The sequence below is a fragment of the Spinacia oleracea genome, chromosome 5 (genome assembly GCF_020520425.1).
Source record: "Spinacia oleracea cultivar Varoflay chromosome 5, BTI_SOV_V1, whole genome shotgun sequence".
NCBI lineage: Eukaryota > Viridiplantae > Streptophyta > Magnoliopsida > Caryophyllales > Amaranthaceae > Spinacia > Spinacia oleracea.
Window position 1 is genome coordinate 104,618,716 of NC_079491.1, and position 72,089 is coordinate 104,690,804.

At 38.9% G+C, this 72,089-nt stretch overlaps 1 protein-coding gene, 1 long non-coding RNA gene and 1 pseudogene across 2 annotated transcripts; all 3 read left to right on the forward strand.

Annotated features, from left to right (window-relative positions):
* Positions 1-7,086: 7,086 nt before the first annotated feature.
* LOC130461989 (uncharacterized) lies at positions 7,087-34,051 on the forward strand. The gene is made up of 3 exons (XR_008922072.1): positions 7,087-8,350; positions 31,596-33,257; positions 33,818-34,051. It is a non-coding gene; the product is annotated as an uncharacterized lncRNA (long non-coding RNA).
* Positions 24,904-25,004, forward strand: LOC130462216 (uncharacterized; annotated as a pseudogene).
* Positions 34,052-47,592: 13,541 nt separating the features above from the next.
* Positions 47,593-54,606, forward strand: LOC130461758 (uncharacterized). The gene is made up of 4 exons (XM_056829952.1): positions 47,593-47,697; positions 47,783-47,932; positions 48,004-48,128; positions 54,573-54,606. The coding sequence occupies exons 1-4, from the start codon at positions 47,629-47,631 to the stop codon at positions 54,604-54,606; spliced, it is 378 nt and encodes a 125-aa protein (XP_056685930.1). The 5' UTR covers positions 47,593-47,628.
* The last annotated feature ends 17,483 nt before the right edge of the window (positions 54,607-72,089 follow it).

Below are 72,089 nucleotides of genomic sequence, written 5' to 3' on the forward strand. Positions count from 1 at the left end.
ATGGATCGATTGCGACAGAACGCGTGAACAGTTTCGCAGCGTGAGGCTTAGGCTAAGGGTTGGAGTCAATACTCATAATATAATTGTGTGTTGTGTGTGTTCCTTTCACGTCGAATTTGGGGATGTATTTATAGGGAAGAGTTCGTGGAAAGATAGAATTGCAGAGTTCTAATCCATAAAGAATTAGGAAAAAACACGTACGCAGGTATTTTCAGCGCCCAGGCCTGGGCGCCGAAGATTTCGGCACCCAGAGCCAGGCGTTGAAAATAGGGTCTGGGCTGTTTTCTTAGTCAGATTCGGATTCCTGAAATCCGTAGTGTTTGAGACTTAATCGAGTCTTTTAGTGCGTATCAATTTCATGACGGAATGCGTCTGGGCCCGTTACGAACTCTAGGCTTGTTAGGATTTTAATTAATACGTAATTCTTATTTCCGAATCATATTAGGAATAGGATTCTCGCAGTTTTCTATCTCATTTAGGATTTACGTTGGAGTGCAACACCTAATTCTGACAGATTTCTATCCTTCATGATTTGCCACTTTTAGAAGCTACCTTTTACGACAGTTACTATTTTTAGCAGGTTTCCATTAATAGCAGTTTTCTATAAATATCAGGTTTCGGGTGAAATGAAAAGGGGAATTGAGATTCGTTTATTTTATAGGAGATGCGTTGTCAAGTGGAGATTTATGCTTTCATCATCGAACCTTTCCCTTTCGGGAATGGGGACAAAAGTAGGTGTCTACACTTCCCTTGCATGTTTGGAAGGCAATTACGGAGATTAGTCCATTCTTTGGAGACTTATGCGCTTCCACTATCAAAATGAGTGATATAGATCGTTTGGATAAGAATATAGTTGAGGTCTTGTGCAAGCTAGAGAAGATTTTTCCACCTGCATTTTTCAACTCAATGGAACATTTGCCAGTCCATCTTCCACATGAGGCAAAGGTTGGTGGTCTTGTGCAGTACAGGTGGCTGTACCCATTTGAAAGGTAATCAAAGAAATACACATAAGTGTAAATAAATAATATTTAAAATATTCTACATGTTCACTAGTAACTATTGATTACACTTACTTAATTTATAGGTTTATTCACCATTGAAAGCGTAAGCTTGGAAATAAAGCACGCATAGAAGGCTCCATATGAAATGCTTACCTAATGGAGGAGATTTAAAACTTTTGTTCCAACTATTTTCAACCCGAGGTTGACACCAGAGGGAGGGATCTAGGAAGAAACGTTAATTCGATTGTTGAGAACCAAGATGATGTTAATATCCCCGAGATATTCAGGGTTGATAATGGTCGTGCACCTACTAATGGTCGTTTTCTAGTCTTGCAAGACATGGACTATGATCGAGCACAACTTTATGTGCTTGTAAATAGTGGCATCTTAGGTGATTATGAAAGGTAATAAACTAAAATTTAATTATTGTAAACTCTTCTAAAGCCGTAATGATTAAACCTTTTTTTCCTTAATTACCATAGGAAATTTGAGGAGCACATTCTCCAAACTCAGCCACACATAGCTATTGAGGATGGTTTAAGTCATATGTGATATTAATTTTATTTAGTTTTTATTGATATATGGTATCACTTATACTAATCATTAACATAATAAAAAATTTACGGGCTATTTCTATAAATTAGGTTCTTTGGTCTTTGACAACTGATGATGCGATACGCGCTCTTGTGATGTGCCCCACTAGACAAGTGAGAACATGGAGTTAGTTCTATGTGAATGGATATAATTTTCACACGCATGACTATGGGAAACACAATTCAACAATGAATTATGGAGTGTGTGTACAAAAACCTGAAGAAGTTGACTACTTTAGCATTTTGGAGTAGGTGGTTGAAGTTTCTTATTGTGGTAAGCTTTGAGAGTACAAGACAATCTTGTTTAAGTGTAGTTGGATGGACTTCGTGAAAGGTATGAACATTCATGAACAATACAAAGTTGTAGAGGTCAATCATTCTAAGAGGTACCCAAAGTATGACCATTTTGTACTGTCTTACCAAGTTAGGCAAGTATACTTTGCTCAAACCCCTGTTTGAAGAGGGATGAAGCCCAGTGGTGGGCTCTATATAAGACTAAGGCAAGGTCAGTGATTGATGCTCCGGTTGACTTATAATTTCACCAAGAAAATGCAAACGAGGTTTCTTCTGCTCTTTGTGCTCTAGATGAGATTCCAAATTATGAAGATCAAGAAGATAACGATGACGAGATCAATTATGAGCTGATTTTATAAGTGATGGTGAGGATGATGATGATGATGATTTTGAGACAAGTGGCGATGACGATGATGATGATCCGTACGACGACTAGCTAGCATGTTATTGATGTGTTTGATTCTATTTAGTTTGTAAAATGTTGTGTTGAACATACATTAAAAAGTAGTTTGATAATCTTATGATTGAAATGCGAATTATGTTATCTCTTTTTATGTAACGAACGTTGATGAATCATAAATTACTAAGCATTAATTTACTTCTTATTAGATACTTACATATAGAGAACGTGTACTATTCTTGAAATTTACTTATACAGCTAATCATTTATTTTTTTATGTAGCGAATGTTTATTAAAGCTAATGTTTGATTTGTGTTTTACTAATTAAACAGATGTCCGATCAAGGAGAAAGTTCATGCAGTGGTCGTGTTCGTCGAGGTTTTCGTGTAGGTGGTCGTAGAGGTGGTAGTGGAGGTAGTCTTCGTATCACACAACCCAATAAAGATACATTTGTCTATGATGACATGACTCAGGGTCCAGAACATGAAGAGGTTGTACCTGAAACGCAAAAAAATGAAGATATTGATGATTCTGGAGTCGTTTGGATGACACCTGGTGAACTATGGTATGACAAATTTTTCTTTATTTTAATTATTTATCACATATATGAACTTTGTTAACTAACGTCAACTTTCTTTTTCCTCTTTCACTATGTAAGGTTTGATCATAGTTCCCTCGCCCGAGATATCACGAACACCATGCAGAAGTATGTCAAGAGTCCATGAACGCGTTATTCAAAAGTGGACCATGATACTAGAGAGCATTGGTTTAATATGTTCAAGGTATAATCAATTTCATGTTATTTCATACATTAATTTTTAGTTATAAATTTAAGGTAACAAAATATCATTTGTCAAATTTTTGTAGCGGACCCACAAGTGGCTACCGGAGTACGACAACTTGGATGTGTATGACTACCATGCTAAAGTTGTATTACGATTGAAGGACATACACAACCATGTGACGAAAAAAAGGGTGGAAACCGGACTAATTTGCTGCCTAAGGAGGTGCATGCATGAGATGATGAGATATGTAAAGGAGGATCCTGAATTCCAGAAAAGGTCTGAGCGTGCCAAGAAGAATAGGAGAGGTGGTTCATCAAACAATGCAATTGAAACCCCAAATTTCCAAGGTTGAACATACAAAAAAAATGGTAAGTATAATAATGTACCTTACTTTTATGTAACTATGTAACTACATTGAATACTTACACAAATTCATTTTATACTAAGGCAAAAGGAAGTAGATGTGCTTTGCATACGGCTGGTGATTTATATCTAAAGACCCTCACAAAAGAAATACCGGATAAAGGGAAAGTACCATGCAGTAGCAAAGAAAAACAGATCAAGGTAACCGACTTTTATTGTTGCATATCACATATTACTCTTATTAAGCATGTAAAAAGCCAAATATGACCTATATATAACGTCCCAAATGAGCCTTAGATGTGCATAAATAACTTGAAATGGATCTTAGAAACCTAAAATTAATCTTATTAAGCATTTAAATAGTTTATAATGTGTCCTTAGGTTCTTTTGATGAATGTTGGGATCGATAATGCCACATATGGCCACGTATGACCAATAACAACCCAAATGAGCCATAGATGTGTAAAAATAACTTGAAATCAATCTTGGTAACCTCATCTAAGCATATAAACATATAAAAGGTTTAGAATTAGTCCTTAGGTTCGTTTTGTGAAAGTTGGGACCGAAATGCCATTTTAGGCTAAATATGACCAATAACGACCCAAATGAGCTTTAGATGTGCGTAAATAACTTTAAATGAATATTAGAAACGTCTAAATAATCTTATTAAGCATGTGAATAGTTTATCATGTGTCCGTAGGTTCTTTTGTTGAAAGTTGGGATAAAAAATGCCATTTTAAGCCATATATGACCTATAGCAACCCAAATAAGCCTTAAATATGCATAAATAACTTGAAATGAATCTCAGAAACCTCTAACTAAGTACCTAAAACATATAAAAGGTTTATAATTAGTCCTTAGGTTCGTTTGGTGAAAGTGGGGCCCAAAAATGTCATTTTAGACTAAATATGACCAATAGCGACACAAATGAGCCTTAGACGTGCCTAAATTACTTGAAATAAATCATGGGAACCTCTAACTAATATTATTAATAATGTAAATAGTTTATAATGTGTCCTTAGGTTCTTTTGTTTAAAGTTGGGATTGAAAATGCTGTTTTAGGCCATATATGACCATTAACGTCGAAAATGAGCCTTAGATGTGCCTAAATAACTTGAAATCAGCCTTATAAACCTAAACATAATCTTATAAAACATATAAAACGTTTACTTTCAATCCTTAGGTTCGTTTTGTGAAAGTTGGGATCGAAAATGCCAATTTTAGGCCACATATGACCAATAACGACATAAATGAGCCTTAGATGTGCCTAAATAACTTGAAATCAGTCTTAAAACTTAAAAATAATCGTATAAATCATATAAAAGTTTCGTTTGAATCCTTAGGTTGGTTTTGTGAAAGTTGGGAGCGAAAATGAGCCTTAGATGTGCATAAATAACTTAAAATGAATCTTAGGAACCTCTAACTAATCTTATTAAGCATGTAAATAGTTTATAATGTATCCTTAGGTTATTTTGTTGAAAGTAGGGATCGAAAAAGCTACTTAGGCTATATATGACCTATAACGTCCCAAATGTGCCTTAGATGTGCATAAATAAACTGAAATGAATCTTAGAAACCTCTAACTAAGCATATATAATATATAAAAGGTTTATAATTAGTCTTTAGGTTCGTTTTGTGAAAGTCGGGACCGAAAATGCCATTTTAGGCTCAAAATGACAAATAACGACCCAAATGAGCCTTAGATATGCATAAATAACTTGAAATGAATCTTAGAAACCTCTAACTAATAATATTAAGCATGTAAATACTTTATAATGCGTCCTTATGTTCTTTTGTTGAAAGTTGGGAACGAAAATGTCATTTTTGGCCATATATGACCTATAACGTCCAAATGAGCCTTAGAAACCTTTAACTAATAAAGGGGTTGCAATCTTGTAGCGTGGTACATGCATATTCGTAATGCATGTTTGCTAATAATTTCAATTCTCGTAGGAAACCTATGAAAAAAATATTGTTGAATGCCATGAAAAAAGGCATTGATAAAGATCCAAATCAAATCTATTTTGAGACAGTAGGTGGGAGAAAGAAAGGAAAGGTTTATGGCATGGGGAGTGGACCAAATCTGTATTGTGCACCACCTATAAGGGTGGTAATTCTTCTAGCTCATACACAACATCCATTTATTCTCAACTTTCAACACGACTTGAAGAAACTCAACAACAATTGTTTTAAAAAAGCCAAGAGTTGGATGCGACAAAAACTTAGATGCAAAGGGAGAGAGAAGAATAGAGACTTTTGAGGCAAAGGGAGAGATAAGACGAGAGACTTGAGCGACAAAGGGAGAAAAGGAGAAAAAAGAGCGACAAAGGGAGAAAGAAGAAGAGCGACTTGAGCGACAAATGGAGAAAGAAGAAACTAATAGAAGGAATGCATTATTGGTTGCTGAGGTGGAACAGACAATTGAGTCCTACGAGAGGATGTATAGTCATTGTACTCAGTTCCCTTTCTAGAAGTCTCAAGACCCTCGAGATCCCCCCGGCGGAGGGGCAGGGGCACCTTGTGCTAGCTAGTTTGTTTATTTTCAAACATCAAACTATGAATTTGTGTATAACTCGTAGTACTAGTTTATTTATGAATATATTTGTATGTCTTTGAACAGGTTTAATTATTATTACGTTATTATTACTTGTATATGTGTGAACATATCTAATTTTTAGGGTAATTAGAAGAGCAGCATATTTTTGGAATATTTAGTGTAGGAAATTTACCGACAAAAAAGTGATATTTGCCGACCGCTCCTCATTTATTGAATCAGTAGGGGTGCCTTTGTAGTTGGTATTTTACCGACTACTTACAGGGTGGTCGGTAAATTCCAACTACCTTTGTAGACGTGATTTTACCGACTACCCTAGTAGTTGGAGTTTTACCGACCACCCTGTAAGTAGTCGGTAAAATATAAATTGTTTTAGTAGTCCTTATTTTACCGACTACTAAAATACCGACTGTCTTTGTAGTCGGTATTTTACCAACTACTATATGGTAGTCGGTCAATTAACGATTACAAAGTCAGTCAGTATTTTACCGACTATATAGTAGTCGGGAAAATTTACCGGCTAATTTCCAATAGTAGTTTAGTCAAATTTCGAACAGGGTAAAAACGACTACCCTTTACCGGCTACTTTCAGTCGGAAAATAATTTATTGACTACTTTTACCCTTTTACTGACTAAAATAAGCGGTTGAAAAATTCCTGTTTGCTTGTAATGGGGGGAGGTGAAAGTTGGGGGGAGAGAGAAATGAAAAGTTGGGATAAGGGTATTAATATAAATAATATATGGGGCGGCTTTTAGCGCTCCATTTAATATATTCTGACATGTTTGTTAGGGATATTTAAAAAAAAGTTACTTGAATAAGGTGATTTATAGCAAGGTTCAATTTTTTTAAAAAAAATAAATAGGGTTACATTGATTTAAAAATGTCATCACCCTCAATGGCGGACTCGGAACTTTGTGTCAGGCAGGGTGGCACAATGCCATAAATTTGGGTATTGACTATTTAAAAGTGAGTAACTCATATGTACTTTTTCAATGTTAAATTTGCGTTGATTTATTGCATGGAGCTTCAAATTAGCTTATTATTTTTTTAAGGTGTGAGAAGATTTTTTTTTAATCAGTATATATAACTAATGTAAAAAAATTGCACAAAATTTAAACCGACTAATTAGGATAAAGTAGTAAATGATGGAATTAAATTTATTTTGTTCTCGATAAAGTTTTTTATAGTATAGTCCAATTAAACATGAAGGTGGAAAAAAAAGCAGACAATCTACTATTGCTGGAAAAAAAACTAAAGCTAGAGACAACATATGGAATTATTATGAAAGAAAGGGAATGAAACAAATAATATGAAATGAACAATTGATGGTCTTGATTTTTTTAAGTGTAATCCAATCATATATAACGATGGAAAAATAAAAGTAGAAAATGTTTCTTGCAACAGCCCCTTGGGCTCGTTTTCATCACCTTGCTAGTGCCTTGATAGCAGTATCAAGAGCAACCATTGTAGCAGCTACAGCCCTGCAGACATACATCATTACAGCAGCCAAACACGAGCAAGAACAGCAGCTAAACATCGAGCAAACAGCAGCCATAGCTGCTGTACTTACGCGCACTTTCAAGCTCTTGTTCGTGGCATTACAGCAGCATCCTCTTGTCCTCACCTTAGCTCATTTGCAGTATCTTGTAGCAGCTACACAACCAACATCCTAGCAACAAGAATAGCACAGAATTTCAGTCACAGAAACTCACGCAAAAAGCCACAACAACAGCAACAACGAGCAAGTACAACAGCTACATGAAGCATATAATTAGCTGCTGTTGTTTGAGCTTCGTTGCTGCTCAATTGAGTGCTTTATTTGCAGCTGTACATTATCAATACCAGCAGCAACATCACGCAAGAAATAGCAGGCAAACACAGCAGCAACATCGAAGAAGAATAGCAGCCACAACAACTAGCAAACAGCAAGTGCAGTAGCTGTGCGAACGCACAGATTTAGCGTGTGTGCGCACACTGCTGTGCGACCACACTGAAGTTTAGTGCGAGCACACGAATTGCCAAAATCAAGGCAGGAACTCAGCCTTTGTTGGTGCGATCGCACAGCCTTCCTCGTGTGGTCGCACGGCTTTGCGGGGCTGCTACTATAAAGACCTAAAATCGCAGCATTGTGAATTAGGCTTTCATTACGTAATTTTCATTTCTCTTAGGCTTAGCTTAGAATTTTCTCTCTAGAATTAGTTTAGGGCTTAGATTAGAGATTAGGATTAAGGATTCTTAGCCTCAAATTCTTGATTCTAAATTCAATTCAATCATCATTTTCAGATTTCCTTTTCTCTTTGCTTTGAGTTTTTTTCTTCAATTTTGTGCTTCAAGTTTGATGAAATTTCTTCATTCCAAGGTATAATTCTAATTCTTCTTTTGATTTTGTTCTTCAATTCTTTCAGTGCTTTGTTAATTTCATTATGCTTTGATTTCATGCTTGAATTCTAGAATTAGTTTGATATTTTGAATTTGCTTGATTTTTCCCCAATTTTTGTAGTTTGAATTTTCTGATTTTCTTTGTTTCAATTAGCTTCATTAATTCAATTAGTTTCATGATTAGGATTAATGTTAGTTTAATGTTGATGTTAATCATGCTAATTGAGTAGTTTAGTCTAGAGGTTAGGGATGAAGCTTTGGGATTGAATTTGGAGAAGTTTTGGGGAAATTCATGATTGATGTTGTGATTAAATGTGATTTAGTGATAGGATTTCCATGACTAGTTGAGTAGTAGTCGCGAATGCTATTCGATTGGATTAGATTGGAATGTATGATTAGGTTTGGCAAGACATTGTGAGCCTAATTGGTGCAAGTGAATGATAGTTCCTATTATATGATAGTTAGTTTAATCTAGGAATAGGCGAAAGCTCTTCCGTGGGTTAGACGCTTAGCGTTCCCTATCCGAGAGGTGGCGGGTTCGTCATTAGTTTTCATTCCCCTATTTGCTATGTCGTTGCATATTCATGAATGTCTTGACCTTGTGCTTCCTTTGATTCGATTTCCATATCCGATTCCCGAAATCTCTAGAATCTCTTTATTTGCTTGCATTTCTAGCTTTCATTAGATTAATTCAAAAACTCAAATTTGATCCGAACTAGCTTGTGAACGCATAGATTGAATAGTCAAACATATCCATTCCTATGGGACGATCCCTATGCTTGCCGCTATAGCCAATATAGCCGGTAGTTTAGGTGTTTTATAAATTTTGTTTGGTGAGGTGTATTTCTATTCAACGACGGAAAAACACCCTATCATCAGGGCATTACAATAAAAGAAAATAAATCATGCTTGTCCACTGAACATAATCATTTTCTTTGTTTATTTAGTGCAGGTTTACTATATATACGTTCTACGTTTTTTCTTTGTACATTTTGAGCGTTTTTTTCTTCTTTTTGCAGGGTGGCACGTGCCCCCTGGCCCCAACTTCGGTCCCCCAATGATCACTTTATCTGTTTTGAAAAATGTTTCCTGTTTTTCTTAATCGAGCGTTCCTAAAAATGTTTCATGTTTCTGTTTAAGCCAAAAACTCTTCCCATTTTTCAAGAAAAATGAAACATGATTTTTTTTTCTTACACACACTTTCTTTGCCCAACCAACTGTCCCACGTCCACATTTTTGTATTTTTTTTATTAACCAACCATTAAATTTTGTACATTATCAATACAAGTACTCCGTATACAATTAACACAACAATGATGGTTTTTTCTTACACACACATGAAATTTATTAATACTCGTGTTTTTCATCAAATGGAAAACGTTTTAAGGAACGGGGGGAGTAATATCTAAGAAAATTGATGTTTATTTATAATAGTTACTGTGTAAACAATAAAAGTAAGTATATATGTAAAATGGTTAGTGGTGAAAATCATTGGCTATGGGCGGCCTACACGGATCTATTACTTTATACTATAACAGACACCAGGAATGACACATGTCACTTCTTGGTGTAAAATTTTCCTGCCCAAAACATTTTCCTATAAAATCTCTATTTTTTTTATTTTGTTTATTTCTGTCCTTGCTTATTAATTGTCTATGTATAGAAAATATTTAATTATAGATTTATGAAAATAATATATGCTCACATAATAATTTGTTAAAAATATTTTTGGTAATATTTTAGTCATAATCTTTATACTTCGAAATAATAATGAAAATATATCTATTCAATATTTTAATCCAATATTTTCGTCAAATTAGCGTATTAAGTATATAAATTATGTAATACGCAGTAGGATATAAATTACATACTTCGTATGATGATTAAATGATTATGTTCAAGATTTAATTATGCAATAATTTCTCATAGAGAATTGTTCCAATCAAAAATATATTACATGGTGTTAAAATTTTGTCAAATAATTTTAAAATACACGTGCATGCACGGGATCTAATCTAGTTTTCCAAATAATACTGACATGTCTATTGCTAAGATTTGGTAGAGTAAGGTCATTATAAGATAATAATGTACTCCCTCTGTCTGTTTTTGTTCTTTATATTTTCTTTTTGGCTGTCCTAAAATATTTTTTACATTTCCTTTTATATTATCACATAAATACTTTAATTTTCTATCAAAATTTGTGCCCAATGATTATTTTAACTAATTAAATTTATTAGGTCATTTAATCTATCATACTTTTTCATTGACACAAGATTTTCTCATTTTCCCAATATCAAAATTTTGATAAAAGTGTAAACATTATAAATAAACAAAAAATTTCCTATTTAAAAAAACAATTAGAGAAATCTCAATGCACATTAATTAGTCGTTAAAACATGTAGAAAACAACACTTAAACAAAAAGAGACGGAGAAAGTACAAAAGATCCATATTAATTACTGTGTTCCGGTAGCAGCTGTTGCTCCATATTAATTACTGTAAGGTCGTTGTTAATGTACCTTATACTCCCTCCGTCCCGGAATACTTGACCTGTTTTCCTTATCGGGCCGTCCCTTAATACTTGACCTGTTTCTAAAAATGGAAATATTCTAACAATATTATATTATTTCTCACTCCACCCCTATTAACCCACCTACCCCCTACTCCATACAAAAAAAATTAAAAATTCAACACCTACTCTCCCCCAACCCCACCCCTTTACACATTTCCCACTAACTACATTAAAATAATACCCCACTATCAACTACTACCTATTAAATTAAATAAGTCAATTCAAGTTTCTTAAACTCTGTGCCGATCAAACCGGGTCGAGTATTCCGGGACGGAGGGAGTATTAATTACAGTGTACCGCAGTACCGGTATTAATATGACCCATATTAATTACTGTGTACCGCAGTACCATTTGCACCATATTTGGCAGAGTAAGGTGATAAGATAATAATGTACGGGATTAGGGACCCATATTAATTACTGTGTGCCGGTAACTCGGTAAGTAGCGGTTGCCCCATAATGATCGTTATAAGGATCCTACTATATGTACACTTAGTGTACAAGGCATCTTGTAAAACATGTTTTTGTATTGGTTAAAATGAGATATTTATTGTATTTTATTCTAATTTTTTAGTGGGTGTGATGATGGGTCAACAAATTAATGGGATTGTACAAGAGAATCTTGTAACTAGGTGTACATGTAGCCTTTTATACATATGACCCATGGAGGAAATAAAAACCAATAGTCCCTTCGTATAATTAAACAAGAGACACATTTATTATTTACGATCGTATTTAAATAGGAGATACACTTAACATTTTTAATAATTTTTTAACCCTACCATTTAATTAAATAATATATCTAATTAATTTTATAAATTACTACCACATCAAACAATTAATTTCATAAATCCTTCACCCCACAATTCTACAAAATTTGCCACTTATTTTACTAAAACATTTACAGTACTTGAAGCCATGAAGGTCGAAGCTCCAAAATTGAAGTACTCAATACTTACAGTTGACCGGCTTCAATATCATATTTACAGTTTTACGTGAATGTTATTCAGTTGCTGCAATTAATAGTGGGCATTTAGTTCGAATGTTCGGGCAACTACTCTACTCTATAAGCACTTTAATTGTAGTGTACAAATTAACTTTTAGGAAAGCCGCCTAACGAATAGACCACTTTGTTGTCACCTAAAGAAACTAATTAGTTAAGCAATGAATCAATTAGTTAAACAATAAAATTGATTAGTTAAACAATGAGATCAATTAGTTAAGACTAGTCTTTTATGCACGCGATGCGTGCATGAATTTTTAAAATGCATGTAGGCCGATATTGAGAAATTAATATTTACTATCGTAAAATGACTACTTTTTTTTTTTTTTTTCTTATTTTTAATGCATCTTAACCAATTTCTGAATACCAATTTCAATACTTCGTAAAAAATAACTAATCGAATAGTTAAGAAAATAATATAAAAGATCTATAGCAACAAAAGGCGTAAGTTGAAAACTTAAAACCGAAACGATAGATTGAGATCCACCAAATTTATAGAGACAATTATGCATGATCATAGTTTGAAAACTAACGCAAATGATGCAAAAATTGAAAACTTAAAAAACGAAACGATAATAATTTCGTAATTAACTAATATTCCCACCAATTTTAAGAAAATAATATGAAAGATCTATAGCAACAAAAGGCGTAAGTTGAAAACTTAAAAGCCGAAACGATAGATTGAGATCCACCAAATTTATAGAGACAATTATGCATGATCATAGTTTGAAAACTAACGCAAATGATGCATAAATTGAAAACTTAAAAAACGAAACGATAATAATTTCGTAATTAACTAATATTCCCACCAATTTTTTTTTTTAATAATTTAACGTAATTATAAGAGATTGATTATCAACTTAAAGTCTTAAACACTTCCTTTTGCCTTTTATAATTAATGGAGTAGTAATTTAAACTTTGTAATTAGCAGGGGCATTAATTAATTAAATTGTGAATTAACTAAGGGTATTATTGTATTTTCCATAGGGGACACCAAAAGTGTGATTACGAAATTACCCTCATCTCTTTCCTTATATAATTGAGATTTTATGAGTTTTAGTTAATACTCATCCGTCTCTTTTTGTTCTTTACGTTTGGTATTTTGCACGCATTTTAAAGGCTAATTAACGTGCATTGAGATTCCTCTATTTTTTTTATTTAAACAAGACAACTTACGTTTATTTACAATGTTTTCACTTTTATCAAAATTTGATATTCGAAAAATGAGAAAAATTTAATGTCCCAATGAAAAAGTGTGAGAGATTAAATAACCCAATGAACTTAGTAGGTAAAATAATCATTGGACACAAATTTTGATAGAATATTAAAGCATTTATGTGATGATATAAAAAGGAAATGTAAAGAACATATTGAGACACATAAAAAGGAAAACGTAAAGAACAAAAAAAGACGGAGGGTGTAATAAGGCTGTTCATAAATAATAACTATTCGACTCATAAATTTAACTATTTGTCTTTATACCTTAACTATTTTGTTATTCAATTAGTTAGGATTTTATTACTTTTAGTTATATTTTACACTAGTTTAGTTAGTACCAAAAAAGTGGTCTAACCGTTAGGCGATCTTACACAAAAGCTTTTGATTGCAGTATTGTACTAATTCACATATATTTCCGTATAAGTTTTAGGCAAATTTGTCAAAAAGGATTTTCTATAGTCTAATATTTTTGAGAAATGATCTTATATAATTTATTTTGAAAAATCACACCTTAATGTAATTTTTTTTTGCGAAAGACTTCCAAAGGAAAGTTCCCGGCATTGACTGAATTTTTTCGGCCATGACTTGCACGTGAGCAGCATGTGTGACTTCAATTTACATGTTAACTTGTGAAAACGAGCATGTTTAGTGGAAATGAATCAACTTCCCTCAAAAAAAACATAATATGTCAAAATCGAGCACTACCACAATAAACGTTGCTTTAACAGTGCGTTTTGTTGAAAATGTAGCCAAATGAAGCCACACGTGCTGCTCACATACAAGTCAATGGCCGGAAAAGCTCAGTTAATGTTGGAAACTTCCCTTAAGTTGTCTTTCGCAAAAAATGTTTACATTAAGGTGTGGTTTCACAAAAACAATTATATAAGGTCATTTCTCGCAAAATTTGGATTATAAAAGGTCATTTTTGGCAAAATTGCCTAAGTTTTACTACATATAACTTTATTCTACGGAATCTTAGTTACGGAGTAGAAGTTAGACGCCTGTTTCCCAAACCACCTCTATCTAAATTTCTCATCAACTTCCAACCTTAGGTTCTTGGACTCCCTCTTCAATGGGTTTCCATAAACCAAAATTTCGTTGTATCAAGCAAAAACAACTCTTCGTGAGCAAGCATCATCATCGAAGACTCCAACGACGACCTCACTACAACTAAAGCTTTCAACCTCGGCGACTTACCGGTCTACATTCCATTGAGGTGTCCCCGGAGCAGCCAATTCAGAAAGAATACCACATTCTTTCATATGGTCATCAAACTCATGGCTAAGATATTCACCTCCTCGATCTGATCTTAGAAATTTGATTTTCTTGCCAAGTTGATTCTCTACTTCATTATGAAATTCTCGAAATTTCTCAAACGATTCAGACTTGTGTTTCATTAAGTAAATATAGCCATATCTACTGAAATCGTCCGTAAACGTGTTGAAGTAGCTAAAATCACCTCTAGATTTCGAACTCATAGGCCCACATACGTCCGTATGTATTATCCCTAGTAGTTCGCTTGCTCTTTCTCCCACCTTTCAGAAAGTTCGATTTGTTAATTTGCCAAGTAAACATGATTCACATTGATCAATCTTCTCTAAGTTGAAGGATTCTAGAATTCCCTTCTTTTGAAGTCTTTCCATGCGTTTTATGTTTATATGGCATAATCAACAATGCCACAGATATATGATATCCGAAACATTTATTTTGGACTTTTTAGTATTTATGTTATAAACTTCTTTGTCATGATCTAGCAAGTAAAGTCCGTTGACTAATTTTGCAGATCCATGAAACATCTTTTTAAAATAAAATGAGCAACTAATTTTCTTTTATTAAAATATTAAATCCCTAATTTCTCAAAAGATTCAGACTTATGCTTCATCAGGTAGATATAGCCATATCTACTAAAGTCGTCAGTAAAAGTGATAAAGTAGCTGAAACCACCTCTAGCATTTGACTCATTGGTCCACATACATCTGTATGGATTAATCCCAATAGATCACTTGCTCATTCTCCAACTTTAGAGAAAGGTTTCTTTTTCATTTTTCCAAGTAAGCATGACTCGCATTTGCCAAAATTCGCTACGTTAAATGGCTCTAGAATTCCTTCTTTCTGGAGGTTTTCCATGCGTTTCATGTTAATATGGCCTAATCGACAATGCCACATATGTATGAGATCTGAAACATTTGTTTTGGACTTTTTAGTATTTATGCTATGAACTTCTTTGTCATGATCTAGCACATAAAGTCTGATAGGGCGTTTTTCCGTCGTTGAAAGATCAACGCCTCAATCAAACAAAATTTATAGAACCACTAGACTAACCAACTATATGAACTATAGTGACAAGTAAAGGGATCGTCCCAAAGAAACGATGGTTCTCGAGTTTAAATGTCAAGCTAATTCGAACAGGAGGTTTGATTTGAATTATCACTAAGATGCTAAACTAAGAATTAAACTAGATTGAATCAAGGAAGCTAAACGTTAGGGAATTGGGGATAGTCTAGAGAAATCGGGGGAAATGAACTACCATCTAGTAATCATGAATGATGTAATGAAATAGCACATAGGGGAATGAAAACTAATGACGTACTCGCCACCTCTCGGATAGAGCACGCGAAGCAACCTAGCCTATAGAAAAGCTTTCGCATAGTCCTAAGCTAGATTAGCTTGCATATAATAGGAACTATCATTCACTTGCATGAATTAGGCTCACAATGTCTTGCCAAACCTAAATCATACATTCTAATCTAATTCAATCAACTAGCATTTGCAACTACTACTCAATTGATCATGGAAAATCCTAGCACTAAATCAATTTAATCACATCAATCATTCATCAATCAAATCATCAAGTTCCCCTAATTAAGCCCATAGATTCTCCCCTTTTCCTAACCTAAATCTACTCACTAGCCATTCTAGAAATCAAGAAATCCATTAATTCAACACTAGCAAGCATGAAATTGAAGGATTAGGAAGAGAGAATCAAAGACTAGAAAAATCAATTGAAAAATCAACAAGAGAATTAAGGATCAAAGTGACTAAAGAAAAATCAAGAAGAATTCAAGAATTTAAGGAATTATAGAACAATCACAACAAAAGCAAGAATTAAGAAATTGAATTGAATTGCACAAAATTAGAAGAAGAGTTTAGAGAATTACAAATTGATGCTTCAATGGAGGAGAGTTTCTCTCTCTAGAAATGCTGAAAAACTAACTTTGAGAGTCTAAAATTATCAACTAAGATTCTACACTTAACAAAATAATCGAAAAATCTATTTATAAGTTTCCCCAAATAGAAGCCAAAATTCGAATAAGAGCAGCCCGCGCAGCCATTCGGTCGCACAGACTTTTTGTGCGACCGAACGTAAAAGAGTCATTCGAGCAAACACTGGGTCCTGTGCGAGCGAAGGCAGCGAAGAACACTTCCTTCGTCATGCGCGACCGAAAGAAGAACCCCGTTCGGTCGAATGGGGTTTCTTTGGCTCATAATTCCTCTGCAGCATGATTCTCTCGAACGAAAGGCCTTGTGTGGGCGCACAACTCTTGTGCGGTCGAGTAGATAATCTTGTGCGGTCGCATCCTAAATTAGGGACATTCTGCCTCCAAAAACCAAACACGTGTGACCAAACAACATAGCACGTTTGATCGCACAAAACCTGTGCTGTCGAGTAGTAGGCTCTGCGGTCGCATCCCAAATTAGAGACATTCTGACTCCAAAAATTAATCATGTGCGACCGAACAACAGAGCACGTTCGATCGCACAGACTGGACATTCCTTGTGCCCATTTGCACTCTTCTGTTCGGGCGCACAAACCATCACTCGATCGCACAAGCCCTGTTTTGGCTTGATTCTACTTGTTTTCCATCACTTTTCATCATAATCACCTATAAAGCACAAGATGGAACGAAACTTATAAAATTCACACAAAAAGCTATAAAAACTATAAAAAAGTATAAAAACTAACAAAAAATCCTAAGCTAAGAGAGACATAAATGTCGCTCATCAAACTCCCCCAAGCTAAGCGTTTGCTAGTCTCTAGCAAACTAAACTGAACTAGGAAAGAATGAGCAACTATTAGAATCCTAAAAACTGACAAACACAAAAAACCAGCAAATCTAATCAAGGCAAGACTAAAAATGAAAAGCACAACCCAAGAAAAGAAAGAAAGAAAAGAAGAAGAAAAGAAAAGAGAAGAAAAGAAATTAAACTACAAAATCCAAGATAGGGCCTTTATTATGGAACTAGTATAAAAGAACACTAACATTACCAATCAAATAAATGAGTACACGCTAACTAGTGTCCTAAATTGAGTGAAAGATTCAAGTGCCAAACAAAGCGAATAAAGGGCAAGCACTAATCAATTCCCCTTCAACCGAGCATACCACGTCAAATCTCTAGATCTTTTCCACCCTTGAGAGTAGCGTCTCGAGACACCGCGAAGGCGCCGGAGAAAATAAGATAGGCTACCCGACATCTTAGCATGACAATCCCATTCCATAAACTTGACCAAATCCTCCCTCCACCGACAATGACTCAACTCTAAAGGGTCAAGAGGACTTTTTAGGGTGTAACGTAGGCTAGGGGTAAGGTGTGGAACAAATTTGGTAATTTGGTGCTCATACCTAAAGTGAAGCGCAATGATAGCACTCAACTCAAGCAAAACGAACCAAATACAAACTCATACCACTTATTTGGGGTACCCCCAAGCTTATTCAACAACAATTCTAAACTACAACTCTTTTTGCACTTTTCTTGATTTGATTTTCTCTCCTTTTTTTGTGTTTCAATTGAAACTTTTCTCATGCCTTGTTTTTCTCTATTTTTGGCTTTTTCAAAACTTTTATTTCTCATTTTTGCTTTTGCATCATTTATTCACTATATACAACACACTTCCCAAACTTTGCCATTCATACCAATAAACATCATTCCTCAAATATGCATAATCATTCCAAAACAAACAATCATCATAACTCTAAGCTTCACTATCACTTCTAAGGGTGAAAACAAAACAAAGGCTATTAGGCTTGTAATGTGTTCATAAGAAATGAAGGGGCAAGGCTCAAATGGCTAGCAAGGGGGCAAATGCAAACAAAAACATATGAGAAAAATAGAAAATAAAGTCCTAAACTAAAAAGAAAAATAGTCACCGAAAGAAATGCCTCTATCGTCCCCTAAAGTAGTTCGGTCGCGGTCTCGGGAAGGAAATAGTCAAATTCGGGAAGTAGGAAAGTCAATGCCAATGCCACTCAAAATACATGTATATGTGTTTGGGCTAATTTGAACATGAACCTCACATGGGAGCAAATACCACTCTCCCCGGTTTCAAATCACTTGAGGGATCGACACCATCTTACCACAAGCCAAGGGTTCAAGACGCATGCTACCCAAAGTTCTAACCAACTTCCTTAACACCAAATCCCAAATTCGACCCAAGACATTAAAAAACGTGTAAACATCTACCAATTGGGAATAAAAGCATTCTAGTCTACATGTTCCAATTTTATTTTCCCAAATCAAGAATATTGCCTAAGAAAACCTAGAAAAACTTGCCTCGACAAAAGGAAAGGAAAAAGAAGAAAAAGAAAGAAAAAGGAAGAGAATAAGAAAACACACCAAAAAGGAAAACAAAAAGAAACAAATAAAACAAACGAAAAGAAAAGAAACTAAAATCAAACTAAAATCAAACTAAAAACAAAGAAACTAACATATACAAGTGCACATAATGGTATGGTTTCCAAGACATGAGCATCACAAATAGGCAACTACACAACAAAACTCCCCCCAAGCTAGAATTACGCCATGTCCTCAAGGCCTAAAACTAAGCAAGGAGGGGCACAACTACCCATCCAACCAAATGCCCCATATGCAAGATGCCAGTCCCAAAGAATGCATGTGAGATAGAAGGATATTACCAGAAATGCCGTGGGAGCAAGTCCCGCAAAGAACCGGTAAAAGCCAAAAAAACTCACCAAAGTATTGACCAACAAGGCATAGGTGGAAAATGGGAACCCACATCAACGAAACCAAACCATAAAGAACACTCAAAAACAATCAAGAAAAATGTTAGTAGACAAAGCCAAATGGCCAAAACAAACACAAAACAAGCAAAAATCCACCATCATATATACAACCACATGAAGTGGCAAGAAGATCACACCAACAAACATCAAACACTCCCCATAGCAAACCCCTACTCCGCATTTCTCCCCCAAGCTAATCACAAGCATACCAACACATCAAGATGGGGGAGAAATGGAGTGAACCCTAAGAAGAAGGGCCCGGGGCATGCCCTTTACCCTTTGCATCATAAATCCTCCAATGTTCATCCCGCTCAAGACGATAGGCACGAGCCGCGTCATCAGTGAACGGGGTGAAATTGTAGGTGGGGTCCACATCGGGACACGAAGCGTCGGTATAGGGCGGCCAACCATATTCGGGCACAAGGGGGTAGTTGCCATGGGGTGGCTCTCCTCGGGGGCCATCCCAACCACCCATATATCCCCTAGGCCACCCAGTGAAATCCTCGGGCCACTCACTAGGCCGATCCACCGGTGGGGTAGTGGGGTACATAGGGTCACCACGGTAGTCACTACCGCCCTTCATAATATAGTCATAGGGCGGAAAGGAGGGGGGAGTGACACCGGGTTGGGATGGACCCGTCCAATACGGGAAGGTGGGTGTATGCTCCTCATTCCAACTAGGGATGGGCCCTTGTTGGGGAGGGTGGTAAGGGTAGTTGACATAGGGGGCAAAGTTCCCTTTGTCAACATGAAAGTCGTACACCCGCCTACCGTAGTAGGACGAGTCAAAATTGGGAAATGAATCCCCCGTGCGGCTCCCTTGAGGAGCAAGAGAAGCCAAGACACGTGATTGGTCCTCTTGCCCTTGCAAGATAGTCGCAAGGGTGGATTGCAAACCCGTCATGTCAAAAGGAGAGGAGAAAGGTATATTACCCACATTCGGAGGAGGAGGACTAGGGGACCGAGTAGGAGCTTGAGTAGGCTCGGTAGTGGTACCGGTAGGCTCGGAAGTGGCGGCGGCGGCGGCGGCGGCCTTGACAAACTTTTGATGCCGCAGAAGCAAGAAGCGGACATTAGGGGACCATGAGGTGATGGGCGGGTGCGGAAGAAAGCACCAATCGTTCTTCCTCACAAGCCAAATCCATTGGGCCTCATTGGTGGTGTAGTGGAGCCAAGTGGCATGAAACATCGCCCGGATATTTAAGAACTCACCACCGGCCACACGAGCTAAAGCCGCCATCTCCTTGGCGTGAGGGTTGTTTGGTAGAAGCCGAACAAGAAGAGTGAGCATGCCGTCAAGGAGGATGTCGGATTTATTCAAGTGGCTATCCCGAACTTCAATGATCCGGGAAGTGAGCAATTGCCCGAAATCAAGTACCCCTTGCTCCTCTTGTGTGGCCAACCATAAGCCACCAAGTTCCGTGCCCGACAAGGCACCGGTAGCACCCTTAGAGAAAAGGGCATAGATGAGGAGCCGGCTCATGATGCGGATGGCCGGATGATGGAATGAAGAAGACTTGGCCGAGGCGGAGAAGAAATCCCCGTCGTCTCCGGTGAGCTCTCTTCACCAACTATTTTCATCATAGTTGTTAGCACATTTGGACCTTGGGTTCGTGATGAAACCATGCTCCGAGTCGATGGAGAAGAGGGCATTGATTTGATTGTGGTTCAACTTGTATTGGAAACCAATGACTTGGAAGCTTAATTCCACCACATTATCACCATCCTCATCTTCTACAAGGTTCTTCCGAGCCGAGGAGAGGAACTCCGATGTCAACCTTTTATAGGTTGGGGCACTCATCTTTGCGAACTCTTCCCACCCTAGGCCCTTGAGCAACTTGTCAACCTCGGCCTCGACCCCCAAGCTACGAACACTCTCCCGATGGAAGAACTTGGTGGGCTTAATTGTCCTCTTGGAAAGGAGCTCGAAGAAGTCCCAAGACCTTTTCTCGGCGAACTCAATTCCGTAAGTTTCCATGTTCGGCGGGGTTATTGCTTTCCTCTTTGATGAAGAGGTGGTCGCGGTTGCGGTGGGGTTCTTCTTTGCGCGCTTTGGTGCCATTAAGATGAGATGAATCTAAGCAAAAAAAAAATCTACAAAACCAAGAGAAACAAACAAAGACACACAAAGAAGAGTAAACTAAGTTAGTTCACAATCTAGGACAAACAAACAACTACAAGAGCTAAGGGTAAACTATCTCCAACAATTCTTCAACAAGCTCCAAAACAATTACACCAACTTCTCAACAAGCATGAACTAGCCACATTACTTCACACCAATAACCACAACTAATCAACCAACACTTCCACAAACAAGTATAATCAAAGTAGCCCAAAATCTCACAAAATCATCTCAAAAAGTCTAGAGCTTAAATGAAACAAGGAATCGAACATGCATAGATCATCTAGACAATAAAAGATTAATCACAATACAAACTTGCATAAACAAACACCCAAAAATCAAAAATTTCAGAAATATCTAAAACAATATGATCATGATGAAAATGGAACGAAATACAAGAATTAAGGGAAAGAAATCATCACCACAAGCAAAGAAAGTGGTCTAGGATCGATCCCAAGTAGCCTCAAGAGTTCCAATTCACCACACACACACTTATGAACAATTTCACAAAAAACCCTAGAAATTGGGGATTTTGCAAAAATCTGAAAATTTGGGGATTTTGGGGGTTGGGATGAATGAGATTGAGTGTATTTGATGAATGGGAAGTGAGATTTGTGAAGGGAAGTGAATGAATTTGATGAGGAGTAGTGGTAGTAAGTGAGAGAAGAGAGATCAATGGAGAGGAGAGTCGAACAAATGAAGGAAAAATGGGGGGGGGGGGGGGTCGCGAATTTTCAAAGTAAAGACTTCAGAAACAGCTCCGCCAGGCTGTGCGATTGAACAAATTAAGTCGTTCGGTCGCACAGACCTTGTGCGATCGAATTTTTGAAACTGTGCGATCGTTTACCAAAAACTGGCCATTCTGTCTCAAAAACCTGGTGTGTGCGATCGAACGACAGAGCACGTTCGGTCGCACAAAACATAATTTTGCAAATGCTTTACAAGCTTCCCCTTTAAATCGAAAATTAAACTAATTAATGGAAATTAATGCACAAAATCTAACAAAAACTAAAACTAGGAGTTAGACAACCGGGTTGCCTCCCGGGTAGCGCTCGTTTAACGTCATTAGCTTGACGAATCCCCCCAAAGCTCATGGGGGGACAAGAGAGGAAATGAATACACGGGTTGCCTCCCGGTAGCGCTCGTTTAACGTCATTAGCTTGACGGACCCCCCCAAAAGTCAAGGGGGGTCAAACACAACAAATCTCGGGTCAACACTAGTCAACAAACCTTTCTTGGCCTCCTTGGGCACAAACAACTTACCCAAACCACCACTTAATGACTAGGGACCAAACCAAGTCCTTTTAGGCATAGGATTGCCTTTCTTGGACTTCTTGCTCATACACTTCTTACCATTAGATGCCAGAGTGAGTGACTTTACATCATCAAGATCCATCCCGAATGTGTCGGGAATGGTAATGACGTTATCATAGGGATCTCCTTGCACAAAGGAGATCTCGTGCACATCCTTCTTCACCTTCCTATCAATCTCAAAATCACACTCAAGAACACAAGGATTGTTAGAAGCAATGGCACAAGAATGATTGTGCTCAACACAAGCAAGAGTGTCAACTTTCATACAACTTTTCATCTTAGAGCAACAATGTTCATCAATTGCAAGCTTGAAACTAGCCTTGGCGTCTCCCGCTTTGAAGGTGATTAGTCCCCCTTGCACATCGATAAGAGCACCCGCGGTGGCCAAAAATGTCCTCCCCAAGATAATGGGGGTATGGGCATCCTCATCAATGTCCAAGACGACGAAATCCACAAGGAAAGTAAGCTTGCCAACAACTAGGGGAACATCCTCAACCTTGCCAATAGGGTACTTGACCGAACGGTCGACAAGTTGCAAGGTGATGTTAGTTGGGACAAGATCACCAAATTCAAGCTTGGCAAACACCGAATAAGGTAGTATACTAACGCTAGCACCCAAATCACACAAGGCATTGCTTATTTTAAGCTCCTTAAAAGCACAAGGGATAGAAAAACTACCCGGGTCTTTGAGTTTGGGTGGCATTTGGTTGAGAATGATAGCACTACAATTCTCGGTGAGGTTCACCGTCTCCTTTAGGTCGCAATCCCGCTTCCCACTCAAGATTTCCTTAAGAAACCTTGAGTAGGTAGGCATTTGTTTCAATGCGTCCGTATAGGGGAGAGTGATGTGTAAATTTCGAAGAACATCATGGAATTTTGAGAATTGCACATCCAATTTGTGCCTTATGAATCTTTGGGAATAGGAAAGTTTAGGAGTGGGGAGAGGTAGGAGAGTCACCTCCTTTGGTATAGGAGTTTCACCTTCATCATTAATGGGAGGCTCCTCTTCTACCACATCATTGTCACTAGACTCAATGACTCCCTCTCGATCCTTCCCATTGGGCTGAGAAACCTTATTAGCTCTAGGAACATCATCTGAAATCCTCCCACTCCTTGTCACTATGGAATTCATTTACTTTGGAGCATGACTTTGGGGTGGGAGACTAGCATGCGCATGATGTTCCCTAACCGTATTTGTAAGTTGAGATAATTGGTTTTCAATCATCTTCAAGTGAGTGTTGGATTGCTTGAATCCATCCTCAAACTCGACATTCTTCTTGGCTTGCGCCCCCCACAAACGACTCCATGAGAGCCTCAAGATTAGACTTAAGAGGCGGGAGTGGTGGAGGTGCAATGCCATAACCACTAAGGTTTGCTTGATATTGGTTGCCAAAGGTCCTCGGTCCATTGAATCCGGGAGGTGGCATTTGAGATGCACCATAAGGACCTCCCGAGTTCAAAGGATAACCCCCACTTGAGGCACCCCTAAATTGCCCATAAGAGTAATTATAACCACCTCCACCTTGATGGTTGGGATTATAACCCCCTTGGTTGTATTGGCCTTGATTGCCAAAACCTTGAGATTGACCATAGGGAGCTTGGCTTTGATAGCCTTGTGCTCTATAGCCACCTCGATTTTGGCTTTTATACCCACTTCCTTGGCCATAGCCTTGGTGGGAACCATACATGGAGGGGCCTCTAGGTTGCCTAGAAAAATTTGGATTATTAGGGTTATCATTCCTAGACCTCTCATTTAAGGCATTAGCATTCACTACATCAAAATCGCCTTCATACGAAGGGCCATAATCCACAAATGACAAGTTATGAACTAAGGGGCATGCATTGGGGGAATGACTATAGTCTTGGCAATTTTCGCAAAAGGAGGTGCCCGGAGGCATTGTATCATAAGAACTAACCTTGCTCTTCCCCTTATTGAGAAGAGTGGCCGAAGGAGGAGGAATTGTAAATGGTGATGGAGGTTGGCTTGAAGCTCTTCCCGCGAATGGTGTGTTTTCGAGCTTCTCCAATCGCGAGCTAAGATTCTCTATCATCCGTGCTTGCTCAATGGCGTACACCGAACCCTTACCATCTTCACTCCTACCTTTCCCATCATAATTCCTTGTGCCTACATGCCAAGATTGGTAGTTTCGAACTACATCCTCAATGATTTCCTCTATTTGATCCTCAGTTTTGTTCATGATGGGGCCTCCCGCGCCCGCATCAAGACTTGTCTTTGAACTTGGACTCAACCCCAAGTAGAATGTTTGAAGCAACAACCATTTAGAGATCCCATGGTGAGGGCATTCCCTTTGGTACTCCTTAAAACGATCCCAAGCTTCGAAGAGTGATTCATCTCGCCTTTGCTCAAAGGATTGAATCTTGTGGCGACACTCCGCCGTCTTTCCATGCGAATAGAACTTGTTTAAGAATTCACTTGTAACCTCGGTCCAAGTGCGAAGTGAGTTGGGCTTGACCTCCTTGTCAAGCCAATCACTTGCTCGCCCAAGTACAGAGAACCGAAACAATGTCAACCTCACGTAATCTAATGTGACACAATTGTGCATGATTGTGTCACAATAGTGCTTGAATTGTTTGAGATGTTCGTGAAGTGATTCATTACTCTTCCCACAAAAGGGGTGGCTTTGGACCAAATTGATCAAGGCGGCCGGGCTTGATCTCAAAGTTGTTGGCACCCGTTGTTGGGGCTTGAATACCACACGTAGCTTCGAATGCCACCGGTATTCCCAAGTTCTTAACCGGGAGCGCTATATTCTAAAAAACTTGCTCACTTTCTTGTTGTTCCTCACCAACACTCAACGATTCAAATCTGTTATGGCTTGATGAGCTAGACCGTACACGCCTTAGTCTCCTAAGTGTCCTCTCCAATTCGAGGTCAAGAGGATGGAGGGTCCTTTGACGAGCACGCCCCCTAACAAGCATACAAACTCAAGAAAAACCGTGAGCAATGCCAAGGAAAAAGAAAACTAAGCTAAATTGCAATGTTTTTGTATTTTCTAATGATGAACTAGTCTCAACTTAAACTCAAAAACAACAACCGTTCCCCGACAACGACGCCATTTTGATAAGGCGTTTTTCCGTCGTTGAAAGATCAACGCCTCAATCAAACAAAATTTATAGAACCACTAGACTAACCAACTATATGAACTATAGTGGCAAGTAAAAGGGATCGTCCCAAAGAAACGATGGTTCTCGAGTTTAAATGTCAAGCTAATTCGAACAAGAGGTTTGATTTGAATTATCACTAAGATGCTAAACTAAGAATTAAACTAGATTGAATCAAGGAAGCTAAACGTTAGGGAGTTGGGGATAGTCTAGGGAAATCGGGGGAAATGAACTACCATCTAGTAATCATGAATGATGTAATGAAATAGCACATAGGGGAATGAAAACTAATGACGTACTCGCCACCTCTCGGATAGAGCACACGAAGCAACCTAGCCTATAGAAAAGCTTTCGCATAGTCTTAAGCTAGATTAGCTTGAATATAATAGGAACTATCATTCACTTGCATTAATTACGCTCACAGTGTCTTGCCAAACCTAAATCATACATTCCAATCTAATTCAATCAACTAGCATTTGCAACTACTACTCAATTGATCATGGAAAATCCTAGCACTAAATCAATTTAATCACATCAATCATTCATCAATCAAATCATCAAGTTCCCCTAATTAAGCCCCTAGATTCTCCCCTTTCCCTAACCTAAATCTACTCACTAGCCATTCTAAAAATCAAGAAATCCATTAATTCAACACTAGCGAGCATGAAATTGAAGGATTAGGAAGAGAGAATAAAAGACTAGAACAATCAATTGAACAATCAACAAGAGAATTAAGGATCAAAGTGACTAAAGCAAAATCAAGAAGAATTCAAGAATTGAAGGAATTATAGAACAATCAACAATCACAACAAAAGCAAGAATTAAGAAATTGAATTGAATTGCACAAAATTAGAAGAAGAGTTTAGAGAATTACAAATTGATGCTTCAATGGAGGAGAGTTTCTCTCTCTAGAAATGCTGAAAAACTAACTTTGAGAGTCTAAAATTATCCACTAAGATTCTACACTTAAAAGAATAATCGAAAAATCTATTTATAAGTTTCCCCAAATATAAGCCAAATTCGAATAAGAGCAGCCCGCGCAGCCATTCGGTCGCACAGACTTTTTGTGCGACCGAACGTAAAAGAGTCATTCGAGCAAACACTGGGTCCTGTGCGAGCGAAGGCAGCGAAGAACACTTCCTTCGTCATGCGCGACCGAAAGAAGAACCCTGTTCGGTCGAATGGGGTTTCTTTGGCTCATAATTCCTCTGCAGCATGATTCTCTCGAACGAAAGGCCTTGTGTGGGCGCACAACTCTTGTGCGGTCGAGTAGATAATCTTGTGCGGTCGCATCCCAAATTAGGGACATTCTGCCTCCAAAAACCAAACATGTGCGACCGAACAACAGAGCACGTTTGATCGCACAAAACCTGTGCTGTCGAGTAGTAGGCTCTGCGGTCGCATCCCAAATTAGAGACATTCTGACTCCAAAAATTAATCATGTGCGACCGAACAACAGAGCACGTTTGCACTCCTCTGTTCAGGCGCACAAACCATCACTCGATCGCACAAGCCCTGTTTTGCTTGATTCTACTTGTTTTCCATCACTTTTCATCATAATCACCTATAAAGTACAAGATGGAACGAAACTTATAAAATTCACACAAAAAGCTATAAAAACTATAAAAAAGTATAAAAACTAACATAAAATCCTAAGCTAAGAGCGACATAAATGTCGCTCATCAAAGTCCATTGACTAATTTGGCAGATCCATAAAACACCTTTTTAAAATAAAATGAGCAAGTATTTTCTTTTATTTCAAAATTAAATCCCTTAGCATCCAAGCAAGAAACATAAATGATGTTTTCAGTATTACTTGGAACATGAAAACATTCTTCCAATTCCAAAACCAGCCCAAAGGGAAAATAAGTGCCTACAGCTAATGCAACAATCCTTCCTCCATTTCTCACTCGTAGGTCGACTTCTCTCTTGCTCAGCTCTGTACTTCTTCTTAGTCCTTCTGTATTGGAATATAAGTGTGAGCCACGACATGTATCTAATACTCAAGAAATTAAAATAGCAAGTTTACACTCTATAACAAAATACCTGAAGATGGAACGACCATTCGGTTCTTCTTATCTTCCTTTAGCTTCAAGCAATCTCTCTTTCAATGCACCTTCTTCTTGCAATAGAAGCATTCAAATTCAGAAGTGGGTTGGATCACCTTCTTCTTTTAAGAATTAGCATCGTCTTGATGCTTAGGTGGGCTATCTTTCTTTCCACACTTCTTAGCATTCCCCTTCTTACCAGATTTCTTGAACTTGCCCCTACACACCATAAGCACATCATGCTTTTCATTCTTGAACGTCTTTTCAGCGGTTTTCAGCATATCGTGAAGCTCGGTGAATGTTTTTTTCCAGACTATGCATATTGTAATTCAATGATCATACCTGTAGGGGTTTTTTTTTTGTGTTTTATATATTCCCGTTTCCTACAAGGGGGGTTGGCACGCGGCGGTTCGTTTAGAGAACCGTTGAATTGTTTTTCGCACCTCGAAGGAGTCGCCACCAAACTTTATTTTAGGTCCCGTTTGGGAAGACCGCAAAATGACTCTATTTTTGGATAAGGCCTTGAATCCTTGAAACGGATGGGTGAGATCCGGGCTCGGGAACGAAAATGCTTTTTCGGCGAGCTTTAGAAATATTCAAGTACGTTGGCGCAACATTATTTCGAAAATAAACCCTAAGATTAGACTATGTAGGTTTGAAATTTAGAGAAAAATAGAATTTCTAATTGTACGGTGGTCACTTTGCTTTAAAGATTGATTTAAGGAACCTAAGGCCGGTTTGTCCAAAAATATCTTCGTTAAGCGTGATGTAACCTTTGTATTTTGTTGTATTTAGCATGTTGGTGATGAAAGCAATAAAGCACATAAAGCAACATAACAATATTAAATAAAGTGCGGAATTAGTAAATACAAGACCCCCTAGAAAAGGACTAGGGAGTAGGTCCACATTGCCTAGAAATGGACTAGGCAAGTAAAGGTGCGGAATTGAAAGTGCGGAATTGAAATTGCGGTATTGAAATTGCGGTATTGAAATTGCGGTATTGAAAGTGCGATATTGAAAGTGCGATATTGAAAGTGCGATATTGAATGGTGCGATATTGAAATTGCGATATTGAAAGGTGCATAATTGAAATTTGTACTTGGGCACATGAGATTCGAACGCCAAGCGGCTCCTTAAAAATAAGTGCGCCCGACACGAATTCAAAGCCAAAAATCTCAACTTGGGAGAGGTTGCTCAACCCAAATATCCTAGATTTTGCATATTAAACTTGAAATTGAAAACTTGAATATTGAAATGTTTGAATTTGAAATGATTGAAATTTGAACTTGAAATGATCCTAGTTTAGAGAGGTAGTTATGAACAACCCTAAACATGGTGGGATCTTGAAATTTGAAAACTTGAACTTGTATATTGAAAAATGGAGTCTTGAATCTCAAAAGACTAAACCTTTAAATGCTAAAAGGTGTCATCTTTGATTACTCCACACTTGAAGGTGATTCTAGTTCAAAGAGATGAATGTAAGCAACTTTGAACATCCTTGAATCTTGAAAGTTTGTATTTTGTATTTTGAAAAAGTTTGTATTTTTTGAAAAAGCATGTATGATTGATTCAAGTGGTGTTTTTTATGGCAAAAAACACCAACTTGATAATCATTTAAAATCAAAATAGCATGATTGATTGAAATGGGATTCGGATTTACCTAGTTAGGCTTAGGCAGGATCTCCCAATTGCTTTTGAATTTAGGAATTTTGTATGTGTTTTTGAGGAGTTTTTGAGTTTGTATTGTGAGGAGTAATGTCGAAATTACGACGTTGTATGTGTTGTGCTCCCACTCTTTTCGATGGAAATAAGGGGTATTTATAGGAGGGAATGGTGCAATAACGCCAGCACACGCCAGCGCCTGGGGCTAGGCCAGCGCTGTGCGCTGCTGACGTGGCCTGAATGCCCCCAAAAAGGACGGAAAGATGCCGTCCTTGATTTGTCTTGTATGGGTGTACCTTCGAACGAATAGTACGATGTTTGGCGTGTAGTGTTTGCTTGGAGGTTAAGACTTGAATTTGCGTTAAAAAACAAGCCTTTCTCGGGTTTTTGAATTCCGGTTTTACGGGGCGGGGCCCGACATGCTCAGTTTTGTGGGTCGGCGCCCGAATTTGACTTGCCTTATATGATTTTGAGTGGAAAAGGCCTAGTAAAACTGTAACAACCCGTATTTTTAAACCTCATTTATTATTCTGTAATTATGATTATTATCGTAATTACGTCCTAAATTTTTCCGATATTATTTTAGTAATCTCGTCATGTTCACGTTTTTATGTGACATGATACGAAATACTTAAGCCAATTTTTGATAACCCATAATCTGATTTTATCACCAAAATTCAAAATTACCATTTTACCCTTAATTCACCTAATTCAAGGAAGCCAATTCCTTCTTCCCCTTTCTTCTTCACTGTGTTAATATTTTCAATTTAAGTCAACATGTTGCTTTACAGATGTCAAAACCAAGCTCCCATTTGTACTGATTGAAGCCACGCATTGTTTCACCTCCTTCCTTAGTCATCAATTGCTCTCTCTTTTCTGTACATTTGTCACCCCAAGCATGCAATTGAGCTCACCCCTTACATAAATTGAGTCTCATTAGACCCTATAAATAGCCATCCTTTTGTTCAGTAATTTGCAATACCAAAACCCAATTCAGAAATGAGTAAGAAAAATAAATAAACCATTGATGAAACTTGAAGCTTTTTCCACCATTTTCTCTCTCCTCTGTTTCACCTCCGCGGCACCACCACCGCTGCCACCATTTTCTGTCGGAGGTGCGTCCAACCACCACCACCCAGAACCCAGCCCCGGCGTCACCTCCTGTCCGTCGCCTGAGTCCACTTTGACCCCTGATGCTACGGGTGGTGTTGTTGCGTGAGCTATGTTGTTGTTTCCATAACTTTTCATCCTCTTGTTTCACTTACTGGTAATGGTTTTATGATTGATAGTTGGGCCAAAATCACAAATATTTTGGTGGGCCTTAATTATTTGAAAATGAGAAAAGCTAGGTTGTTGGAGTTTGATTAGACAAATTAATGGAAAATACCAAGATGATATGCAAAGCTAAGTAATAGGTAAATATATTATCATGATTTTTGGTTGAACATTATTTTGATGAATAGTATTCGTATATGTCTAATATTGGGTTTATTATGGTTGATCATGAAGAATAAGCTAAAGTACGATGCATTTGGGAATTTTATCACGATGATATTTAAGGATTAAACTAATTGGTTAAACTACTGAGGTAACTATTATGTCCAAAGCTTTATATGCCCGTATATGTGTGTGATTATATGATTATTATGAGATTTATGTGCTAAATGATATGATGTATGATTTATGACTATAATGATATGTTAAAGTATGTTATTATTTTATGATGTTAAAGACGTTGTTCGGAAATAATGACGATTTTTATAAAGTTATTTTAAAGAAAGACGATGTTGCTTTTGTCGACATGGAAAAGTGAACTGAACTAGTAAATGGGCGAGTTACAGGTAGAGGCCATGTTAAAGTTAATGTTTGGGAAACAGTTCCCCCCTGAAAAGATGTAAGAAAAGTCCCGCCAAAGCCTGTACTTGCCAATGAGCTGTAAAGGAAATGATTCCTTGCCGACACAGTTTTCAAGATAACGAGATTAAGTTAGTTATTTTCGAACAATAAATGCTAAAGATAGATATGTTCCAAAAGATTTTCAAAATAAAACCGTTTTGACGGGCTGGAGTAATATTACTGAGTTTTCCACTCATTTTTGGATTTTTCTGTGTTTTTCCTGTTTTCTATTTTTATGATGATGCATAGGTTCGATTAAGGAGCTCAAGTTTCTCAAATGAGAGTTATTACTGGAGTTGGTTATTTATTATGGAGATATCGAGATGAGAAATTATTTATTACGGAAATCATGTTACTGAGGTTGTTATAAGAATATTGATTTATATTTATTTTTGGGAAAATTTGTATTACTTAAAGGAATGTTATTAAGGATTATTTTATTTGTGGGCCCATACCCACATGTCCCAGTATTAATTAAGCCTAATTCCGCTGTCAATGATCAGTTAAGTGCGATTTATTACAAATAATTAAGGTGCCGAAAAGTCGGGGCGTTACAGTATGGTATCAGAGCGGAGCCCATCCGGAAGTGCTCTGCACTGCCTAGGTATGATCTTTGGGTTATGAGAAAGTTTTGAGTTTTTAACAGCTATTTGGGTTATTAGATATTAAGTTATGAGAACAAAGAGTTTTAATATAAGTGGATGACTTTTGGGTTGTTACAAAAGTATGTCATATTGTGGATTATCTGAGTTTAGACAGGCCTTGAGTTTTGAGATATCTAGTTTCGAGGACGAAACTTTTTCTAAGAGGATAAGGATGTAACACCCCGTATTTTTAAATCTCATTTATTATTCTGTAATTATGATTATTATCGTATTTACATCCTAATTTTTTCCGATATTAGTTTAGTAATCTCGTCATGTTCAGGTTTTTATGTGACATGATATGAAATACTTAAGCCAATTTTTGATAACCCATAATCTGATTTTATCACCACAATTCAAAATTACCATTTTACCCTTATTTCACCTAATTCAAGGAAGCCAATTCCTTCTTCCCCTTTCTTCTTCACTGTGTTAATATTTTCCATTGAAGTCAACATGTTGCTTTACAGATGTAAAAACCAAGCTCCCATTTCTACTGATTGAAGCCACGCATTGTTTCACCTCCTTCCTTAGTCATCAATTGCTCTTTCTTTTCTGTACATTTGTCACCCCAAGCATGCAATTGAGCTCACACCTTACATAAATTGAGTCTCATTAGACCCTATAAATAGCCATCCTTTTGTTCAGTAATTTGCAATACCAAAACCCAATTCAGAAATGAGTAAGAAAAATAAATAAACCATTGATGAAACTTGAAGCTTTTTCCACCATTTTCTCTCTCCTCTGTTTCACCTCCGCGGCACCACCACCGCTGCCACCATTTTCTGCCGGAGGTGCGTCCAACCACCACCACCCAGAACCCATCCCCGACGTCACCTCCTGTCCGTCGCCGGAGTCCACTTTGACCCCTGATGCTACGGGTGGTGTTGTTGCGTGAGCTATGCTGTTGTTTCCATAACTTTTCATCCTCTTGTTTTACTTACTGGTAATGGTTTTATGACTGATAGTTGGGCCAAAATCACAAATATGTTGGTGGGCCTTAATTATTTGAAAATGAGAAAAGGTAGGTTGTTGGAGTTTGATTAGACAAATTAATGGCAAATACCAAAATAATATGCAAAGCTAAGTAATAGGTAAGTATATTGTCATGATTTTTGGTTGAACATTATTTTGATGAATAGTATTCGTATATGTCTAATATTGGGTTTATTATGGTTGATCATTAAGAATAAGCTAAAGTACGATGCATTTGGGAATTTTATCACGATGATATTTAAGGATTAAACTGATTGGTTAAACTACTGAGGTAACTATTATGTCCAGCATTTAAGCTTTATATGCCCGTATATGTGTGTGATTGTATGTTTATTATGAGATTTATGTGCTAAATGATATGATGTATGATTTATGACTATAATGATATGTTAAAGTATGTTATTATTTTATGATGTTAAAGACGTTCGGAAATAATGACGATATTTATAAAGTTATTTTAAAGAAAGACGATGTTACTTTTGTCGACATGGAAAAGTGAACTGAACTAGTAAATGGGCGAGTTACAGGTAGAGGCCATGTTAAAGTTAAAGTTTGGGAAACAGTTCCCCCCTGAAAAGATGTAAGAAAAGTCCCGCCAAAGCCTGTACTTGCCAATGAGCTGTAAAGGAAATGATTCCTTGCCGACACATTTTTCAAGATAACGAGATTAAGTTAGTTATTTCCGAACAATAAATGCTAAAGATAGATATGTTCCAAAAGATTTTTAAAATAAAACCGTTTTGACGGGCTGGAGTAATATTACTGAGTTTTCCACTCATTTTTGGATTTTTCTGTGTTTTTCCTGTTTTCTATTTTTATGATGATGCACAGGTTCGATTAAGGAGCTCAAGTTGCTCAAATGAGAGTTATTACTGGAGTTGGTTATTTATTATGGAGATATCGAGATGAGAAATTATTTATTACGGAAATCATGTTACTGAGGTTGTTATAAGAATATTGATTTATATTTATTGTTGGAAAAATTTGTATTATTTAAAGGAATGTTATTAAGGATTATTTTATTTGTGGGGCCATACCCACAGGTCCCAGGATTAATTAAGCCTAATTCCGCTGCCAATGATTAGTTAAGTGCGATTTATTACGGATAATTAAGGTGCCGAAAAGTCGGGGCGTTACAAAAACCAATGGGATGGTCCACTAGTTGAGATTGTACTTGGATTTTGAAATTGGATTTGGAAATTTGTATTTTGTATCGAGTTCCGGGAGGGGAACGGTCTCGGGGATTGGATTTTGGACCTTGGAGTTTGGAGGTGTTCTTAGCAATTAGGATTTCCGCCTGGAGTTACTCCAATCGCCTAACAAGGATAATGGTATCGTCATCATCCCAAAGGGGAGACACAAATTAGGTGTCTACAGAACCCCTTATGAATATAAAGGAGGATGGTGTCTACAACCATTTCCTAAGAGAAATGTTAGTCCAACCTACTCATATTCTCAATTAATCCAATCATCTTGAGAATATGTAGACTTACGGGCTCGTCCTTCTTGAGCTTGGTGTCAAGAATTTCCCTATGAGTCTCGAATATTTCTACTCGAGCCAGAACTTTGAACATGTTTCTCAACTCACTGATGATCGTGAAAGCATTTGAGTTGATGAACGTTTTCTATATATCCTTGCTCATAGTAGCAAGCATTAGACATTTCACATCCTTGTTGGCATCAATCCAACGATTGAGGGCAACGTGAGTGACCCCGTGGCCAGTGGCTTCAGGCATCTCCTCATCAAGGACATACTCCTTTTCTTCCTACATAAGAACTATTCGCAAGTTCCTTTGCCAGTCAAGGGAGTTTTTCCCGTTCAATTTCTCCTTTTCGAGAATTGATCGAATGTTGAATGAATTGCTCCAATTTAAAAACTACATGATCTTAATAAAATAAAATTCATACATAAGTCAAAACTACAATTTAAAAGAATAAAAAAGTAAATAACCATTCATACATGCTCTTAATAAAATAAAATTCAAGCTATCATGCATAAGTCAAAATCATTAAGCATTTTATTCAAGTTTATGTGTTCCGTTAGGTGTGAATAAAATGAATCCAAGATCCTCAAAATCATTAAAGAAATAAGCATGCTTTGGCTTGTCTTAATTCTAAAATATTTTAGGTAAGTAAATCCTTTACTAATAGTCTAGAAACTATTCTTGGTTGATAGGTAAAAACTTATTAGGAAAATTTATCCCATTTGCCACGACATAAAAGGACTCCTTACATATATCGTTAGGTTCAACCAAAATCAACTTTTACTCACAACTAATGTGTACGTTACCCCAATAAAATCAATAAGTAACACCTCGCTTTGGCAAAAAACTATTACTATATTTATGTAAAGGTGAGCAAGTAAGTGTTATTTTGGAATGACACGTTTTAACTCAATTTTAAAGTTTGGAACTTAAGGATTTTACTATGTTTAGATTTTAAGTGAACTAAAATCCTTAATCATGCAACATAAGTTAGCCTCAATCTCATGCATAATATCAAGACATATTTAAAACAATAAATATCTTAAAGCATGCATAAGATTAATGTGTGATCTAGTATGGCCCGACTTCATCTTGAAGCTTCAACTTCAAACTTCCTCTTGAAAATGGATTGGAAACTCCGTTCTTGAATTTCACCATGGGAGGCGCCATTTTAACCAAATAGGATTTACAATAATTAAACTAATTACAACAAATTAATGGTACGCATACCATATGTAAATAAAAATCATGGTACTTTAGAACATATTTTATATTCAAATTTAATAATACGCATACCATATTTTTTATCCTATTTGGGCCATACTAGTCACTTTCCGCAACCTGCAAAATAATATATTTACAATATACCATTCACTCATTCATGTATCAATCAATGGCTCACTTAGCAAGTTAGCAGAAAATATGTCTCACATAATATTTGCAACAACTAATTAGGGCTCAAGAATCTACCAATTATTTGACTTTATTAGTTTTAATCGAGTTATTAATCCTAAAGGAATAAGGACCTAATCAAGACTTTGACCAAATATGAATAAAAGTTCCCACTCAAACCATGAATTAAATGCTTTAATAAACTTTAAACATAAATATGTTTTTTCAAATCCAATCGGAAACCACATATTTAATTAAAAATTTAAAGCTCATATAATAATTATTTTAAATCCCTTTAAAGATTTTTAGTTCATTAAACTAAATTAATTATAATTTATTCCAGGTTTTAATTATATTAAATAATTACTCCCTCTTTCCCTTAATACTCGATCTGTTTTGACCAGACACGCTTGTCAATGCACGACTTTGACCATTAATTTCTTTAACTACATATTATAAAACTTATAAAAATATTAATATTTTGAAAATTTATATTAAGATGAATTCAACAATATATTATATACTGACATTTGTTTTCATATACTAGAAATAAAATAGAGTCAAAACGAATTATGTAAATAGTGCAAAAAGTCAAAACAGGTCGAATATTAAGGGACAGAGGGAGTATTTAAAAACTAATTACTTCCCCCTTTCCGGAAATATCGCACCATGGTTGATTTTTACTTCTCTAACCATTACTTGACTCTTAATATCTCAAATCGTGTTCCAGTCACAATTATAAAAAAATAATATTTAGAAAATATTTATCGATGCGAATCTATCATGACCCAACATGGCTAAAATTTTCTGAAGTACGAATCACAAAAAATGGCCAAAGTCGTAGTGTGGATAGTGTAAAAAACAAATGGTGCGATATTTTCTGAACGAAGGAACTATAATAATTAAACTAACAAAATTTAATTCCAAGAAAAATTATAGGTACAAAAATAAAATTAATTAAATTCGTCACTCAACGAAAAATCAAAATGCACAAACGTGCACAATGGCCCATAGCCATAACACGCATGCGTTACGGCCAATGCAAGGCTCATGTGCGCAAATCCTATGCCTCGCCAAGGCCACACAGCAGCAGCGTAGAGTACGCAAGCCTCATGGCCAAAGCCATGGCTTTGCGGTGCCACTATTGTGCTTCACTTGCGGTAGCATGGAGTAGCGCGCTTGGCCAACACCCACTCCATCGCTGCCTTGGTGCATGTTGCATCAAGCGTGCTAGGCGTTGCGTGCACGCGAGCGTGCACCTCACCCAACGCTTCTCTCGCACACCGAACAAACAACACATGTCGTAGCACTCGCGCGTGCGCCTATGCCTTGCTCGCTACAGAAGGACCGCATGGGCAACAAGCTTCCTAGCTGGTCGTCGCATGCATGCACCATTGCAACACCCCTTAAGGGTAACAGTAGGGTTTCCATTATTTCACGCGTGCAAGATTGTGAACAATTTTATAAAATCAAAATTTCAAAATTTATGACAAATTAATAAATCATATTAATTTCATAAATATTTAGGGGATTAATCGAAAATTCATTAATCAAAATAATTTCTAATTAAATGAACATTAGAGATTAAAATTAGGGTTTATAAATTTGGGAATTCTACGTTTTAATTTGAAGTCATAGTTGGGCTTCAAACTTGGGAATTCTGGGTTGGGCAAATTTTTTAAAACATCGTTTACATGTGGAATTCATAATAAAGACATAAGATTCCAATTAGTATTGACAAAACTGCCAAAAATCCTGCGAACATATAATTAAATAATCGTATGAATTTGCAATTAATTACCACGACATTAATTCACCCCATTAATTCCTTGCAGATTTATAAAATTTAATCCATGTTAATTATAATTGATTATGGAACTAACAAGAGGCTCATGATACCACGGTTAGGTTATGAACAATCCAATTGACATGGGGAAAAACCATAATTTCCATAATCCAAATTAACATAATCAATTAGCATAATTTAGTATGCATACTTTGTCATGCATTCCTTCCCTTGCTTCTCCCGAACCGAACAAGAACAAGTTAGAACGCCAAACGTCGTCCCTCTGTAGAAAGTCCACAGTATGTTCGAATCCACCTTAGGTCGTACCAACTAGGATATAAGCTAAGGTGTAATACCTCGTATTTTTATAATATTTATAAATATATTTCATTATATTTATAAAGCATTTTACGATTTTTAGAATTTATTTCGCATTTAAATAATATGTAAATGTATTTTAATTAATTAGAATATTTATTATTTTAATTATTACGAAACGAATTTAATTTTCGAGTCGGGAAATTTAATGGGTCGCAAGTAATTTTAAATGGTTTGGGTTTTAAATGAAAAGTCCATTTCGTTTTATTAAACGAGCCCAATCAAAAGAATTAAATTCAAGTTCTAAGCTAGCCCAGTCATTTAATTCCCTAAGCCCAATTCTAATTTCCTAAGCCTACCCCATTCGAAATTGGGATCCTATAAATAGGACTCCCCTCATTAAATGATCCCCCTTAATTTCATAAACCCTCTTTTGCCCGTCCGGTTCTCTCGGCCCGCAAGCACGAGCCTCGTGCCGTTGCTCCGTGCCGCTGCCCCTTCCCTCGTCTCGCACACTTGTGTGCCCCTTCCCCTCTTGCTGCGTCGTTGTTGTTGTGTTGTGTGGCTGTCGCTGCTGCTGTCCCTCGCTCGCCCGGCCTCACGCCACACTCCCACACTCTCTTGTCGCTCTGCCTTGCTGCTCACCCTCGCGACCCAGCGCGCGCGCGCCCCTGCTCTCCTCTCGCCCAGCACTGCTGCGCGCCCTTGCTGCCTTCGTCCCTTCGTTGCTGCGCACACGCACTCGGGTAGTGCGTTGTGTGTTGTCGTTGTGGCTTGTTTGTTCGTTGTTCAATTCTCTTCGCCCAATCACATTATATTCGTGGTTGTTCCGTGCTATTGGTCAGATTGGTATAATTCTCTTCTTCTTTACCTATTCTATTTCAATTCCGTATTTTAAATTATATTATTATTATTATTGTTTTGAAGAATTAAAATGTTGGGAATCGGTTATGAACACCGAACTTTGAGGATTTATGTGTTGTGATCCTTTAGGCTTGTTTTAATTATTAAAGCATGAATTTTCAGATTCGTTTATTTAATAAAGAATTGATTATTATGATGTTAAATTGGTTTTATTGGGATTTTCAAGTTAGGGTTTTAACCTAGACCTAATGAGTCAATTGATTAGCATAATTAGGTGATGATTTTAATAATGATAATCAATTGTATTTTCAGAGTTATATAAAGGCTTAAAGTGTTGATTTTTATTGATTTTAAAGGCGGAAAAAGTATGTTTTCATACTAGGGATTGGTTTTGCAAATTGAGACGATTATTTTATTGAAGAACGATTGAATTCTAAAGTTTAAATAAGGTTTAAGATTTTATAAAGTTGCTGGAAATTTAATGAACATGGAAATAATTTAAGTTTCATTATTTTGGTGATAGGAGGTGATTTCTAAGTGAGTGCTCGTATTGCAAAGTGGCCCCTACGCTTAGGTATTCAAGGTACGTATAAGTCTATGGCGACCACACCATTTGTCAAGAGAATTGCATGATTGTTGTTGATGTGAATTATATTATGTGGATTTATGTTTATTTTGGTGAACGATCATGTGAATTATGATGTTGGATTTATTGGATTATTTGTTGAACAAGCATGTTGGGATTATTATGAGTATGGATTTCATTATTAATCACGTTGTTGAATATTTATGCATGTATGGTTTGTTTTAAATGCAAGGGATGGATTATTTATTATTATGCTATTGTACGGGATGTCTAGCATACTTTGAGCCAATTATTCGTACCTCGTTGTACTATTTATTTTACCACATGTGAAGGGTTAGCTCACATAAGCCACCGCACATGTAGGGTTCAGTTGGAAATATTATATGAAATGAATTAGGATTTGTCGTGCAAGGGCACAACCCTCATGTAACTAGAGAAAAAAACATGGTAAGTTGCCCCTTAAAAGTTACTCTTATTTGACAAGTGCATCTTTTGACAAAAAAAATGTTAAAAAAAAAAATCAAAAATTAAATCATCTCCCTGCTGGTTCGTGGGAAGCGCAGCTCCTAGACCTAAGTTGCTCCCTCCTTCCTCTCTGATCCCTCCTTCCTCGCTGCTCCCTTTGCTCCCTCCTTCCTCGCTGCTCCCCTAAACCCAAACAACTTCACCGGCGACGCCTCTGGTCAACTTCACCGGCGACGCCTCTGGTCAACTTCACCGATCTCCTCTCCTCTGTTCTCTTCAGCGCCGCCGCGCTGTGACCACCGCTCCCACACCGCCTGTTGCTGTTACGCCTGATGGAACTACTGATAATCCCGCTCCTCCTTCCCCTATGGACTCCAAAATTCAGCAGCTTACTCAGGTAATTGTTCATCTTTCTATTTTTGGGCTTTGAATTGATTGATTTATTTATTTATCATTTTTTTTTCTGTGGTGCAAATGATTTCTTTCAATTGCAATGGAATCAGTTATCTAAGTGGTCCAATAATTCGAAATGGACAGAGGGATAATTCAATTGCAATGGTGTTTAAAATCTTGAAGTTAATAATTTGATTTTTGAAAAATTAGGATGCATTGGCGGTTCTGGGTCAATTGGGGTTGTTGGAGGGAAGAACAGCCGCACTGATACACCCAACAACAAGATTAGAACTATTCAAACTGAGATTACTAAACTTAAAAAGTAGATTAAGCCTGTTGCTTACTGTTACTCCTGATGGCACTCCTACTAATCCTGCTCCTCCTTCCCCTATTGACTCCAAAATTCAGTAGCTTACTCAGGTAATTGTTAAGCAGGCAGTTCGTCGTTAGAGCGTCTGCGTAGCAAATTGCCTTTGACCAGGATTCGAGGGCAGCTCTTCAAGCTGGAATTGACAAACTTGCTGATGCTGTTGGACTTACCCTTGGATCTAGAGGTACTTTTTATTGTGTGAAAAAAAAGAACTTTAAGATCGATAATTGTTTGGCTAGGAATACCATTATTTGATAAAAGGCTTGTGATTAAACATGGCGCATTGGTAACTCGGTTTGTTACCTAGTTTCAATAGTTAGTTGGAACTTTAATGAGATATTCTTGTTTTTATTTCTTGGCATGCTTCTATGTACTACCCCTTCCTGTGAATTTTAGATTGGAGAAATGCTGAGCTAGTTGATTTTTTCTTTGTTTATTGTGTGAACTCGAGGGAGAATAGGTAGAGTTACTGTGATTATTCTGGTTTAGTTGTTTTTTATGGTATTGTTCGGTTTCTTGTTCTTTAAAGCATGTTAAGTGTGTGTAACACCTGACTGCTTGACAATATATGATTGACTGTGTGCTCTATACAGGGTTCGTTGTTGCCCAATTACTATTTTAATTCTTCGTAATGGCATGATGATTTTATTCTTTTTTCAGGGAGAAATGTTGTTTTGGATGAGTTTGGGACCCCAAGAGTAGTTAATGATGGAGTTACTATTGCTCGAGCTATTGAGCTAGCTGATCCAATGGAGAATGTTGGTGCTGCTTTGATTAGAGAGGTATGCATTTTCCATGTATTCTTCTAAGATGCAGTACACATCTCGTACTGAGTAAGAAACTAAAGTTTGCTGCCATTGTCAGTAATTTCTCATTTAATCGTATTTTTTGTTGTAGAGGATTCATGCTAAAGATATCGGGTGCATCTTTTTCCTTTATTTGGTAAAGAAGCAGTCCACCGGTCATGAGTAGACATACCTTGAGCTTTGTGAACCACCGTAAAGTTAGACTATACAGACATCCTTTCCTTTCATGGATACTGAGCATTTGGTTGTAATGTCATAACTGCTGATGTGTTCTCATATAGATTGGTTCTTTGGGATTGATTCGTAGATAGTTCTAAGAGTTCCGACTTGGTGAGAAGAATTTTGATTTTTGGGAATCTATGCTTGAGAAACTAGCTAATTGTGGCCTTATTTATGTCAGAAGCTTGTGGCTACTTCCATTGCTCATTTAAGTTGACGATTTAGTTGCCGAAGTATTAATTTGTAACTTGTTATCAAGGTGCGGAGTTCCAGGCCAATGATTTGGGATTAAAGGTTGAGAACACATCTATTGAACAACTTAAGGCTAGATGAACTTCAGGCTAGAATTGCGCAGCTTAAGAAAGAATTGTTTGCAACCGACTCTGTTTATGATTCTGAGAAGCTTGCTGAAAGAGTTGCCAAACTTTCTGGAGGAGTTGCTGTTATAAAGGTTGGTGCAGCGGCTGCGGCCACAGAAACTGAGCTTGAGGACCGTAAACTGCGAATTGAGGATGCAAAGAATGCAACTTTTGCTGCCATAGAGAAAGGCATTGTTCCTGGTGGTGGTGCTGCTCTTGTTCATCTCTCAACTTGTGTACCTTCTATTAAGGACAAGCTTGAAGACCCTGATGAACGTCTGGGTACTGACATTGTGCAGAAGGTAAACTCCATCTCCTGCATTCAGATTATAGGATACTGGGTAAGACTCCTGCCATTTTAAAATCTGGGCTTCTCGGCTATGCCTAGCCCCGTTAATCTGCATGTATCTTTTAGAGTTATCTACAAATAATAAAATTTCGAACCGGCACTGAAAGCTAACCTGCTTTAACTTCTAGATTAAGTAGAGAATGCAATTTTAGTTGAAGGGTCAGCTTTGGTTGAAGATCAGATACATTCATCTAGTATTTGCAGTAAAACCAGTGATAAGGGACCTGTAAAGGTTAAGTCAACTAGTCATAAAGTGGCAACGAAGGCAGGACAGGAGGCTAGTTTGCAATTTTCTGATCCTTATTTTCTTGTTTTAGAGGTATGTGTCAAACACCAGATGCTCTTCTAAGGGTACTACATTTCTTACACCCCTGTCCACCATTCCTTTCTTATCTTTGTTGCATCTGTTGGAGCTGTTGTCGGTGGAAGATGGGCTTGTGCATTGTTTGTTTTTGGTTGATCACTGAGAAACGTGCCACTACTTCAGATGGAGCTCAGCGTTTGTTGAAGGTAATTTCAAGATTTAATATGATAATGTTTTCTACCAAAGGTCAAATAGAAATGCAGAGTGATACACTTATAGTGTGCGTGACTTGAATTTCCTTCTAAATATTGAAGTTATGACATGCTAACATTCAACTCGGTATTTGGTTATCCTTTAAATTCCTGAACGTGATCACATTAGTAAGAAATCCTTTTCACTTTTCCAAGTCACCACATAACTACAATATGTGGCCATTACCTACTTTATTTCGAACTGTAGTTAAACTAGTAGAATTCTTGATCTTATGAGACGGGGAAAAAAGGGCGAGTTTTGTGTCTAAAATAGTTAATCATGTTCTTGCTGATGTAGGTTCTACAGGTTCTACAGGGTGATTGAGCCTGGAGACTCCGTACGAGTTATTGGAGAATTTGATAACCAGTGAACTAGTAATGTAAATCATGACAATAATCTTCTTGTTATACACCCAAACCTACTACTTTCCAAGACTCGGGTAATCTTTTCTTCTTTTTGTCAAATCTATGCATTATTTTTGTCAAATAGGAATTATTAACCCTTTACATGTTTAATATACTTAGTATTAGGTTTGCAATCCTTATTCTCATCTACTTTGGTCAATTTATGCACATTTAAGGCTCTTTCGATCCTTACATGTCATATTTTGACTAAAAAAGTTGTTTTCGCTCCCAACTCTCAACTAATAAACCAAAATAGGAATTTGTAGGGGGTGTTTTTTTCCCGTTTCCTACAAGGGGGGTTTGGCACGCGGCGGTTCATTTAGAGAACCGTTGAATTGCTTTTGCACCTCGAAGTAGTTGCCACCAAACTTTATTTTAGGTCCCGTTTGGGGAGACCGCAAAATGACTCTATTTTTGGATAAGGCCTTTAATCCTTGAAACGGATGGGTGAGATCCGGGCTCGGGAACGAAAATGCTTATTCGGCGAGCTTTAGAAATATTCAAGTACGTTGGCACAACATTATTTCGAAAATAAACCCTAAGATTAGACTATGTGGGTTTGAAATTTAGAGCAAAATAGAATTTCTAATTGTACGGTGGTCACTTTGCTTTAAAGATCGATTTAAGGAACCTAAGGCCGGTTTGTCCAAAAATATCTTCGTTAAGTGTGATGTAAAATTTTGTATTTTGTTGTATTTAGCATGTTGGTGATGAAAACGATAAAGCAAATAAAGCAATATCACAATACTAAATAAAGTGCGGAATTAGTAAATACAAGACCCCCTAGAAAAGGACTAGGGAGTAGGTCCACATTGCCTAGAAATGGACTAGGCAAGTAAAGGTGCAGAATTGAAAGTGCGAAATTGAAATTGCGGTATTGAAAGTGCGATATTGAAAGTGCGATATTGAAAGGTGCGATATTGAAATTGCGATATTGAAAGTGCATAATTGTAATTTGTACTTGGGCACATGAGATTCGACCGCCAAGCGGTTCCTTAAAAATAAGTGCGCCCGACACGAATTCAAAGCCAAAATTCTGAACTTGGGAGAGGTTGCTCAACCCAAATATCCTAGATTTTGCTTGTTAAACTTGAAATTGAAAACTTGAATATTGAAATGTTTGAACTTGAAATGATTGAAATTGAACTTGAAATGATCCTAGTTTAGAGAGGTAGTTATGAACAACCCTAAACATGGTGGGATCTTGAAATTTGAAAACTTGAACTTGTATATTGAAAAATGGAGTCTTGAATCTCAACAGACTAAACCTTTAAATGCTAAAAAGGTGTCATCTTTGATTACTCCACACTTGAAGTGATTCTAGTTCAAAGAGATGAATGTAAGCAACTTTGAACATCCTTGAATCTTGAAAGTTTGTATTTTGTATTTTGAAAAAGTTTGTATTTTTGAAAAAAGCATGTATGATTGTTGCAAGTGGTGTTTTTTATGGCAAAAAACACCAACTTTCTAATCATTTGAAGTACAAATAGCATGATTGATTGAAATGGGATTCGGATTTACCTAGTTAGGTTTAGGCACGAGCTCCCAATTGCTTTTGAATTTAGGAATTTTGTATGTGTTTTTGAGGAGTTTTTGAATTTGTATTGTGAGGAAGTAATGTCGAAATTACGACGTTGTATGTGTTGTGCTCCCCCTTTTTCGATGGAAATGAGGGGTATTTATAGGAGGGAATGGTGCAAAACGCCAGCGCCTGGCGCCAGGCCAGCGCTGTGCGCTGCTGACGTGGCCTGAATGCCGCTAAAAAGGACGGAAAGATGCCGTCCTTGATTTGTCTTGTATGGGTGTACCTTCGTACGAATAGTACGATGTTCGGCGTGTAGTGTTTTCTTGGAGGTTAAGACTTGAATTTGCGTCTAAAAACAAGCCTTTCTGGGGTTTTTGAATTCCGGTTTTACGGGACGGGGCCCGGCATGCTCGGTTTTGTGGGTCGGCGCCCTAATTTGACTTGCCTTATATGATTTTGAGTGAAAAAGGCCTAGTAAGACCAATGGGATGGTCCACTAATTGAGATTGAACTTGGATTTTGAAATTGGATTTTGGAAGTTGTATTTTGTACCGAGTTCCGGGAGGGGAACGGTCTCGGGGATTGGATTTTGGACCTTGGATTTTGGAGGTGTTCTTAGAAATTGGGATTTCCGCCTAGAGTTACTCCAATTGCCTATTAAGGATAATGGTATCGTGATCATCCCAAAGGGAGACACAAATTAGGTGTCTACAGAAGCCCCCACTTTCACTGAGCGTTCGGTTAGGAAAGCGCAAGTCAAAGTATTTCGAAAGGGACGGAGAATAGTCAAGATGTTCTGCAATCGAGACCACTCTTTGTACGCCGGTACCTGCATAAAACAGGCGTTAGAAAAAGGATAGAGTCTACCTCGGTGCGGTTGGTGATGACTCCGATTTGTACTTGTATTTTTCCGCCTTCGGTTCAGGACGGAGCTTGGCATCAAAAATTTGAATTTTTGAATCTTGAATTTTGCACTTTGACACCCAGAGTTAATCCGTTGGGATGTGCTTTGCTGGGGATAAGATCTTTTACTAGCCCTTAAAATTTTTGAACTTCGACTGACTTTCCCGGAGCTTGTGTCCGTTGGGAGTTGGGCGCCTAAGTCGTTGCATTTTTTGGACTTTGTATTCTTGAAATATTCATCTGTTTGCACTTGGAGCTACAGGTGTATATCCGTATTTTCGATGGATGGTTCGATGCGACGTTTGATGCTTGATGCGGAAGACCGTAGCAGCAAAGGACGTGCAATCAGCACGGGAGACCGCGCGCGCTGCAGTTTTGGGCATGCAGCAGGCCAGCGCAGGGCGCTGGGGCGGTGCCTGGCGCGGGGCTGCACTATATAAGTGCCCCTTGCCGTGCCATTTTGAGGCACATTCACTTGAATTTTTTTTGCTCTTTCTCTCAAAGGTTGACTAAGCTCTTCCCTTGGTCTTGTTCTTGCATTGTCCATGTAAGTTTTTCATGTTTTTGCTTATGAAATAACTCTAGGATTGCATGTAGTTTTGATTTTCCCGTACTTTGAAATGATGCTTGTATGCTTAAGCTTTGAATCTTGTAGAAAATTGTTTGATAGCCACTTGAACTTGAACTGTTGGAACTTGTACTTTTGAAATTTCTTGCACTCGTATTTGCTTCGCATTGGATAGCCTAGGCGTTGATGTAGAACTTGATTACCTGCTTCGGCGTGGATAGCCTAGGCGTTGGTGTAGGAATTGTATACATGCTTCGGCGTGGTTAGCCTAGGCGTTGGTGTAGAACTTGTACCTTGAATTAGAGGTCCACTGGGGATTTTGTTTTGATTTTTTTTTTTTTTTGACTTTTTTTAGGCTAGTATAGGATAGCCCCTAGTTTAGAATTTTGACTCTTTGTACGCTACTTGATTTAGTATGCCTCGTCACACTCGGAGAAAGCTCGCTGAATCATCTGTGGTTCGAGCTGCTAAGGAAGACGCTTCGGATGATGAAGCGGCTGCAATAAATGCGCCAGGTGAGGGTATGGTTCCCCGAGATGCGCCTGCTTTCCAAGGTGCTGGTTGGACCCATTCCGACCTGGTGTTTCGGCCGGATTGGCACTTGTCTCAGCGGCCTCGCGCTGGCATGGTGAGTCTTGTACTGTGTTTTGGGTTTGTACTTTGTACTTGTATAGGTCTTGAGCTAACTCGTTCACCTGTAGGCTGACGGAAAGCCGTTCCGTACTTACTGGTCCTTGGTGGAGGTTTAGAGGGCCTTTAAAGCTCTCCGTGCTGATGCAGAGGCTATGGAGATTTGGTCGCAGATGGGCCTGGCCGATTTCTGGCGCACCATGGGAGGTTCCCCGAGGAGAACGGGGATTAAAAACCGTTTGTGGGCTTTGTTAGAGCGGTGGTGGGATACCACCAACACTTTCCACACGGCATGGGGGGAGATTACTATTACCCTTCTTAAATTTGCTATGATTACAGGTCTTCCTTTTTCTGAGAGGAATGTGATATTTGATTCCGAGCTGACGTGACGCTCGGCCGCTGCCAGGGACTTGCTCGGCCCTGTTGTTGATTTGTCAGAGGACAACTCCCACACTTCTGTGACGGTGCTTGTGGATGCTATCTGTGGTGAGGGTGTGTCCGCGGAGCAGAGGGTTAGGGTCTTCCTCCTTGTCTTGGTTAGCAGAGTGATTGCCCCGAGTAGGAACAGTCGGGTGCATATTAGCTTCTTGTCCGCTCTGAGGGACTGGAGAGTTGTCCCGAGTTATAACTGGGGTGGTTTGGCATATAGCCACCTCTTGTATGAAATGGGGCGGGCCTCCCGGACTGCACTGGGGAGTAACCCGAGCATGGCTGCTCTGTGGAGCGTGCTGGAGGTATTCGAGACTCCTTGTACTTTTTACTTTGTATTTGTATGCTTGTATCTTGAACTTGACTGATGTTTTGTTTGTTCCTTGAAAGATTTGGATCTATGAGCACTTTCCGACTTTGGCGCCGGAGCGTACTAGAGATGCGGCTTACCCGTATGCTGCCTCTTGGATAGGAGCGGTGCGCGTTGGTGCGTCCCTGGTGGCTTCTCGCAGAGCTTGGAGAGTTTTACCTGCTGATAGGGTAATATTCTTGTACTGTTTTTCTCTCTTGTATTTGTATTTGTACTGTTGCCTGAGTTGTCTGCTTTGTAGGTGGTATGGCGTCCTTTTGCCAACGCGGTTGTACCTGCCTCAGCTGCTCGTGCCCATTTCCTGTCTTGGCGGCGGGTTTTGCTTCCAGGGGTGTACCTCCATATGTGGTATCTGGGGGAGCGGGTGTCCCCTCAGCACAATTCGGGGGAGAGACTCATCCCCAAGGACCCACCAGGGTCCATGCTGGCGTTGGATGAAGAGTTGGCCCAGCTCTATGTGGAGGCTAGGAGCGATGCTGTTTGCCGCTCTTGGAGGGATTTTGTACACAGGAAGGGGAGCTATGATTACTTCCTGAGGAGGCTGGCTCCACCAGTACGCTTTGTACTGCCGGTGAGCTTTTGAACCTTGTATTCTTGTATTCTTGTATTCTTGTATTGATGTATTGATTGGATGATTGTATGATTGTATGATTGTATGTAGGAGGAGGAGGTTGATCCTGAGGACATTCCTCATGCTGATTGGATCCTCCGCTATGAGAATTCGGACAGGGAAGAGGTAGTGGAGACCATTCCTTGGGCTTCTCCTCCGCACCGAAAATCATATGATGCTGTACCCGAGCATTACGCCCCTGTAAGTACTGTTGCATTTTTGAAACTGTTTGTAACTTTGCATGGGAAAATTGATCTTGAATTTTGTATGCAGGCGCCTCGGGTGAGAGTGCGTCGCTGGATGCTCTTGCTTGATTCTTGGAAGAGGCAGTGCGCCAAGCTGACCCGGTAGCTTTCTGGCCGAAACAGAGAGGTACCTCACTTGATCTTGAAACTTGTATACTGGAAATTCCAACTGGGAAATTGATTCTTGAAATTGTATCTTGTATAGGAGCGCCGTCGAGACCATAGAGACTCTGTTGACAGGGAGCCTCAGGCGGAGACGTCCTTGGGATAGGAGGGACCAAGCTTGGAGCTGGGACAGGGGTCCGGTGCTGGTGCTCATCAGAGGCATTTTGATGCTGAGTGGGGAGCTTCCCCTTTTGTACATGTTGACCCCACCAGCCATTCATTTGGAGGTGCTAGCGGTTCACGGCCCTTTGTTCCTTCTTCCGGCTACTACTTCGGAGGAAGTGGTCCTCAGCATTGGGGTGCAGGTTCATGGGCTTGCTACGCGGAGATGGAGAGGATGCGACAGGCTCAGATGTTTGGGTCGTACCCCTATATGCCGATGCCGCCGCCTTATCAGTGTTCCTCTCCTCAGTAGGGAGTTCATCCCTCCACTAGCACACTTCGTATCTCGGAGGAGGATCCTAGTACCCCTGGGACGGAGCTGGATCGGGAGCTGGAGCGCCTTAGGAGGCGTAACAGGGACAAGGGGCCTGTGGTTGACGTCACCGCTGATGATGACTCAGACTGACCCTGCATGGTAGCGAGTTCCAGCTTGCCTGGGTTGATTTTGTATCGGCTGGATTGTATTGTGTTTGTATGGCTTGAAACTTGAATTTTCGTATGGTTTGTATGGTTTTGAACTTGAATTGGTTTGTAAAATTTGAAGATTGGCTTTTGTACGTTTGAATGCTTGAAATTGTATGCGTTGTGTGTGCTTTGAAATTTTGTAGCTATATGCATGCATGACAATTTTGCGAAAAGTTTTGAAAACATTTGCCCATTTTTTCGGGTGTATATACCCACTATAATCCCCCACTTTGATTGAGGTTTTTTGGTTAGGAAAAGCGCAAGTCAAAGTATATTCAACTTTTGCTAATGCACATGCAGACTCGACTTAGGACGCCGATCTAGGACTAGAATGCTTGAATTTTGAAAGAAAAAGTTGATCCGAAATCTGCCCGAAGCGTTGATCCGGACTTCTTCAAATTGCGCGGCTTGCGGCTTTGGAATCTTGAATAATGGAGGTTGTACTCTGCTGTCCGAAACAGTAAAGAGTGTGTACTCGGAGTCATAAGAGAGGACGGTGGCCTCATCCTTTGATGCAGGCTCCCTAAGCTCGGCGCGGGCTTGGCGCCTAGCGCCTGTGAGCTGTCGTGCAAGCCAATTCTTGTATAAATAGGGAGCATTTCGGATCATTTCTTGTATCAATCCTTCCCTGCTATCATTGCATACTGCTTCCTCACGAAGAGAAAATATGAATGTGTCCTTTGAAAGTGCCTTGAACTCGAGGCTTGGTTCGCTAGGCAAGTTGGAGAAAAGGGAGCTTGATGGCATGCATCTTGGGGTGCTCGTCTCTTTCCGGCTTGTAAAATTGGACTTGCACTTCATTCTTGCTGCTTTGGAGGCTTGGGACCCGAATCATCATGTCTTCCGCTTTGAATATAATGAGGTATGTCCCCTCCCTGAGGAATTTAGTGCCATATTGGGGTGGCCCATCATGCTGGAGCCATGCATGCCTAGTTTTGAAGAACCCTTTTTCTTGAGCTTTGAAAGGTATTTGGGCCTGAAGCCCCCACTTTTGAGTGCTGTTGTATATGGTAGAGGGTTGGATTTGTCCCTCTTTGTCACCTACTTTGCTGGGCTTGATGTTCCTAAAGTTTTCCGCTTGAGAGCCTTGAGTTTTTGTATATTTGCTCGCTTCCTCTTTCGAAGCAGGGGTTTTGCAATGGCGATGCCTCCCTGATTGAGATTGTAAAGCAGTTTGCTAATGGTCGGGACCCAATGCCGCTCGTGATTGGCAAAATATTGATGGGCCTTGACATGCTAAAGTCGGACACCTCTTCATTGTCGTCGGGAAGTCCGGTATTACTCCAAGTAAGGATCTGGAGCCTTCTTTGTATTGTTGAACTCGTACTTGTATTTGAATTTTGAATGTTGAATTTTGAAATGTGCTTCTTGTATACTCCCTAAGGTTTGGCTTATGGAGAGGCTCATGTTGGTGGCACCACCCGAGAACATGGCGAGCTACAATAGAAGAGGATTCACCGTGCGGCCCATGGTGTATGGCCGGCTTTCATTGGACTAGTGGAGATGCGCACTCTCTGGGATTGAATCTTGTGTAAGGTGGGTAGTTCCTTGGTGGGGAATTGCTGCTATGAGACATGCCCCTGTATCTACTGCTTTTGGGGTGCCAAGCCTCACAATGCTGGTCTCCTACTCGCTTGCTCGAGTGATGAGACAATATGGCTTGAAACAGGAGATCCCGGACTGTATTGAAGAGAACCTGAGACCTGCTGCGCTGAATGCAAATTGACTTGAAGCTTGGAGGCGGTATTGGGTCGCCAAACCATTCTTGAGTATCCAGTTCCCACCTGAGCCAGTTACTCTGTCTGCGGGGTACATTGTATGGATGAGAGGCCTAGGCCAGAGGGACATTTCTTTCTCAGGACCAGCTAGAGTCCGAGGTTCTAGAGCTAGACGTCCTGCATCAACTAACTATGGTGAATGTGACGGGAGTGTGGCCCATCCGGTGCTTGACCGTTCGGAATCCAAAGGAGGTTCGTCGTCCTCCCGTCTTGGAAGGCTTGCAAGTTCCTTCTTCCGCCGCTTGGGCAAGGGGAAGATTGATGATTGATTGCGGGAGGAGCCAGGGGATAGTACTCAAGGTGCCATGACTCGAGAGCATAGTCGCCCGACCCTATATCTTTGTAGGCTACATGTGTTTGAAATTGTATTGGAAGGAATTGTGTTTAGAATGTGTTTGGAAGATGTGTTTAGAAAGATGTGTTTGGAAAATGTGTTTAGGAAGTGAAAAGGCTTTTGAACTTTGCTTCACTTGATCCCGACTTTGTATTTGAATTAGCTTTGAAGGCCTTAGGGCCAAATAAGTTATTGTGTTAAATTCCGCTTGAACATGCTTTGCTTTGAATTGGCACATTTGGAATAAAGACAATTTGAACTTTGAAATTTGATTTGATTTTTAGGATGCCCTTAATTGAGGAAACTTTGAATTTTTTTGTATTAAAGTGGTCGGGCCTCGAAATGAGGTTGCTTACTTGTCTCGTTAGGGAATCAGGCCGGACGTAGTTCTGACTACCTTACAAGACCTGAATTGGGATTCTTGAACTTGAACATGGAACTTAGATATAGAACTTCTTGAGTTGATCGAGGTTGGTAAGAGATCTGAATCTTGTTCCGTCGATGTCTGTTAGTTCAAGTGCTCCCCCGGAGAGGATCTTCTTAACGATGTACGGGCCTGCCCAGTTGGGTTTGAATTTTCCCCTTGGGTCCATGATGCTTTTGCGAAGGGCTTCCAGGACAAGCTCGCCTTCCTTGATGTTTCGGGTTCTGACCCTTTTGTTGAAATGTCTGACCACTCGGCACTGATAGACTTGTACATGGTGAGCCGCTTGAAGCCGTCGCTCATCGAGCATGACTAGCTCGTCATACCTTGCTTGTACCAATGCAGCTCCTGGGATTTTGCTTTCTAGGACTATCCTTAGAGAAGGTATCTCCAGTTCGATAGGTTATACTGCTTCCATTCCATAGACCAATGAGAACGGAGTTGCACCAGTTGAACTGCGAATTGAAGTTCGATATCCCCACAATGCGAAATGCAGCTTTTGGGGCCAGTCCTTGTAATTGGTAATCATTTTCATGATGATGGTCTTGACATTCTTGTTGGCTGCTTCGACTGCCCCATTGGTTTGTGGGCGATAAGGTGAAGAGCGATGATGTTGAATCTTGTATTCGGTGAATAGATCTTCACACTCTTCTTGAAAGTGGGTTCCCTGGTCGCTGATGAACGCCATACCTGCATATGATGTTTTCTTGTATGACTAGGCCACTTGCTTGGAACCCAATACTTTGAATGATCTGGCCTCGACCCATTTGGTGAAATAGTCGATGGCGACCAGTATGAACTCATGACCCCCGGTGCCTGTTGGAGTGACTTTGCCGATGACGTCGATACCCCAGGCTGAGAATGGCCACGGTGATGATTGAGAGTATACTAGTGATGGAGGAATGTGCTTCAGATTCGCACACTTTTGGCATGTGGGACATTTCTTGACAAAGAAGTAGCAATCCTGTTTGAGGGTAGTCCAGTAGTATCGTGCCCTGACGATCTTGAGAGCTAGGATTTTCCCATTCATGTGGGTGCCACAGACTCCTGCATGTATGTTGTCCATGACTCTTTGAGCTTCGTGCTTGTCAACACATCGGAGGTTAGGACCGTTAAGGGACCTTTTGTATAGAATGCCGCCTTCTATGACGAAATTGGCTGATTGTAGTCGTAGAGCCCTTCGATTCTTGCTTAAAAAGTGTGGGGGATACTCCGACCTTTGTAGATACCTTTGGATGTCTGTAAACCAAGGTTCCTCTTCGTCTTGCTCGACGTTGTCAATAGCATGGACATATGCTGCTTCTTGAGGTGTTTCGATTGTAAGTGGCATTTCAGCCAAGCCGCTTGGAATGTTGATCATTGAGGCCAGTTTTGCCAGTGCATCGGCGAATTGATTCTCCTCTCTCGGGAGGTATGTATAGCGGAGCTCTTCTATTTGTTCGGACAGCTGCTCAAGGTAAGAATGGTATGGAGCCAGGTTCTCGCTCCTTACTTTCCATTTGCTGGAAATTTGATTGATGATTAGGGAGGAATCCCCGTACACTCGAAGTTTCTGGACACCTAGGGCTAAGGCGGCTTCTAGGCCCATGATGCATGCTTCATATTCTGCCGCATTGTTTGTGACGTTGAATTGCAGTTTTGCTGATATAGGAATGTGTGTGCCGTCTGGGGCAACTAGAATTACTCCAACACCACATCCGTTCTGATTGGAGGCACCATCAAAATGCATTGACCAACTGTCATCACTGGTCATTAAGATTTGCTCGTCGGGTAAGTCGTAATCTTCCTCTTCTGCCTCGACAGGACAGTCGGCTAGGAAATTTGAGACTGCTGAACCCTTGATAGATTTCTGTGGAATGTATTTGAGGTCGAATTCTGCTAGCATGACCAACCATCTGGACAAACGTCCGTTAAGTGCGGCTTTGCTGATCACATGTATTGTATGGGAGAGCATGTAGTGCCGCAGTTTCTTTGTGGCCCAAACCAAGGCGATGCTGAGTTTCTCGAGCTGAGTGCATTTAGTCTCGTACTCGATCAGTTTTTTGCTTATTTAGTATACGGCATTCTCCTTGCCTTCAATTTCTTGAGCGAGCATAGCCCCCACTGCTGAATTTGTTGTTGTGAGGTAGAGCATGAGGGGAATCCCTGGCATTGCTGGTTTTAGTACTGGTGGGTTGGAAAGGTAGCTTTTGATTGTTTCGAATGCATGCTGACAATCGTCATCCCACACTTTGGGCTCACTTCTTCGGAGCTTTCGAAATACTGGTTCACAGATCATTGTGAGTCTTGAAATGAACCTGCTGATATATTGTAGTCTGCCGAGAAAACCCCGAATTTCCTTTTCATTCGTTTGTGGTTGCATCTCGAGAATTGCCTTGATTTTTGAAGGGTCAGCCTCTATGCCTCGAGAGCTGATAACATATCCGAGCAACTTGCCTGACGTTACCCCGAATGCGCACTTTTGAGGATTGATCCTCATACTGTATTGTTAGAGCCTGTTGAAAAACTTTCGAAGTACTGAGGTATGCTCGTGTCGTTCTTTAGATTTGACAATCATGTCATCGACATATAACTCAATTTCCATGTGAATCATATCGCTCATGATAGCTGTTGCTGTTCTTTGGTAGGTTGCTCCTGAGTTCTTTAGTCCGAACGGCATAACTGTATAGCAATATGTACCCCACTGAGTGATGAAGGTTGTTTTCTCCATGTCTTCCTCGGCCATGGGAATCTGATTGTAGCTTGCGTACCCGTCCATAAAAGAGAGTAAGGCATGATTTGCGGTGTTGTCGACCAGGATGTCGATGTGAGGCAATGGAAAACCGTCTTTAGGGCTGGCCCTGTTAAGATCCCTGTAGTCCACACACATTCGTACTTTGCCGTCTTTCTTTGGAACTGGGACGACATTGGCGATCCATTCTGGATATTTTGCTTCTCGACTAAACCCGGCCTCTAACTGCTTGGAGACCTCTTCTTGAATTTTGAGGGAAACATCCGGTTTCATGCGACGGAGCTTCTGCTTGATGGGCTTTGACCCTAGAATAAGGGGAATTTTATGCTGACCGATGCCTGGATCAAACCCTGGCATATCATGATAGGACCATGCGAAGACGTCTACATACTCTGAAAGTAGCTTGATAAGATCGTCCCGCTCTGATGGAGAAAGAGTTAAACCAATCTGAACTAGTTTTGAATCACTGCTGTTAGAAAGGTTGATTTTTTCTGTTTTTTCAATTATGGGCGTCCTGTTTTCATGATTTTCGATAGCTATTAGAAATTCAAAGTCAGTTTCTTGTGAAGCAAAGCTGTGTGGATTAGGATTTGATTTTGAATTAGGACTCGAAGAGTAAGTAGAAATTGAAGTGTTATTGAAATCAGCAATCATTACATCGACTGTTTTGACTTGTAGCTCGCCCTTTAGAGGCACTTGATTGATGCAAGACCCTAGTTCTAGACACTTAGACTCATTGCTAGACTCGAAAATTGAAAGACAGACTCTGGACCTGGACAAAGATACTAATCGAAAAGATAGTTCTCAGGGTATTCCCAGACATCTGAGTTGTAATCGTCATAATCCTCGAAGATGGGACTGCATGAACAGATTTTCAGGGCTTGATCCCAGACTTGGTTCCATGTGCTGTAAGGAAATGCGGAGAAGCTACCCTTGCATGAAGTGTTGAGCCCTAAGAGAAACATTCTCACCATTTTGCCCTCTGGTAGCTCAGGCTGAATTGTACGAGCGGAGATTGCCCATCGGTGGTAGTATTCTTGAATGCACTCATCCTTTTCCTGGCGTACAGCCGGCTTTTTCTTGATGAGACTGTCTCGGAAGCTTGAACCTTTGAAGGTTAGGCAGGCAGGGCCATCTAGTATTTCCTCGAACCGAGGCTCTCCGAATAGTAGGTCGAAGTTAGTAGGCACATCAATTACCAGGAACTCAGCATTGTCGTAATAGGTGTCAAAGGAGAAAACCAGCTCAAGGACTCCCAAGACTTTGTATGTGACACCCTGGAGTTTGACAGTTTGTTGGGCACTCAGCATGAGATCGTACTTGGAGAATCCTAAAGCCTTCACGGTGGCAAGTGGACATATGTTCTCTTGAATGTCAGTGGTTACCCTAGGCTCGGGGATCACCCAATTTTGAGCACTTGGAAGTAGATGGAAAAAGCTTGGAACCATAAGCTCGTAACCTAGCTTGCATATTGTGGAGATCAGATTGCATGGACACTCCTCTTCTTCATCTTCGCAGTCATAGGAGATGGCTTGTACGGAGGGGGTTTGCTTAGCCCCGGGTGGTAAGGGTAAAGTCTTGTTGTCGACCATGTTCTGGATCAAGTGTTTGAGCTTGTAGCAGTCCTCGATGTCATGACCCTTCCCTTGATGGTATTTGCAATGAGCTGTCGGATCCCAACTCTTGGATCTTTTGTCAACTGGAGGATCAGGTGTTGGACCGATTGGTGCTATGACTTGTTTTTCGACCAGCCGATCAAATGCCTCACTGTAAGACATCCCGAGGTTTGTGAAGACTCTTTGGGGCCTGCTTTGATAGTTGCGCTGGTTAGCATTGCTTTTGAAGTTGTTCGATTTGGGACCTTGAGGAGCCTCTAGGGCGTTAACCTCATGAACTTTGTGTGTTGTCTCAGGTCTCTTCCCCTTCCATTTTTTAGTTTGCGGAGCTGGGGCTGCGGGTGCTTTCATTAGGTCATCCTCTATGTCGACCCCGATGTCGTAGGTCCTTTTGAAGCTTTCCAGGCCTAGGTACTTCATGTGAGCATTTTACTTTGGAAGAAGACCGGCGATGAAAATCTTGACTAACTCTCTCTCGGAGGGCCGGGTTACCATTTGGGATGCCATTTCCCTCCACCGGTTGAGGTAAGTAGTAAAGCCTTCCTGAGGCCCTTGCCTGAGAACTTCTAGTTCCCTTAGAGTAGTTTGCAGCTGAATGTTGGGCTGATATTGACCCATGAATGCTCGAGCAACCGCTTCCCAGGTATTCGTTTGATGTTCCTTGAGTGAACAGTACCACTTCTGGCAGACAGGTTCCAGAGACATAGGGAATACCACTAGGTATAGCTCGAGTTCGACCCCCTTGATGGCCATTGTAGCTCTGAAGTTCTTGAGATGGTACTTGGGATTGTCAGTTGATTTGAACTTTGGAATGTCATTGGCGGAGAATTTGTCTGGCAGATTAACCTTCCCTTTGAGGTTGTCCTCCATTGAGGTGTCAAAGTAGTTCTCTTGATTTGGTGTATGGTTGGCTCCCATCACCTTTCCTTTATGGAATATTTCTTTGGCCCGTTCGAAGCTTATTCTAATTAAATTGTGAGTCAAGAGTCGAGTCAAGAGTCGAGTCTTGTATTCATGATTTGTTTGTTAATTATTAAATGGCTTATGCATGTTGATTAGTACTTAGTGAGTGATGCATGTTTTTAGTTTTGTTTCACTCTATTCTTGTAAGTACTCAGCTTTTATTGACTACGTGCTTTGTGTCTTTTGGTCATGGCCTTTGCCTTAATGACCCTATGATGATCTATCATTTGCACTTGCACTGATGGGGAGTAGAATAATGTAGCAGGTTGGTAGATCGAAATCATGTGGCTTGGGATGATTGAGAGAGTTGCATGCTTTCGTGCTCTGAAACTATTTTATTTAATACTTTAGTTATGTTTGAATTCGTTGAAATTTTATACTTTGGTTTTTGGGCCGTCAAGGTTCCAACTTGTAGGAGGCCTCGATATTTTATTAATTATGTTTTGAAAAGTTAGTTGACATTAAATTCCGCTGCGTAATTCTGGTACTAGCCTTAACCGTTATCACGGTGGCAGTAATACTTTAGTAATTCCTTTATTTTAAGTTGGAAAATGGTTTTATAAAAGCAAGTAATTATTAGGGTGTTACAAAGTGGTATACTAGAGCTTAGTTTCATTCCTTCTTTGTAGTAAGCAATACTACAAAGTGGTAATCGGAGACTATTGCAGAACTTTAGGATTTTTAAATATTATCATGATGACGTTATCATGATGACGTGTCCAATATTTTAGCAGGGAAACCAACTTTAGGTTGTCAACGTTTTTAACGTTGACTTTGTAGCAGGTAACCGGTTATCCAAGCTTAATAATAGTAGTTGGGTCATAAATGTTGGATTATTTAGAAATATCTCATAGGTAGGCTTAATTAAAGAAAATCGGGCAAATGTCGGATTAATAATTACAAATCTTCCTTGACTTTGTAGCAGGTAACCGGTCATCCAGGCTTAATAATAGTAGTTGGGTCATAAAGGTTGGATTATTTAGAAATATCGCATAGGTAGGCTTAATTAAAGAAAATCGGGCAAAGGTTGGATTAATAATTACAAATTTTCCTATTATTTTCCTAAAGTCAAAACGTATTATTTTGAGTACTCAATATTTTAAAGGTCAAATATCAATTATTTTTGGGCCGTTTGAAATAAGTAGAAAAGTTTGGTAAATTATTTAATTTAATTAAATTTCCGAAACTTTTTTTTATTCGAAAATCTCGAATTAAATTTGAATTAATTTTATTATTTTCGGATTTTCTGTTATTTAAACATCCGAATTATTTATTTATTAATCTATTTAATTAATTATTCAAATTTTCGGATATTGTTTTTAAAAAAAATTTGTTTTTTTTTTCAGATTTCCTTAATTATTATCCGAAATTAATTTGTTTAATTAATTAATAATTCTTATTAATTTTCGATTTTAATTTTAATAATTTCAACTAAGTTAGAAGTTATTTCTTAATTAATTTCGAAAATTAATATTATTTTCAAGTGAGGAATGGGTAGATTAAGAAGGGCATATTAGTTTAAGAAAGCATATTATGTGACAATGTGATTTATTAATTGCCATGTATGTGTTTTAACCATGTTTTATCTTGCTTTTTGTGACTAATTGCATCATATTTCATGTTGAGCATATACTTGTGCATTGAAATTGTATGGCTCCACGAACTACTTATTGTATCCTTTTTTGGGTTGAATTTATGTGGGAACACGTTAGTAAGACTTTCTAGTTGTGAATTTTCAGGAATTAAGGATGCTGCCTTCTAAGTTCACCAGTCTAGGATACTTAGAGAAGATGGATAACGAGACTCCGCACATGTATGTCCAGAAGATCGTGTTTGCTTGCAACTATTTTGCTTCGACCAAGGATATGCCCCACCTTAGGCACAAAGATATGATGGCTAGTATGGTTATTCAATGTTTGCCCCATAAGAACCCTTACATAAACCTTATTAAAAAATTCAGTGATATGCACTATAATGATGGCACCCCTAATTGGTACAAATATGGGACTGGAGATGGTAGGTGGAAGTATGATACTGAGGTTCTTACTACTATCTTAGAGGTTGCGGAGAATAGCTATGAGGATGGGAAGTACTCTGCGGGTCTAGGTATGGGCTATGGAGGAGTAGAAAGTGATGGTGAGGATGGAATGATCCATGATGAGCAAGCTAATGATGTTGAGGAGGACAATCATGATGATGATGATGATGTAGTGGAGATTGAAAATCCTAATCCTGTAGTTCCTAAACCAACAATTGAGATATCTAGTGGATCTGAGGATGAGCTTGAAGAGAATAATGTGGTTGATAGTGAGGCACAACAGGATGATGAGGCTATGGATGAATACTTTGATCCGGAAGAAGACTTGGATGATCCTAATGATCAAGACTTTACTCCAGAGCAATACAAGTAAAGAAATGATCGTCGTGATGACATTAGTCTTTAGAGAAATGTAATCCTTAGTTATTTATTTTTCGTTGAATAATAAAGTGGCAAAGCTACTACTTATGGTTGTTAGTTCTATTATAGTTGGATAAATAAAAGTTATATCATTGGTGGATGTAATCACCTGAAGGAAATAATGCCCTTGGTCCAAGTATGCATTCAATGTTAAGTCTAATAAATGCGGTTCAGTATTAATTAACAAGTTAATAATTCAGTGAGATCAAGTGAGCTGAATGCCTAGCTAGAGGCCGCTTCAGTTCAAGTGGAATTAATGATATTAATCCACAGCTTACTCTTGACTGAACCCGTAGGGTCACACAAATAGTACGTAAACGGATCAAGTATTTAATGGCATTAAATACTCTATCTATGGATATTCGGAATCGACGGATCTTGGTTTCAGTGGGAGCTGAGATCGTCACAAGCAAGTGAATACTCCGGAAACGATGATATTGCCGGAAACGGAAATATGGATCGTATCGGAAATATAAATATTATCCAAGTCGTAGATGTTGCCGGAAACGGAAACATGGTACGTATCGGAAAATATTATCGGAAATGGAAATATTGCCGGAATCGGAAATATTGCCGGAAACGGAAATATTGTCAGAATCGGAAATATTATCGGAATCGGAAAATAATTTCGGAAACGGAAATATTAAATATTTGTTCGAAACGGAAATTGATTCCGAACTCGTAAATATTAAATATTTGTTAGCGTGGGCCGCAAGGCTTGCGCGGGTGTACTGTGCTCGTGCAATGTTCGTGCGGGAATCCTAAAGCAATCGGGATTCGAAATATGATTAAATCCTAAAACTATTAGATAATGATTATTTAATAGAGTCCTAGCAGGATTCTAATTAAACTAATTAATATCCTAATAGGATTATAATTCCTTTTCCATACCTCTATAAATAAGTGCATGGGGTCATAATTTCTAGAAACAATTGAAGTATTCAAAGGGTAAGTTTTTGAAAGAAAAATCATACATACACTTGCAAACACAATAGCCGAAATTCCTAGTAACCTTAAGGGCGATTCTAGTTGGTCTAACTTGAGGCGGATCCGGACGTACTGTGGACTATCTACGGAGGGACGACATTTGGAGTCCTAAAGGCTTGTTCTTGTTCGGTTCGGGCGCAGCTAGGGAGGGCACGCTACAAAGTGTATGATCTTAAATTATGCTAAATGATTATGTGTAAATAATATGTTTCCTGGCATTAAGTTTTTCCGCATGATTTATGTTTTGTCATATGTATCATAACCTAACAGTGGTATCACGAGCCTCTTATTATTTTCATAATCTAAATTGCATAAACATGGTTAAATATTACAAATTTGCAAGAAATAAAAGGGGCGATTAATTTTCGTAATTGTTAATTAATTGCAAATTGCGTTTATTTAATTATATGTATGCAGTTTTTCGGCAGTTTCTTCGTTACTCATCCAAATCGAGTGATTTTTGTGTCAACTCCGCATGTAAAAGGCATTCTAAAATTTTGACAAAAATAATATTATTCGGCCGACCCCAGAATTCTCAAATTCGAAGCCTAACTATGCCTTTTCGGAGGTTTTAGTTTTTCGAACGCAAAAGTTTGTAAATTTAAGATGTTAAATTAAATATTTGCGATTCTTGTTGATAAATCTTGAATTTTTTATTGACCTACTGTATATGTTTAACAAGTTTGAATGCCTAGCCTTGTTAATTATGCAATCTAATTTGTAATTATAATTAATTTGTTAAAAATTCAAATAATTTAGAATTGATTTGATTTTCATAATTAATTAATAATTTAATTAGATACCTATGATTAAAAACCACCATAAAAATTGTTAATTTGTGTTAAATTTTAAATTTTTATGACCTAGACTTGAATCCATGTTAATCGGAAATTAATTAAGTAACAAATTTTCGATTTTTCGCCCTAAAATTATGAAATTAATATGATTTATTAATTTGTCATTAATTTTGAAAATAAATTTTTTTGCGATTCGCTCATATAACTTGCACGCACAAAGCAATGGACGCTACGTGTTACCCTTAAGGGGTGTTGTATAGTGCGGGCATGAGACGACGAGCAAGGGAGCTCGTCGCCCATGCGGTACGAATGCAATGAGCAAGGCTATGGTGCACGAGCACAAGGCAGCAGCCCTGCCTTGTGTCGTGTGCTGTGAGCGATGGGCGAGTGGGCAAGGGCGAGAGCAAGGCAGCGAGCAGTCGCGTGCAACGCGCACTGCCTCGCGCAGCGATCCAAGCCTCGTGCGCAGCGAGCGCTGACTCGCGTGCGACGAGCGCTACGAAGCATCGAAGCCTCGCACGCAGCGAGCGCTGGCTCGCGTGCGACGAGCGCTGGCGTGCACCCAGCGATGGTGAGCAGCGAGCGTGCTTCGATGATGCCTTGCGATGGTGTGCAGCGATGGATGCGACGCAGCACATAGGCTGCGCGCACATGGCCAGCGATGGCTGCGTGCGTGTGGCCTATGGCTATACGTTGCATGGTGATGTTGCGTACTTTGTGTTACGATTAGATCGTTTTAAAATTTTAATTTGAAATTTTCAGTTTATGTAATTTTAATTAATTTTAAAATTAATAATTTAAATTTTTTCTTGGATTTTAATTTTGAATATTATATTTATAATAAATTTCATTTATTCTAATTATTTTACTAAAATTAAAATCATGAATTAATTTAATACGACTGAAATTAAATTAAATATGTGGATTCAATTATAAATTTATATGAGCTTTAAATTTTAATTAAATTTGTATGTTTCCGGTTATACTAGAAATACATTTTTATGTTTAAAATTAGTAAAGCATATGAATTTATTGGTTTAAGTGGGAGCCCTTTTAGTCATAAACTCTTGATTAGGTCTACAAATCCTTAAGGTTAAAACAACTTGATTAGAATTAATAAGGACTGAATAATTTGTAGATTATTGGTGCCCTTGATTAATTTCTGCAAATATTTATGTGATGCATAACGTGTTTTACTAACCAGCTATGTGGGCCATTCATGATAATGAATGGGTGAATGGTATATATTGTATATGTACTGTTTTGCAGGTTATGAAGTGACTAGTATGGCCCAAATAAGATAGAAAATATGGTATGCGTACCATTAATTTGAATGTAATTGGTCTAAAGTACCAAAATTGTTTTTCAATTCAAATATGGTCTGCGTACCATCAAATAGTTGTAATTAGTTTAATCCTATTTGAAGAAAATGGTGCCTCCCACGGAGATTTTCGAGACGGACTTTGAAGTTGAAGCTTCAAGATGAAGTCGGGCCATACTAGATCACATTTATCTTATGCATGCTTTAAGTTATTTATTGCTTTAAATATGTCTTAATTATGCATGAGATTGTGGCTTGATTATGCTGCATGATTAAGGATTTTAGTTCACTAAAAATCTAACCAACATAGTAAGAGCCTTAAGTTCCAAACTTAAAAATTGAGTTAAAAGGTGCCATGCCAAAATATACACTTGCTTGGATATCCTTTACATCAATCTAGTAATAGTTTTCTCTCAGCGAGGTGTTACTTATTGGTCCTAAAGGGGCAAGGTACACAAATAATTGTGATTACATGTTAGTTTTGGTGAAACTCAACGATATAAGTAAGGAGTCCTTTTATGTCGTGGCAAAATCGATAGGTTTACCTAATAACTTCTTAGACTTGCCTATCAACCAAGAATAGTTTCTAGACTATTAGCAAAAGGTTTTTGCTTACCTAAGATGTTTTAGGATTGAGTCGACAAACTGTGCTTAATTCTTCAATGGATTTTAGGATCTTGGAATCATTTTATTCACACCTGCCGGAACACATAACTTGAATAAAATGCTTAATGAACATTGAATTATGCATGTATCCTAGAATTTAAGTTTATTAAGAGAAACTGTGAATGGTTATTTATTTGTTTATTCTTTTCAATTGTAGTTTAAACTATGGCAAACAACAATCAAAACATCATCATGGGTTCTGAGCTTATGGTCAAGCTGAACCTATCGAATTTTCTTGAATGGGAAGCTAAGCTAGTTGAAATAATCAGACTCAATGGACTTGAGTATGTACTATTACATCCCATGCCAAGCTACTATTCCAGAGACATGACCCCTGAAAGATTTTCCGCCTGGGATGCGGATTTCAAAAAGGTTATGAGTCTCATGCTGAACAATATCCCTGATGAATGGGCTAGAAGGTTTGTAGCTTATGAACCTTTTACGCTCATCAAGAATCTGAGGGATATCTGTCGTGGAAGCACGGAGGACAGGGACCTGAACGTCCATGAGTTGATTGAATCAATGTCTGGTCTAAAGGTTAGTTCTCCCAACAGGTGTTATAGGATGGAAGTCCAAGAAATACATGTTCAGCTCCTTCGCACTAAACAAAGGGTAGGCGTCCCACTAAGGTTCCATGTGGATCTTATGCGTTCATACTTTGATCGCCTAAGTCTACTAGGAACACCAATAAGCGAAAGGATGGCAGTCTCTATCTTGCTCAATTCACTACACAGTGGGTTTGGTCGCTTCAAGCAACTATACCTAAGTGAACCAAGAGAAGAAACAGTTGCAGAATTTGTTCACCTTCTCAGAAAGGCTGAGATAATACTGGACTGTGAAGCCAAAGATTTACTCAAGGCTAGAGGGAGACCGTTCAAGAAAAGTGGAAAGTCCAAGGGCAATACTAAATCAAAGCAGGACAAGTCCACATCAAGCTGTCTTTATTGTAATGGAATAGGCAATTACAAAATAGAATGTTCAAAGCTAAAGGAAGACCAGAAGAACGGAACAGTCGTTCCATCTTCAGGTATTTTCGTTATAGACTGTATACTTGCTAATTCAACTTCTTGGGTATTAGATATAGGTTGTGGCTCACACTTATGTTCCAATCCACAGGGACTAAGGAGAAGTAGAAAGTTAAGCAAGGGTGAAGTCGACCTACGAGTGGGAAATGGAGCACGGATTGCTGCATTAGCTGTAGGAAATTATTATTTGTCGTTGCCCTCTGGGCTAGTTTTGGAACTGGAAGAGTGTTTCCATGTTCCAAGTCTTACTAAAAACATCATTTCAGTTTCTTGCTTAGATGCTAAGGGATTTTCCTTTTCAATAAAAGACAATAGTTGTTCGTTTTATTTTAAAGAGATGTTTTATGGATCTGCTAGATTAGTCAATGGACTTAATTTATTAGATCACGACAAACAAGTTTATAACATAAATACCAAAAAGGCCAAAAAGGACGATTCAGATCTCACCTATCTGTGGCATTGTCGATTAGGCCATATAAACTTGAAACGCTTAGAAAGACTTCAAAAGGAAGGAATTCTAGAACCATTTGACTTAGAGGATTATGGTAAATGCGAATCATGTTTACTTGGCAAAATGACAAAGCAACCTTTCTCTAAAGTTGGAGAAAGAGCAACTGAACTATTGGGTTTAATCCATACAGATGTATGTGGACCAATGAGTACAAATGCTAGAGGTGGTTTCAGCTACTTTATCACTTTCACTGATGACTTCAGTAGATATGGTTATGTCTACCTAATGAAGCATACGTCTGAATCCTTTGACAAATTCAAGGAATTTCAGAGTGAAGTGGAGAATCAATTAGGCAAGAAGATTAAGGCACTGCGGTCTGATAGAGGCGGTGAATATCTGAGCTATGAATTTGATGACCATCTGAAAGAATGTGGAATTCTATCAGAATTGACTCCTCCTAGAACACCACAATGGAACGGTGTGTCGGAACGGAGGAACAGAACCTTGCTAGACATGGTCAGGTCAAAGATGGGTCAGGCCGAACTTCCAATAGAATTTTGGGGACATGCACTAAATACAGCTGCACTCACTATAAATAGAGCTCCGTCTAAAGCTGTCGAAAAGACTCCATATGAGTTATGGTTTGGAAAGCCTCCAAATGTGTCTTTTCTTAAGATTTGGGGATGTGAAGTATACGTCAAACGATTAATTTCAGACAAACTTCATCCAAAATATGACAAATGTATCCTTGTGGGCTATCCAAAGGAAACAAAGGGGTATTACTTCTACAATACATCTGAGAACAAGGTGTTTGTTGCTCGAGATGGTGTCTTTTTGGAGAAAGATCACATTTCCAAAATGACAAGTGGGAGAAAAGTAGACCTCGAAGAAATTCGAGTCGAACAACAAACTCTAGAGAATGCTCAAGATGACATTCAGGATGAAACTCAGAGATCTTTAGAAGAATCTTGTGAGAATCATGGTCAATCTAGAAATGTTACCCCGCGTAGATCGCAAAGATATAGATCTCAACCGGAAAGGTACTTAGGTATTTTGACGAACGAGAGCTATGACGTTCTATTACTTGAAAGTGATGAACCTGCGACTTACAAACAAGCTATGACGAGCCCTAGCTCCAAGCAATGGCAAGAAGCCATGCAATCTGAATTAGACTCCATGTCTGAAAACCAAGTATGGGATTTGGTCGATTTGCCAGATGGCTACCAAGCCATTGGAAGCAAATGGGTTTTCAAACTGAAAAAGGAAAAGGATGGGAAACTTGAAGTTTTCAAAGCTAGATTGGTTGCAAAAGGTTTCACGCAAGTCCACGGTGTGGATTACGATGAAACCTTTTCACCAGTTGCAATGCTAAAGTCTATTCGGATAATGTTAGCAATCGCTGCATATTACGATTACGAAATATGGCAGATGGATGTCAAAACCTCTTTCTTAAACGGCGTTTTAACAGAAACTGTGTTCATGACACAGCCTGAAGGTTTTGAGGATCCAAAGAATGCTAAAAAGGTATGCAAGCTAAAGAAATCAATCTACGGATTGAAGCAGGCATCAAGGAGCTGGAATATACGTTTTGATGAAGCAGTCAGTGACTTTGGTTTCATCAAGAACGCAGACGAATCTTGTGTATACAAGAAGGTCAGTGGGAGCAAAATTTCTTTTCTAGTATTATATGTCGACGACATATTACTTATCGGAAATGACATTCCTATGTTGAACTCTGTCAAGATTTGGCTTGGGAAATGTTTTTCGATGAAGGATCTAGGAGAAGCACAGTACATATTGGGCATCAAGATTTACAAAGATAGATCTAAAAAGATGATTGGACTTAGTCAAAGCACTTATATCAATAAGGTGCTTGATAGGTTCAAGATGGCAGACTCCAAGCGAGGCTACCTACCCATGTCTCATGGAATGACTCTAAGCAAGACTCAGTGCCCAAAAACACTTGATGAGCGTAGACGAATGAATGGGATTCCATATGCATCATTGATTGGTTCAATAATGTATGCTATGATATGTACACGCCCGGATGTTGCGTACGCACTCAGTGCTACGAGCAGATACCAGTCAGACCCAGGAGAGGCACATTGGACTGCTGCCAAGAATATTCTGAAGTACCTGAAAAGGCACAAAGATGACTTCCTGGTCTATGGTGGAGATGATGAATTAATTGTTAAAGGCTATACGGACGCAAATTTCCAAACCGACAAAGATGATTTCAGATCACAGTGTGGGTTTGTCTTCTGCCTCAACGGAGGTGCAGTAAGCTGGAAAAGTACTAAGCAAAGCACCATTGCGGATTCTACAACTGAAGCGGAGTACATTGCTGCACATGAAGCAGCAAAGGAAGCTATATGGCTAAGGAAGTTCATAGGTGAAATAGGTGTAGTCCCCTCCATTAAAGGACCAATAGCCCTGTATTGTGATAATAACGGAGCTATTGCACAGGCAAAGGAGCCTAGACACCACCAAAGAGTCAAGCATGTACTTCGTAGATTTCACCTTCTACGAGAGTTCGTTGAAAGAAAAGAAGTCGAGATAAGCAAGATTGGAACTGATGACAACATATCAGATCCATTGACTAAACTTCTGCCGCAGGCGAAGCACAACTCGCACACTGCATCCATGGGAATCAAGCATATTGGAGAATGGCTTTGATGTCCTTATTTAATGTTTTAAAGTTTTAGAGTTTAAATCTTTGTAAAACATTATTGGTTAATCATTCACAATAAATTAATAGAATTCATTTTTCCATTTAATTTGTGGTTTATTAAATGATGAGTCCCTTCAATTTGACGGTATATTCAAGATAGACTGTCAGGACCAGTCCTGTGACTAAGAAATATCTATCAAGTGAACTTGAATGTCAAAGGTTGAAAATGGTCCCTGGTCGGAGTTTTCTACAAAATTGGACGCATAGAAAACGTTAGACGACTAGAATGCAAGATGACTAGTAGTTCTGTTTCTTGAACTATGTGGACATGGCAATGTCATAATCATTTGCATAGATACTTACTTTGGGAAGACTAGTATCGGACAGACCTATGAAACTTTACTGTAAGAGATGAAAATTTGTCATAAGTAAATTTCATTAAAATTATTAGACACTAAATCCTCAATACCTGAGTGATTTGAGATTACTTGTTTGAGAACTGGTTGCTTTGACGTTGACCAACCGTCGCACCGTAAAAGGAGGCTATAAAGGCAACGCTCAGGTAATCACCTATCAAACGAAGTCTAATCTCAAGATCGCAAGATTGGGATTGTCCTCCCATAAATCGGGATGAGATGCTTAAAAGTTGTACAAGGCCACTCGGAGAGCTAGAAACTGTGAAATGCATGGCCGTGCTCAGATGAATCATAGGCTATGATTATCTGTTTATTTGATCAGTTGAACTCTGAAACCGAGAAACACCTCTGGACATAATAAGGATGACAACTCTTACCTTATGTTCAAGGGAAAGCATCGAGCGACAAAGGAATTAGGAAATGCACACTTGTCCCTAAGGACAAGTGGGAGACTGAAGGAAATAATGCCCTTGGTCCAAGTATGCATTCAATGTTAAGTCTAATAAATGCGGTTCAGTATTAATTAACAAGTTAATAATTCAGTGAGATCAAGTGAGCTGAATGCCTAGCTAGAGGCCGCTTCAGTTCAAGTGGAATTAATGATATTAATCCACAGCTTACTCTTGACTGAACCCGTAGGATCACACAAATAGTACGTAAACGGATCAAGTATTTAATGGCATTAAATACTCTATCAATGGATATTCGGAATCGACGGATCTTGGTTTCAGTGGGAGCTGAGATCGTCACAAGCAAGTGAATACTCCGGAAACGATGATATTGCCAGAAACGGAAATATGGATCGTATCGGAAATATAAATATTATCCAAGTCGTAGATGTTGCCAGAAACGGAAACATGGTACGTATCGGAAAATATTATCGGAAATGGAATTATTGCCGGAATCGGAAGTATTGCCGGAAACGGAAATATGGTCAGAATCGTAAATATTATCGGAATCGGAAAATAATTCCGGAAACGGAAATATTAAATATTTGTTCGAAACGGAAATTAATTCCGAACTCGTAAATATTAAATATTGTTCGTATCGGAAATGAATTCCGGAATCGGGAATTTAATCGGAAGCGTATCGTACGAATTAGCATCGGACGAGGCCCGCTAGACGAAGGCCCAGCACGAAGCCACGCCATCGTCCAGCGAGCCACACGCACCATCGCACGCCAAGCCTCGACCAGGCCCAGCGCAAGGCCAGGCCCAGCCAAGGCCTGGGGCGCGCGCGCAAGAGCACAGCAGCAGTGGACCGAGCGCTGTGCGCCTAGCGTGGGCCGCAAGGCTTGCGCGGGTGTACTGTGCTCGTGCAATGCTCGTGCGGGAATCCTAAAGCAATCGGGATTCGAAATATGATTAAATCCTAAAACTATTAGATAATGATTATTTAATAGAGTCCTAGCAGGATTCTAATTAAACTAATTAATATCCTAATAGGATTATAATTCCTTTTCCATACCTCTATAAATAAGTGCCTGGGGTCATAATTTATAGACACAATTGAAGTATTCAAAGGGTAAGTTTTTGAAAGAAAAATCAGCCATACACTTGCAAACACAATAGCCGAAATTCCTAGTAACCTTAAGGGCGATTCTAGTTGGTCTAACATGAGGCGGATCCGGACGTACTGTGGACTATCTACGGAGGGACGACATTTGGAGTCCTAAAGGCTTGTTCTTGTTCGGTTCGGGCGCAGCTAGGGAGGGCACGCTACAAAGTGTATGCTCCTAAATTATACTAAATGATTATGTGTAAATAATATGTTTCCTGGCATTAAGGTTTTATGCATGATTTATGTTTTGTCATATGTATCATAACCTAACATCACCCTGGAAAGGATTGTGAGCGAAACTTAGTGACATGTAGATTCTGTCAGAAGTTAGGCCATAGGGAGTATGAATGCATTCTAAGAATGGAAAGCCTAACCAAGGTAACCACCAGAACAATAATCGGAATCATCAGAACCGAAATGTGGGAAATGGAGGTGGAAACCAAAGGAATTACCAAGGTGGTAACCATGGTAACAGCAATGGAAATCACCAGAACCATGGAAAGCCTAGAGGAAACCAACAGTAGAGTGGGAACCGAAACAACAATGGAAACACCAATGGAGGTGGCTATAACAAAGGAGTTTCCCAAGGGAAGTTGAATGTGATATCTAGGCAAGAAGCGGAGACTTCCTCTAACGTCATAGCGGGTACTTTTTCTATTAATTCCGTTTTAGTTAAAGTTCTATTTGATTCTGGTGCGACATATTCTTTTATCTCAGTAGACGCTTTGGGGAAATTAGGGTTGAAAGAGCTTGAAACAATTGAAGTACCTATAGTTATACCTACTGGTAGTGTAGTGAAGTGTACCAAAATCAATAGAGACGGGCCTTTGACCATAGCCAAAACCGTGTTCTTATCTAACCTAATCGAGTTTGAGTTAGGAGAGCTAGATGTAATTCTAGGAATGGACTGGTTGGCCATGTTCAAAACCAAAATTGATTGTGAGAAGCAGAAGGTTCATTTCAGGTCTAGCTTAGGCAAAGTAGTGTCATATCGTCGTTTTGGTAAGCCTAAGAACATAGGGATTATCACGGCAATAGAACTCGTGAAGCTAGTCAGTAAAGGGAACCCAGTCTTCTTATGCAATGTGAGAATCCTAGAGCATGTGATCAAAGATCAGCCTGAAGATATTGCAGTAGTTAATGAATTCCTCGATGTGTTTCCGGAAGAGATCACGGGGATGCCTCCAAATCGACCTATTGACTTTACCATAGACTTAGTGCCTGGAACCGTGCCTATTTCAAAAGCACCATATCGAATGGCTCCAGCAGAAATGAATGAGTTAAAAGGCCAGTTGGAGGATCTATTGGGGAAAGGTTACATTAGGCCATGTGCATCGCCTTGGGGAGCACCAGTGTTGTTTGTGAAGAAAAAGGATGGAAGTATGAGGCTCTGTATAGACTACAGGGAGCTCAATAAGGTCACGATCAAGAATAAGTATCCTTTACCTAGGATAGAGGACATATTTGACCAACTGAAAGGAGAAGGAATCTTTTCAAAGACCGATTTGCGTTCGGGTTATCATCAATTGAGAATCGCTGATCACGACATACCAAAGACCGCATTCCGAACTAGATACAGATATTATGAGTTCACTGTTATGCCTTTTGGGTTAACCAATGTAGCTGCAATAGTTATGGACTTAATGAACCGTGTGTTCCATGCCTATTTGGACAAGTTTGTAGTGGTTTTCATAGATGACATCCTAGTTTATTCGAAGAGTGAAGAGGATCACGCTGAACACTTGAGATTTGTGTTGAGTACCGTGAGAGATAACCAGTTGTATGCCAAGTTCTCAAAGTGTGAGTTTTGGTTGGAATGAGTTGCATTTTTGGGAAATTTTGTGTCTAAGGAAGGAGTGGCAGTAGACCCTGCTAAGATCAAAGCAGTTAGTGAATGGCCTAAACCCAAGAGTGTGACTGACATTCGAAGTTTTCTGGGATTAGCTTGGTACTATAGACGCTTTGTGCAAGACTGTTCTAGGATAGCCAAGCAAATGACAACCTTGATGAAGAAGGAAGCAATGTTTGAATGGAATAACCAGTGTGAAGAGACGTTCCAAGCCTTGAAGACGCGATTGACAATCGCGCCAGTGTTAACCTTGCCAGATGAGAGTGGTACCTATGATGTGTATAGTGATGCCTCTTAGAACGGTTTAGGATGTGTATTGATGCAGAACGGGAACGGCCTCTAATATTTAATGCATTTTATTTAATGTATTTTAATTAATTAGAATATTTATTATTTTAATTAATTACGAAACGAATTTAATTCTTGAGTCGGGAAATTAAATGAGTTGCAAATGATTTTTAAAGCTCCGGGTTTTAAATAAAAAGTCCAATTCGTTTTATTAAACTAGCCCAATTCATTTAATTCCTAAGCCCAATCAATAGTATTTTATTTAAATCCTAAGCTAGCCCAATTCATTTAATTACTAAGCCCAACTCGAATATCCTAAGCCTAGCCCATCAAGGGATTAGGGAG

Coding starts and splice junctions, on each gene's coding strand:
- LOC130461758 (XM_056829952.1), top strand. CDS start 47,629: ATGGGGCGGGCCTCCCGGACTGCACTGGGGAGTAACCCGAGCATGGCT. Junction 47,698..47,782: donor CTCTGTGGAGCGTGCTGGAG/GTATTCGAGACT, acceptor GTTCCTTGAAAG/ATTTGGATCTATGAGCACTT. Junction 48,129..54,572: donor TGGTATCTGGGGGAGCGGGT/GTCCCCTCAGCA, acceptor GTTCTTTGGTAG/GTTGCTCCTGAGTTCTTTAG.